The following is a 72,089-nucleotide window of genomic DNA, read 5'->3' on the forward strand; positions in this document are numbered from 1 at the left end:
ACTATTTTGACTGCATACTATTACAAATCATGCATGAGTGGACTTATTCTTTGGAATATAATGACAGCAGAGTCTTTGTCCTGATGCATACTTCAGGGTCATGCTCATGTTCCACTGGCTTGACGAACACATGCACATTGGATTGCACAATGTGTGTGTGCAGTTTGGGGTCAGCCAGATTAAAACTCTGAGCTTGTTCTGTGGAAACATCTCCAGGGAGCCTTTTTTTTTTTTTTTTTTCACTTTTACCACATGCTTTTTTGGAAGGGACTCCTGCTATTCTTGCCCAGACCCGACCAGACTCTTTCTCACAGTCACAAGACTTCAGTTTAAACGAAACCTAAAGTAAGATGTTTTATAATAAAACACAGATCCAGGGATTAACAAAAGTGCAGATTTCAGAATCTTAGTACACAAAGCAATGCAGAAAATACTGGCACTGGACTGGGTTTGTATATTTTTCAAATTATTTATCTGAAATTCAATTCAAAAACCTTGAAATACATGATTTAGTCTTTAAACACACTGAATAAACACTGTGTTGTTGATCTACAAGAACCAGATCAAACCTGTTTCAAAGTGTCTGGAAAAGATTACTGTAAATTTTACCTAAACTCCCCTGATCCTATTGCTGCTGATCAGTGCATTGATTAATTTACCATCTTCAAACTGAGAAATGAGCATTCAAGTGTGTTTACACAATACCCAAGAGGAAAGACATCAGAAGAAGCAACTGTTGCTGCCCATCAGTCTGAGAAGGGTCATATCTACTGTACTTGTAGGCAATCATTCTACAAGGAGAAAGATTATTCACATTTACGACAGCTGCCAATCTTTCCAGGAGTGGACATCCCAGCAAGTTGAGTCCTAGGTCAATCATCCAATGCTCCAAGAAACTGAAAAAAAAAAAAAAAATCCTAAGAGCTTCATCTCATGCTCTCCCCGCCTCAGTTTGCATTTTAAATCGGAAAGTTCATGACAGTCCAGTTAGAAAAAAGCTGAAACAGTATGAATTGATTGGAAGGGTTGCAGGAGAAGGCCTTTTTTTCTCTAAAAACAACATGCCAGTATAATTTAATGGTGCAGTGGCAACAGCCCAGGAAGAGGAGCAGTCATCTGCCGAACGTAAAGTCGATGGATGATTACATGCTAAAGCGTGCTTTGACAAGACACTGAACTAATAGGTTGCCTTCTGGTGTGCCTGTGGGGGTATGAATGTGTGTGAATGGTTTAAAACACTTTGTTTGACAACAAGAATGCTGCATGAGTGTGTGAATGTAACATGTAGTGTAAAAGAGTGGTCAACAAATGACTCTTCAAGTCAAGTCAAGTTATTTATTGTCTCTGATGGGAAACTTAGTGTTCAGACAGATCTTTATAACATCCAAACATCAAGCGATTAAATCTAGTCAAATATTAACCATGATGGTCCACTGAAACTACAAGAAAGATGAGAAAGGTGTTCTACAGTCAGATGTGCCTGACAGATAAAGCTTGGCTGAAACTGTCTCAAGCCACAGGTCAATGATCCCCAACACAGCAGCAGATCTGCAGCAGAATCAAGGTGATGACTGGATCAGAGAGATGCTCAAGCCAATGAACTAAAACAATGTTGGAAAGAAGAATGGAGTAAAAATCCTCCACAACAATAGCAGAGGCTGATAGCATCATGCTTACAACCCTTGTTGCTGACTTATTGCTGACTTTTGGCCTCCTTTTTGTTCAGTAATGCTTCTTTAATAATGTCACATGCTATTGATTTAAAGCTATATTTCACACATGTTCAGGCCAAATTAGCTCCAGATTATCATCATAGTAAACACAAATTCCTGGAAATTAAAGATTGTGTAACACTTTTCAGATGACTACTTTAAACGTGGACTTTGACAGTATACTTTGCTGAAGGGTGTCAGTGATCCCTTAATGTAAGAAAAGCAAGAAGAGGGCATGTGAGGTGTATAAAAGATCAGCATGAGCTTTGCAGACAATTTCTGCTGATGAAGAGGAAATTAATTTAAGGCAATTGACAGGAACGTGCATGAGAAGGAAGTTCATATGCATAAAAAAAGCCAGTGAGACTGATTTTAACGTAGTTAGAAATGCTCCATTTAGAAGATGGTATTAATGACACAAGAAAGCACAAAAGCAGGAATGAGTCACTCCTCTTCATCAAATAAAGCATTAAAACGCTCCCTGAAAACATTCAGAATCTGATTCCACTTTTTTATTTTTTACTTTGTGTAAATGACTAAAGCTGTGGCAACATTTCCTGCATCTCCTGCAAGATTAAACTGTAAATAAACACACAAAGAGATATTTCGCTCTTCCACTTCACTGCAACATTTAATTTCAGGCTTTTTTTGGAGCATGTAGAGGAGGCAGTGGGTTTCTTTAAACAGTCAAATCCAGGCTCAAAACCAGAAGAGTACATGGCTTTGTTTTGGCTGAAGGGCCCTCCGCTGCCTCCTTGTTTCATGTCTCTTTGGACAGAGAAGACTTTGTGTTGTGACGATTTGAAGAAAAAACTTCTGGGGTTACTCCTTATTTAAGTCCAGAACTTGAACATATGTCATTGAGGCTTACTTAGTTTGTTTTTAAGTGTCTTTAATCCTCCTTAGTTGAAGAAGTTTGAGGACAAAGATCATTAAGTGCATCTTAAAATATTTAAATCTGGTTCTGATTGAATGAGTGCCCCCTGCTGGCTTAAGGACCCCGTGCAGCCACTTAGTGGGGTAACGCTTCGGGCGGGCTTTGCTCATTTGTTTGTTCTGCTCTTGATATTGTTCCCTTTTCATCTTTTGTTTTATGCATTGCATTCATTAAGCACTTCAAAGAGAATATCACATTTGGAAAGTACTCAGTTACTTCTATCATATAAATAGGTCATGCAACATAGAGCTGATGTCAGAGCTGCAGGATGAACATTGCTCCGGATCACACCAGGCCTGCAAACAGGGACCGAGACACCAGCATGTCCATCAGGCTCTGCTTTAGGCGCATTTGTGGGTCGCAGTCTGAATGATCAGTCAAAGTGAGAGATATATCTGATGGGTCAATGGGAAGACAGTGGCTATGGCTCCTCGAGGAGTTCAGAAAAATAGTTGGCGCCATGGCTGAGACTGCTGGCCTGGCACGTGTCTTCCAGCGACGGTGGCCTCTCAAGGGCCCGTGGAGCGGGTAGCAGGCCGGCTGAGAGAGCTCTTTGATGGAGTCCACATACTCCTCCATGGTGTGAGAGGAGAAGTCCAAGTCGCCGTCCTCTGTGTCACTCTCCTGCATCTCACTGATGGTGGGAAGTCTGTCCACAGTGGAGAGGAGGCATCTAGGCTTCATGCTGGAAAAGAAAGCAGGCTGTTCAGTGTTACTGCCATCTGAATCCTAAATAACTGTTAGTAATGGAGAGTTAGCATTCTGCTATCAGGTGCAAGGAAGGATGCACCCTTTCCAGGTCTCTCCATCAGAGGGCCGTCACAAACATGCATCCACTCGCACTCTCTCCTTGTGACAGTTTAGAGCCGGGATCTCCAACTATACAGTCCCCATAAGTTATACTCGCATGCAAGTTTTCAATGTTTCCCTACTACAACACACCTGACACAAATGAAACATTCTGCACATTCCTGTTAATGGCCCAGTGGTTTGAGCCAAGTGCATTGCGGCAAAAACAGGTCTAAAACCTGCAGGATAGTAGCTGAAATGAACCGGAGATCCCTATTTTACATCCATCCGTTAACCTAACATGCATGTTTTTGGCTCTGTGGGAGGAAGACAGAGAAAACCCACACATGCAAACTCCACAAAGGAAGGCCTCATCAAGGTGCCTCACAATGAACCTGTGTGATGTGAAGCAGCAGAGCTAACACTAACACAATTATCATGTCCAAGGACAAAACCTTGAAATATGATCTGAAATTCTATTTTTAAGCCATCCGGTTAAGTGTAAACTGAGTTAAATACTGATGGAAAATTACTACAGAAAAGTCTGTTATGGCTTTTTTCTGTTATTCTGCATTAATCTTCCTCCTCAATGGCTTGACTTGGTTGTAGAGTACTACAAGACTTCTCCTTCTCTGTTGACATGTTATCATTTGGCAGCTTATTTAGGATCAAAATATAAATTACCATTATAATTCTAAGTTAAGTCATTTACATCTCATTAAATAGCTGGAAATGCTTTAGACTGTATTGCTTCAGGTACCACCTGTTGATCTAGATTTAGATTTTCATAAAGATTTCACAAAGACAGTGATTTCCCAACATTATGTTTAATAAAAAAAATTCTGCAAAAAGTACTTGGTTTGTAGTAAGGTAGGCACTCCATAAATGTTCCATAAATGATTTGTTGTCCCATGACCCTGAATAAACACTGTAAATACTTAAAGTTTATAATCACTTCCCAGTCAATGTTTTGGTCTGGAAGTGAGAAGAATTTTTAAGACATTCCTCTGTTTTCCCTCTCACACATTCTGGATGAGCAGGATGTCAAACCATGCATCTTGATTGGGAATTGTGTGCTCTGACTTGTGCTGCAAAAAAGTCTTACAGTTTTAATGTAAACAAAAAAAAACCACTACTTTTGTTCCACTGACAAATGAATCAAAATAACTAAAAACCCAGTCACTTTAGAGACCTATGATTTGAGCATACTACAAGCACTTTCTTCAAAGTTTAAGATCAAACTTTTCCTGTCTGAAAGGACTTTTTTGACACTTTCTTTTGTTTTGACACATCACAGTTTATATTTGATGAAAACTCAAATAAAAATCCTCCATAGTGAAAACATGCACCCTAAATCTGGTCTTAGAAGTTATAGTGAAAATCCTTGCCTTTCAACTAATGTAATCGTGTACAGTTTTCTCTCAAATCGCCTCAGAATGCAGAGTGAACCCACTCATGGTGTTATTGACTTTCATTATCTTTCTCCGATTCTTCCTCAACTCAGGAATTAAATGTTGTTTTTCGCTCATCATAAAACAACATAAAAGGCTTTTGACTGATAAAAATTTAGTCTGTGTGTTCAGTGGCTGTGTCTGAAACTCCTGGTTGGAGTATTTTTCTTAAATGACTTTATTTTTTGTGAATAGCAACCCTTTTTTCAAGGGGTCCATTGATTCTTGAATCAGCTGAGAGCTGACTTTGTGTCATTCTCTGAGTGACCGAGCAATGTCAGCTGCAGGCCTCGTTGCTGTAGCAACAGACCCCAGCAGGGTGGCACATTGGAATCACGTACACACCTCTCAGATACAGTGATTCAGAAGAACAGGATGCATTTAATGAACCACAATGAGTCAGTGCTGTAATTCAATGACACGCATAATACTGTAGGTGTCTCTGCAGCCTGATTGCATGTCAGTCTTTCCTCACACTCGGGTCTTTTCAGTCACCCCAGGTGTTCCCTCTTTGTAACATAGCTGCCACTCTCAGTGGGCAGTAACAGCAGCCATCAAGCATCCATCAAAATTTCTTCTGAAACTCTTTTAGTACTTCCTCTTTCAGTGTTTTCTGCTGGGACTAATATAGCTCTCATGAAATCACAAGAGCCTATGAAGACTAAAGGGATCAAACTGATTGTTAAGATGAGCGCAACGTTAACTCCATCCACCCACCAGAGCCGTTGCAGTTGATAAATAAAATAAAATAATGACGCATGGCAGCAAGGAACCATGAAACAATTAAGCAGCTAAATAATTGGATGTTTTTACTTACTGCTTAGTTTTTATACAAGCATGGAAACATCAGGATTTAATTTCTGTCTTTTTCTTTGGACAATAATATGAATTTCTGGTTAAAGGGACGTTGAGCAGGAATTTCTCATTTCTGGATAAAAGGAATTTTAAAAATCACAATGTAAAGAACTAGAGGTGTAATTTAATCTGGATTGAAGTCACACCATCTCTCTGTGTTGCTCTCCTACACTGTGTTTACCAGCCATTCTGGCTGCACTTTCATGCATGTTCAGTGTAACTCCGCCCACTCGTTTCTCGCAGCCCTTGGACCTCCCTATAAAATGTTCCAGCAAGCGAGCCAATGCACTACATGTTTTCTGAATGAAAATGGCAGACAAACAGAACAAAACATTGCAGAATCCAACTTTAACAACGGTCACTGCCAAAGAAGTTGTCGTATAAAGAAAGTGACCAATCCTGATCAACAAAGGCCTTGTGTTAGAGTGCATTGTCTCTCACTATAGGCAATCTTCGCAAGTATGTGCCCTTTGTTTATATGCTTCCTGGTTGCTGTTAAAGGCACATCACGTACCTTTCTGACATTAAAATTCCATATTCCGTACTTGTTCGATGACACAGTGATATCCAGCACGGTTTCACTTCACACTGGAAAACACGCTGGCTGTCGCAAGCACACAACATCTCTAATTCAGCAAAGAAACCCAAGAAGATTAAAAGGGACAAAACAAGAGTCATCTTAAGATCTTCTTTTGTTGTTTGGAGAGAGCTAACAGGTCAGGTAGGATGCAAGATGGAAGCTGAATCAGCTGTCGATAGAGGGCACATGACGGGGAAAATAGCAAAAGTTCTGTAGTGTGTCTTTAAAAGAAAAGCAGCAGGAAGCGTTGCCTCTTTAGCTTTCTATTTGAATTAAAGAAATGCGATGTCCACATCCATGGCAGAGAGACAACACTGCAAGGGAGTCATGATCTTGTATTCCCAAAGTGTAGAGCGCTGCCAGAGTCTGACTCAGAGCTAGCTCTTCTTCTATTTCAAGTACCATCATAAACGTTATTAGTTACTTCCATATGTTCCACAAAATGGTGATGTTGTTTTGCTCAGTGTGTGTGCATTTTGCATGCTTGTTTGCAGAAGAGGAGAATGGGGGTAAGAGGTAGAGGGAACCATTTCACTTTTGCTTCTTTGAGTGAACAATGAACTACATGATCAAAATACAACATTGATCATAACCTGAACAGTTGCTAATGGGACTTATTTTTGGTATTACTTACTCGAACAAAGTGGTGAAGTTGACTCAAACACAATTGTTAACACAAATTAACAACAAATTCATCATATTAACTTAAAATCTATCTATCTGTCTGTCTATATGTCTGTCTGTCTGTCTGCTGAAGATTCAGTTTGTTTACATTTAAAAGTTCTAAAAATAATAAATCAACTTTCACTGTTTCAGCCTACTCGCCTTCACTGAAACCAGCTTGTTTTCAGATGTGTTCCTGCCAGCATTATTCCCACATAAAATAAACTCCAATTAAAACTATTTCTGTCTCATAATTTGTACCAGACTTCATAACTTCCCAGAAAGTCATTCAAAAATCTAGATAATTGTGGTTTAAAATCCATCACTACGTTTCAGACTTTGGTTAGAAAGACATGAACTCCCCCAGCTTGTCAGGAATGAAAACATACATTTATTAGTACCCAAACTAGATCCATCTAAACTCTCACCTGTGATGTCTAGTCCTCAGACAGCACTTCTCTTGTCTTTCTGCCTGAGTAAACGTACTTCTCTCCGTACTTTAACTCAAGATGCCAGCAGCCTGCAGATGTCTACTCTGCTTTACTGAAGCTCCCAGTGTAGACTGAACATACTGCGAGACAGTGTGACTCTGTAAGCACCGTCAGAGGATAAACCAGGCCAGGGGAGCTTTTATAATGCATTATCCAGCCAGGCTAAGAGAGCCAATTATAGCCGTCAGAGCTCAGAGTCAGGCTGACATGCTGGAAGTGGGAAACAAGGTGGTCAGAAGGTGGTCACTGAGTGGGTTGTCAGCAGGACATTTAGCTGCAGGTCTGTGTTTGTTGGCCTGATGAGGGTCAGAACTCAGAGCTCTATTGGAAGTGTAAACTACAAGACAATAGGGGTAGACGTAACTGTGTTCTGGGGGGACAAAAAAGGTCATTAGGTAACAGATTAAACTGTCTGTTATGTAGACTCACCACTTCTCAGTTCAGAAGCGGCCAACTTTGCCTGTAAAGGAATGCATCTCCTTAAAAAAATGCATTTTAAATTTTAAATCTGCCAAATTTCAGCTTGAAGAAAATAAAAACATGTCACAACCAATAATTTCAAAATAATTTTCAAAATGAAGCACTACAGAAAAACACTGACAGAATGTGTCTTTTATAAGTTTTTAGAAACATAAACACAGTCAGTCAGTGCTTCATGTAAATACAGAAAAGGGCTTCTCATGTGAAGAGCCTTGAGAAGACAAGTGATTCATCAGTCAGGAGTGCTGTTTATTTTCAGGGGGGTTTTTTTTTTTCTTCTTCCTTAGTAAACCCTTTCAGTGGTTTCAGCCTGAGTTGTACTGGTAAAAAAAAAAAGAAAAAAAAGCTATGATTGTTGCAGAGACCAGACACAGGAAGAGGTCGACATGACATGCAAGTTTCTGAGAAATCAGCCCATCAGAGTCTCTGTGTGGTTCATTATTGATACACAGTAAAATGCACAAAAGAAAAAAGGTGCATATGATAACATATAATTTCCACTATGGAATTATTACTAAGCAGACAAGGAGCTTTTTATGTCTCTAAATCCATTTTCTATGTGGTAAAATAGATGGGAAGGAAGAAAATTGCAAACAATTTCATTCAGCTTTATTTGTAGAGCTCCAATCCACAACAAAGTCATCTCAGGCACTTTACAGACATATTCACTGTGATCCAATAAAACAAATTCACATTAGTCCAATAATGACTTTATTCCTAGAGTGCAGTTTATAAAAAGTCTTTCTATCATTCATTCCCCCATTTTAAGCATGCACATGGTGATAGGCAACAATGAAAGGCAAAAAAGTCACTTGTAGGGAAACCAGCTGCAAAACCAGAACCACTGAGGTCGACTATCTGCCAAAACTGGTTAGGGTGGAAAGGGCAGTAAAAGGGCACCAAGCGCCACAACCTTCAGCCAGTGAGACCTGCAGAGAGAGAAGAAAAGAAATGTGAGTTAAGGACACCATCATTATCAATCAAACTTGTACATGGAAAATAAAGAGCAAAGAGGAGAAAATGGAAGCAGCTCAGTGCATTGTGGGATGTTCCTCAGCAGTTTAAGCCTATGGCAGCATGACTCAGGGATGGCACAACCTACCCTAAACACAATATTTATCAAAAAGAAAGCTTTTGAGCCTGAGCTTTAAGGTGATGCGGTGTCTGCCTCCTGGGAGCTGGTCATGCAGAGAGAGCACTGATAACTAAAAGTTCTGCTTCCTGATGTCAAACTGGGAGCCAGTTCCTCAGAGCAGGGTCATGTCAAATGCGATGCTTGCTACAGGTCTAAAAATGGTTGGCACTGGGGTATGTTGTCTATATGCATCAGAGGTGTAGTATCCTCCTCTTTTGGGAATTGAGGCCACAATTTCCTATAGTTTTAGAGTTGGAATTCAGTACCATTCTTGCATGACAGGTTTTCCATATGCTGAAAAGCTTGTGGTTGGCTGTGACTAATTTTCTGTTGAATGCTACTCTGAATGTTTTCCATTGGGGAAAGATCTGGTTCAGCACCCAGACTCTTCTTGTGCAAAGCCATGCACATCACGGCAGACAAACCACTGGTTGTGAACACAACCAGTGGTTCCTGGAAGTATTTCTGGGTCCCATTTAGTAATGACAGTCATACAGTCATGCAACGCTGGCCACGTCATGCTGCATCACTGTGGTAAACAGGAAAAAGCCCGCAGCTGCTGGAGCAAATTTATTATTTAGCAATTAACAGAGAAAAGCCGCAAAGAGAAACAATAATTGAGTTACTTTAGCCTATTTAAAGAATAATGTGTTAAAATATTTGTTACTGACAAACCAAACTGCATAACAGTAACGAGTTAGTCGTAAAGTGTTCCTACCCAACAAAATATTCATTTCAGAAAGCCAATGCTTTGTGGGGAAACCAGTTTTTTCTTTCACTGCTTGGAGACCACAGTGCTCATGTGTCATTCATGTATGAGCCAGTTCTAAGAGTCGATTCTTTGTAGTGAACAAAAGAAGTAATTTCTTGTCTACGGGAGACAAACTTTTAAAACGGTTGGGACTTTATTATGATTGGCACACTACTGGGTCAATTCCATTAGAGTAAAGAACAGGATTTTACCACTAGGTTAATAAGGCAGGGTCTCCTAGAAGACTGTAAATGTCCATTTATACCTACTTAACTGAGGATGTTGGTTTTATATTTCCATGCATCTTTTACATTGTCTAGTTGTTAACCCTTTATAGGACACTCAATGAAACACCTTGAAATTAGAAATTTTAAACCAAAGTCGTCCTTCTGGTATGTACAAGACCTCCACTCTGTTGTTACATTAACAAGCAAACAAAAAAAAAAAGCTTCATGCTGAATGTGCAAGAAAACAAACTGATCAAAATAGTCACTTGCCCCATAAAGGGTTAAGTCAGCTCATCTACTGGTGGGTGGTACTGAGTTCAGAGTTCACTTTCCATTATTCCAGTTGATACTGGTAAGCATTCCTATGAAATTGTTTACAACCATCCATAAACTCCAGAAAAATAATAAAACCACAATGTCTTTTTGGGATGCTTTTTATTTTGCAGTTTCTGGGTCATTGTGTTCTTGTTCCTCATCTTCTTCATTGGTTTGTTCAATTTTCTGGTTGCATTCTAGCTATACAACTCAATACTGCCCCCGTGATTTCTAATGGTTTTGCGTCACTTTGTGTGAGTGATGGATAGCTTAGCAGCTTAATGTAGAATATTCACAAAATATCCATTTGTTTGTGTATTTGTGTTCTGCGCAGAGCAAAAATGGGCCTTAATGGTACAAACCAGGTATGCAGAGAGAGCTGGAAGGCAGATTTAAATTACATGTTTGACAGAAAATAAAGAAGAAATTAGCCAATTTAGTGTCACAATGTTTGGCCTTTATTTTGTTGATTTGTTTTTGCAATTCTTTGTTCAGTTGTTCATGAAAAGTTGAGACAAATGTTTAATATATAACCATATTTTCAAATGTAAAAATGCACAAAAACAAGGCTCTTGTTATTAAAAACCAAATAAAAAAATTAAAAAAATAAATAAAAAAAAAAGCAAATGACCACTCATAATTGCTAAAATAAAGTAAATTAAAAGCTCTAAATGAAGACCCATTTGTAAGTCAAAATTGTTGACTCTTCTCAGGCAGCCAAGTTCAAAGAGCTGATTCTTTGAAAAAAGACGAACTTCCATCACTAGCATGGATAGTTATACTGTCATATTTAACTATAGTCAATGTGATTTTGACTATCACATTGACACTTTTTATGAGGGTTAGTGGAGCATTGGTCTTATAAAAGTTGCATCCAGTTTTCTCCAACATGAATGGAAGCAAATCATTGACCTCTATGAAACTAAAGATTACTAATTTCTGAACATAATTTCTGAACTTTGACACTCGCTAATGTAAATATCTATGGGAGGTTCTGATCAGTGTGTGAGGCAGAAAACACTGCCATCACAACAGAGGAGTATCTGCTTGAATCTAATGTCTGCAGCTCCTCAGTGAGCCTCCATATTGCTTCCACCTGTTATCTGCAGCTTAGCAACCAGCCGTCAAAAAGTGTGTGAGCTTATCTGGTTACACAACTGACCACTCTGCAACCTGCCAGCAATCACAGTATCTCTACTGCTCCCAGGAAGTGAGTTTCAGCAGGGATTAACACCTCTTACAGTAAACATGCTTTAGTCACTGCTACTAGGAGTTGCAGTCTTGATAAGAAAACTGGATAAATTCCCTGAAATGGGATTTGTAAAATAGATTTTCATAAGCATCCGTTCATAATCCAAACTAAAGAATCAATGCTGAACATGACCATATGTGGGAAAACAAGGCAAAATGCCTGATGCGCAGGAAAATATGAGTTCACATTCTTGAATGTCTTAAATTTTTGAGCTATGTGATGTCCTAGATCCTTGTATGTTATCCAAGACAGATTGAAGCTTTGAAATGGAGAAAATACCTGGTATCTGGAACTATCTGCTCATTTAGACCAACTAAACCAAGCAGACGAAAACATGGAAAATCTTGGAAGTATAGAACTGCCCAGAATGTGAATGGATGAAAAAAGCAGGGATTAAATTCTGCACTATTTCTGTTCCTTGAAGTAGGTTTTTGCTGTTTTTAAAGTGTCATTACTACTTGTGTTTGTAAACAAACCGTGGCTGGCTGTTTTGGTCATTTGTGGACATCCTGGTGGATTAAGCAAACATATCAAGATAAAATTAGCTTGACTTATGTTGCTGTCAGCTTCTTGTTTAACAATTGTTCTATGTGTTTTGGTCAGTTGTTTAACAAGCCAGAAAATCTACCAGTATGTACAGAGATTCCTTCCAATTCCCTGAATCTTTTAATGATATTACACACTGTAGATGATGGGATCCTCAAAGTCTGAGAAACATTATTCTGAAGCTGTTCTTCTATTTTTAGATCCAGTTTGTCTCAGATGGGTGAACCAGTGTCTATCTTTACATCTGCCACTCTGAAATGCTCCTTTTATAACCAGTCATGTTAGTGACCTGGTTCCATTTAATCTGATTAGTTGTCAATTTCTGCTCCAGTACTTTATTTTTTGTTTGTTTGTTTTTTATTTATATCAGTTACTTTTCTATCTTTTTGTTGCTCCTGTTCAGACTATTTACAGACATGTTGCTTCCATTAGATTCACAACAAGCTCATATTTTCCACAAAATATTAAAATGTCCCACTTTCAGCATCTTGCTGTTTGTTTATGTTTGACTGGGAAAAAAAACCACGGGTTGGTATATTTGTTATTCAATAAATTATGTTTTTATTTACATTTTAAAGAGAGAAAATGTTATAATCGTTTCAATAAAACAAGTTAAGCAACAAACATTCACTAATAAAAACAAAAAGCCTCAAACTGGCCGAATGACTTAGCCTGTTAGTTTGTGTTTTAATCTTTCGTTGGTATTTTATTCACTGAATGTCTAAAAATCCCAACGGTGGATTCCTAAGAAACTGCTGCATGTATTAGGGCTGCATTCAAGAATTCCAGCCATCTGAGTATTTAAAAAAAAAAAAAAAAAAAAAAAAAGGGGGAAAAAACACATTTTCCATGTGCTTGAGTCATACAAAAACACTTCCCGTGAACTTACTGGTTTTAACTTTTACACACCCATGTCTATGTCACAGGAAAACTCTAAATCAGCAGCTGAGGAATTTCATGGCGCAGTTATTTGTTTCCGTTCCTGCTGAAATACTTTCCTAAGATGACACAGCTCCTTCACCTTAAGTCTTTTTTTATTTTTTCTAGCTTGTGCAGAGAACAACCTTCATCTCATGATCGTTAGTTCAGCAGATGTGGTAAAATCTAATGTTAGCTTCTCAGACATGAATACATCTCTGAATTAATATGGAAATTTGTTCTCATTAAAAAGTTATTATTATGTGGACAGATAGGGGATTTAATAGAAATAAATGGCAGGAATTTGCATTTACACTGCTCTTCATAATAGGAACAATACATCCGCGCCCGAGACCGTTACCTCACACACAGCTCCACTGAGACCTTGGCTGACTCTAAAAAAAACCTCAGCCTGTATGCTAATGTGCTATTAGAGGAGCATTTCTTTGTCGATACAGCTCAACGTACAGTAAACCCAGAGATTAGGGCCAGGCTGAAAATAGATGCTCCTGTGGCAAAGAATAGACCGGTGCTGTCTGCATAAGGCAGCTCACCTGTTAAGACATGATGCAACACATGGGCACAGTTCCTGCATTAACAGGGGGCACTGCTGGTTCTGATGGGTCATTATTGAGGAGTGAGATGACCTGATGTTTGTTCATCCTTTCTGAGTCTTCTGCTTTCTACCTGCATTGAAAGACTGGAAGGTGGAAGCTGAAGGGATACTGTCAGGAAACCCATCCCACTTCAGCAGGTGTTTGGTTAGATTTAGCCATTAAAGGTGCAGTCTGTAACAAAATTAAAAGTTAGTGGCAGGCAAATTAAATATATATGTGAATTTGTGTTTTTAGAATGTTTGGTTAGACTAAAGCGTTAAACATTATGAGAATAGCAGGAAGGGGACTTTGAATGTGTCTAGGTTTTATTGGTCTTTCAGAAACTGCTGATCTGTACTATTTAAGGGCAATTTTTGCTGATCTACTGTCTTGTTTGTTCCAGCCACGGTATGCAGAATAGAATCTCTGATACACAACCTTAAAGTAGATCGGCAACAACAACAGAAAACCACACTCCTGTCACCTAAGAACAGGAAACTGAAGCTAAAATTCACACAAACCTCACTAACCTGGACGATAAAGATGGAAATGTGTTGTCTGGCCTGATAAGTCTGCATTTCAGCTCCACATTCAGATAGTAGGGTCAGAATCTGGTGGAAACATCATTAAAGCATGGATCCATCCTGCCTTTGGTCAATGCTTCAGGCTGTTGGTGGTGCCATGGTTTGGGGAGATATTTTCTTGACCCAGTTTGGGCCCTTTAGTACCAACATGGCTACCTGAGTACTGTTATTGACCATGTTCATCCCTTCATTACCACAGTGTTTCATCTTCTAATGTCTACTTCCAGCAGGATAATGCACCATGTCAAAAAGCAAAATAAGAAAAATCATCTCCAACTGCTTTGTTCAACATGACAATGAGCTCACTGAACTCCAACAGCCTCCACAGTCACCAGATCTCAGTCCAACAGAGCATGTTTGGCATGTGGTGCAACAGGAAATTCTCATCATGGATGTGAAGCTGACCAATCTGCAGCAACTGTGTGATGATATCATGTTTCCAAAATTTTGTTGAATGTATGACACCAAAAATAAAGGCAGTTTTGGAGAAAAAAGGTGGTCCAACCCAGTAGTAAAAGATGGAGCTGAGAAAGTGGGCAGTGAGCATAGCTCTAACAGGAAGCTACAGTGTTTTCATTTCACCTCTGAATTAGTCTCACTCATATTTGTGTTTGAAAGGGATTTCTTATACAAATCAATATCATCACCATGGTTTACTATACTGTTTGTAAAAAAGAATAGATAACAGAATAAACACAAGTACTGACTAACACGTACAGAAATTTTCATCCCAGACTGCTCCAAATGCATACAATCTGAGCCACTGTGTTCAGAATCTGCAGTTTTCCAACACTGTGTGCCAGCTAGCTGCTTCCAGCCGGGATGGGATGTAATCTGTGGTGTAAAATGATACCACAGGTCTCTGCTGTGAGGATTTATTTCCCCAGAGACATGAACATGAGACGCTTCAGGCTGTCACATTAATGGCTATCTGTTAAACAGACAGAAGTTCGACTGTAAGACAAACTGATCTCTAGATGGGACAAAGTGTGAAGGTTAAGCAGACAAATAAAACATTTTTTTCTGCAAAAGGCGGATGGTTCAACAACACCATAATGCAGAGAGGAAAACCTTTTTCGTTTCCCTGAGAGTATGAGTAAAGAACAGAGCAGAGCCAAATTAACAAGCACAATGAAAAAAATAGGAAAAATATGGAAAATAAGTTGGCAAAAGATTTTAAATGAGAGCAAATAATCAGTTTCTCCCCGTTACAGCAGTGGCTGTATACTGTCCCCAGCTGGTCAGGCAGCAGAACTACACTGTTCCTGCCTAAAGCAAATGTACACAGAAAAGAAGAATCGGAGTATATTTCATATAAATTACATCTTACATCTTCAGAAATAAACATTCAGTTAGACATTGAAAGTATGAAACTATAGTATCTGAACAAATTAAGACATGGATTGTGCAGCTTAGTTGTAATCTAATAAGGCAAGTTGCCTTTGATTTTTCGCAACTGAGTGTGTGTGTGTGTGTGTGTGTGTGTGTGTGTGTGTGTGTGGGGGGGGGGGGGGGGGGGGGGGGGGGGTGTCACATTTTATCCTCCAATAAAGCAATGAAATAAAACAGCTGAAGCTCCCACATCCAACACATTCCTCAGTAAACACACTGGAACAAAACGTGGTTGAACTCTCTCCATGTCTGTTGTTCAGAGCTCAGCTTTCCTTTTCCTTCACATCCTGCAGCAACATCAGATTAAAGCAGCAGCTTGTATCTGCACACAGCAGATCCCGGATCAGTGGTTCAGGGGCATAAAGGTGCAGTGATGCACCAGACATCAGACACACTGCCCTGAAGTTACTTAAACAGAAAAACAAGTTAACGACCACATGATAGTGACAAACAGGAAACCCAATGACTGTATCAACCGAACTAACTGCATCAGGAGACTTCTGACTGTTGCTGATTAATGGATGAATCAATACTAAAGGTCACACATAGAACTAACAACACATGAAAATAGCTGCTACATTCACAGATTCATCTGTACAGAAACACAATAGAAAGTGGTATGGGGAGTGAAGGAGCAGGAGTGTTGTGTAACTGAGCAGATAATAAACACCCCAATTCCAACAAGCGTGCCAAGGCCTGGATTTTTCTTTTGCTAGAGAAAATTAAAACCATGTGGGACCAAATTTAACATTCTCCCAGTTGCTTTGTTTTCTGTTTTCACTTTGAGTCATTTCAAAACTTACAGCATTATGTTAAATTCATGTTGAGAGTCATTGGTGCACCTGGACCCCCACCTGTGTTTTTTTCTTTTGTTGTTTTTTTCAGAAGAACTCAGATGTGCTACTGTCTGAGGACTCACTGCTGCAGAACCAGGACCCGTCTAACCAGAACCACATGTCCAGGAAGAAAAGAGCTCCATTTTTATCAGATTTTCACATCAGCAGTGAGAAATAACTTCAAATAAAAACGATGTCGTCTTTACTCAACATCAACACTGTGACTCTGATGTGTGATTAATTATTTAAAGTTTATGTCATTTGTTTCACTACAAGGAAAACTGAGATGTTTTTCATGAAATGAAACAAGGAAAAAACAAAGAAGACATGAATGCAAGAGATGTTCATAAAAAAATAAAATAAAAGAGAGTGACAACACTCTGAAAATAAAACAGGGATATTAATAGTAAACACCTGAACAGTATTTACTGTTTTCTGATTTCTGTTGCCTTAGAAACCAGGCAACAGAAATCTGTCTCCAACAAAGGTAAAAGGTGCAAAAGAGATCCAAATCCAAACCTATAAAGATAGTTAACTACAACAGAATGAAAGATTTCTTTTCATTTATTCTATTTTCAATCTCATCTGCTTCATATCAAGCTGTTAAAAGCCTACTGTGATTGCAGTGCAAGTGAACTGCATCAAAAAAGGATGAGGCAAGGCTCAAGTTTGCAGTTGAACGTCTGTTTTAGTGAACATTGAGTGCACAGGTACAGAGAAAATCTTCAACTCAACTTCACCTTGTTCTGTTCATTGCTACTCTCTTTGCGCCAAAAAACCATAGAAACAAAGCGCTCTTGACCCATATATACCTTGTGGGTGATGAAGTTCTTCATGCAAAAATCTGAGCACATTAACCTTTGTCAAATTCTGGAACAGATTAAGTTTTTTAACCATTAAATCATCAAATTAATTCAGTTAAATATTTAACTTAAACCTCTATGAATTATACAATGAATTAAGAATTATCATCAACACTTTTATCACTCTTCTTCAAGTAAGTCACAACACCTACAGAGAATCTTCTGGTTTCTCGTCTATATGATTCTTCGTGGTTTTCTCAAATAACTAGTTTGGACACTCATCAAGTGAAATTTCGCAGAGTGATTTCTTTGCAGTGTATTTTGGTCTATAAATAAAGACATTCAGGGAAAATTGCTCTACAAATTTGTAAAAGATCGGCTAAAGGCGCTGAACCAATTGACATTTAGTTTCTCAAAATGTCCTAATCTATATCAGAGACAGTAGGTCATCTTCATCTTGTCAGTCTTCAATGGCAAGAGAAACAGTTAGAGAAGGAAAAACAATACCTGCATCAATATCATCATCATCACTATCATCCCGTTGGTCAGACAGTTCTCAGCAAAGGCTCTACAAATGATTCTGGCAAAAAAGCACAAACATTCTCCATCAGTAAAGAAAATAAGTCAAGTAAAATAAATATAGTGATAAATAAAGTGATAAATGGATAAAGTAAGTGAAATGAAAGTGAAGTAAGTAAAGCTAGCAAGTGAGAAAAGCAAATGAGTGAGTAATGTAAGTAAAGTCAGAACTAAGTCAGCCATACAAGAAAACTGGAATATGTTCATAATCTACCTAAAGTCAACTCAATATCTGCACTTATTCCATTTTATTGTTTTCATTTCGCACAGAAATGTCATAAATTAAGCAACAGAAAAGTTACATAACAAAAGTAACTAAAGTGAATTAAAGTAGGTATGTAAATAAAGTAAACCAAATAAATTCAGTAGCAAACAAGAAATAAATGGGCAGAAATTTCTGCATGCAAGTTCTTATACTTTCAAATGATTGAACGAAATTAACATAAAACTGGAGTTGTGCTGCCTAGAAAATTCAACCTAGAAAGAATAACGTCTAAATGTGATTTATTTTCCTTCTTTTTTTATGCACTTCTGCTATAAGACACTGTCTACGTGGCAGCAGAGAGGTTATCACTTCCTGGTTGAACTTCGTGGGGTCTTTTTGAGTAGAGTTTATATTTTCTCTGCAGGAACTCCAACTTTCCCCCACAGTCCACAAAGATTTACTGCTGTCTAAAATCTCCCTAACAGCGAGTGTGAGGGGCTGTTTGTGTCTCTGTGGCTGTCTAGGATGTTCACTGTCTTAACAAGAAGCTGCTGGTATTGGTTTTCACCCCCTCCTGCAACCCTGCATTGGAATGAGCTATGTATACATATGACATACAATACCTAATTATCTCTTTATTTCCCCACATAAATCTGATTGCTTTCTGTTCTGATTGCAACAGCAGTTGTGTTTTTTCACAAGTTTATGGTGAGACAAGTACTTTTACGCCATTTTGGTTCCGTCAACCCATTCGGCCAGCAGATAAAAATGACTAAAGGACTTTCCACCATCCTGAGTTTCAGAGTCCGAGCATCAGCACCACTTTATTCTTGCCGATATGTAAAAAATATTTAATCAATAATAGATAAAACAAAGTTTTCCTCCAAAGAGGGTGGGGGGTGGTGAAGTCCTATAAAAAATCTATATAAAAAACCTGGTTAGTACTTTTTTAGCCTGTGGTGGAAGACAAGCATTTCTGCTCTCTATATTCAGGAAAAAAGACAAAAGTTCAAAGCAGTCCTTGTAAGATCTGGACTACAAAGGTAGAACGAAATACTTACACACTGTTAGAAATTGCTGTAAATTAACCCCAAAATATCAACAGTATTATCCTGTTATTGTTAATTGCAGTTCATTGCTGTTAATTTAGGTTGATATAATTACTTAAATGAAAGATAACAGTATTCTACAATATTATTGCTCGGAGGGGAAAAAAGACAGGACTTTACAGTATTTTTTGCATTGCATCTTGGGAACTGAACACTGCATGGAGCCCACATGTGTTGAAGTTGGGATTTTTTTTATCCATCTTCATCTCGTGAACTGTAAGGTGAGTGCTTCTTTGTTTTGCCTTTGAATAACTTCTGAATTCAACACATATTGTGCTGTTATGATTTGGTTGCCTATATGCCATCAGATCTTAAAATTAATAAAATATTTGTAATGTTGTATTATTAACTATACGTCAGCGAATCATTTATTAAAACGGGTTTCTTTATGTAAATTCTTGTCAAATTGAATAATGCACACAGGACTTGACTCAGATTAACGTGAAAGTTTTCCAGTCTGATTTGAGACTGATCTGACACAAACAGCAAACCTCGGAGTGATTCTAACGTCGGATCACCTGACTGCCATCTGAAGCGGTCAGTGCTTCCAGCCATGGTTAACTTGTAGCCTGTAGCTATGGAAAGTTTTATGCACGATATTCCGTCCCCCTCTGATCGGCAAAAGGTGGATGGTACTGGAATGGCAAGTAACTTCTTAAACACTTATTTCAGGGTGGAAGCAAACTGACAACGTGGTGGGACCGGAGCTGGAAATAAATCTTTCATTTTACAGGGTGAGTTGCATCCAGTGTTTGCTAACTTCTAAATTCTTCTTCTGCAAAGTGCAGCTTTACAACAACGTTGCAATTTAAATGCTGTTCCGTTGCTGTCACTTAAGCATGGGACTAACAAAATAATTAGCCTCCAGTAATTTTAAAACCTGCAACGTTTTGACGAAGGTTGCGCAACTACGTTTCGGAAAATTTCGTAATGTCTCGGTACCGCTCGTTACATGTGTGATATACAGTTGTGCTCATATGTATTCATCCCCTTTCATTAAAAAGCTGAATTTAAACAGTCACTTAAATAACTGGAGACTTAAAAAAGGAACAATAACTATAAATTTGCAAAAATATAATTTAGTAATATAAGACACAGTTTTTTCATTTAATTGAGTTGAAGAAAGAAAAAAAACAAACAAACAAATGTGTCCTGGACAAATTAGAGCACTTTTCTGTTGAACAGTGGGACAAAATACCTGTCAACAGGTGCAGAAGTCTGACTGAGAGGAACAGAAAACACTTGACTGATTGTTCAACATTTATTATTAGTAATATTAGTTTATGAGTGATGTAATATGTAATAAATTATCTTATTTGTTTGCTTTTTTTAAAAAAATAATTCTTTTGAACCAGAATTAGAAAATAATGTAATGATTTTCATAAATTTTGTATTTATTATTACTTTAGTAAAGTTCAGCTTATTTTACAGGCAGGTGTTTTTTTTTCCTTCTTTAATGAAAGGATATGAATAAATATGAACACAACTGTATATCCCTCTATTGACAGGATAAAATCTTTTCGGTAAGAGTGCTGTGGTTAGTTTGTTTCTTTAATTCTGGATCCTGTCAGTCCAAATTAGTGATAGGATATTAAGAAAGGTTCATTTATATTTACACTTTAGCTGTTGTTGGTTTGTGGGATAGTATTATTTTGCCAAACACAGAATAGGCTACTAATTGACTTTTGAGCAGGTGGACAGGTTTTTTTCAGATAGTTTTTAGAAAGGTTCATTTTAACATAATGACAAATCTAAAAACAAAAATAGAAAAAATAAAACATATGACAAATATGTTCAAAAGGAGTGGAAAAAGCACAAGCTTATATAGAATCCCACCCCAATGATGAAGTTATGCAATACAATTTCACAATACACAATATGCACCGTTAAATTAATGTCCTTCTAGACCAGTTCATGATAAATATATTAAAATGATATTTTTTGTTAAAAGAATAGCATTTATTTGTGACTGTATGAATGATTTTCTGTTTCCCTTGCATGCTTTTGCAATGTAGCAGTGACATAACAAAACAATTTAAGGTCAATGCTGACACAGACATTGCTTTTGTAGTTTCAGGTGAAACACCAGGAAGCTGTATTCGCCACTGGATGATCAGCCTTGAAGAGCACATTATCTGTGAGGGCATCCAGCCGACTTTTCTGACTGGACTTGCAGCTCTTTTTTCTACTTACTACGCCTTCAATCTCCAGTACCAAGATGAGGCTGCATGCACACTCGAATTCATTCAAAGGTGAGATGCCTAGATGCTTACATTCTTCAGCTACTATTAGTTGATGTGTAAAGAATACTAACTGCCCAAAACATTTGATGCCTGGAGCTTGTTACAACAACTGTCCTGCCACTAATTAGGACAGTGAAAACTACCACTGTCCATGAATCCTTTCAGGTGTTCAGGTGACAATTCATAACTCCAGAAAGAAATGCTAAAATGTAACAGTACCTACACTTAACTTCATGTTATAAAGGGCAGTGTTCTTGATACAACAATAGAATTTGTTGTGTTTATATTTGTGAGTAAACCCTAAATAGTAAACACCAGTTCTGAACATACACATTTATTTTGCAGGCAGTTCATTGGGATCAACCCAGAGAGAGGGACCAAGGCCAGACGGGGCAAGTTTCCATCAAAGAAGACTGGAAAGATCACCCAGAAGAAGGTGACATCCATCAACCCTCGTGTCTCCAGTCTTCTGAAGAGGCTCATAGACTTTAAATGGGACTTCATATAAGACAGTCAGCCCGATCATACACTCACACACACATTTTGTTTTTGTAGTCACTAATTCTTGGTCACAGCATCATTGACTTAGTTGTTCAGTTGTTCACTCGGTCACTTTTTCAGTTATGCACAAACTCACTCAGTCACTTTTGTTTATGTACAGAGTTGTCAAAATATAGTACTGATCATTTATATTATTTTTATGACTGAAATAGAAGTGTATTTATCGGAATGAGCTTTGTGCTTTGTTATTTTCTACCCATTTTATAAGAATGTTTGCAATTTCATTCATTGAAATTATTTACTTAGTTTCTTAAATACTGATTAATACTGCACTTTTGTTGAATTACCCGAGCTTAAGTTGTTAAATTTTTTGTTTACCTCATTAACATGTCTCAGGGTTTTACTTTTTATTCATAAGACATTTAAAGTTATTCAAAAGTTTAATAAAGAGAAATGTTTTGAAAAGACAATGAAGTTGTATTGTCTAAAAATGTCAACAATTTAAAAAAGCAATAATTTAACATATCACAAGATTTACAAAAAAAAAATCAGTTTTATGCTAGCAGTCCTTTACTCAGTAACTTATACAGTAGAATGCAAATTGTGTTTGTACAGTAAGTGTACAGTAAAATCTTGTAAATATACCTCTTCTGAAGAAATGTAAATTAGCATTAATTAACTGCAAAACTTTCAGTCAGTATTTTACTGTAAAGATATAAAATAACAGTTTTATGCTGTATTTACATAAACAGTAGTAAACTGTAAATTTCAACAACAGCAAGGCGCTGTTTTTTTGCAGTAACTTGCTGGCAACTGTGCTGCCAGTTCTTTACCGTTTTTTAACAGGACAATCTTTAACAGTGCAGCAGGATAATGCACCATGTCACATGAGTTCATTGTACTCCAATGGCCTCCACGGTGACCAGATCTCAATCCAACAGAGCATCTTTGGGATGTAGTGGAACGGCAGATTCTCATCATAGATGTGGAGCCAACAAATCTGCAGCAATTGTGTGATGTTGTCATGTCAATATGGACCAAACCTTTGAGGAACGTTCCCAACGCCTTGGTGAATCTTTTCCAACTTAAGAGGTTGCGGAGTGTAGATGAGATACTGACTCTTCTCATCACTTAGATCCATTTATGTATGAACAGAAGACTGAGCAATTCAATTATTTTATTCAGCACACATTCATCTGTTAGAAGAAAGAAGACAGAAAAAAAGGCAGTGATGACGACAAAATAAACTCCTCTAATTAATGCTAATTTCCTTCTGATTTTCAGATATTTATACAATTCCAGTGATGAAAAGTCCCTTTCACAACAAAGCTTATATTTTATATATCTCTGTAAATAAATATACAAAACAGAACACAACAACACCATGTTTCTGCTGTAAAACTGGATGTTTTTTTTTATGATTTAGCACAGTTCAGACTTTATTCCTGCACCCTCACTGTGCTTTTAGGTTAACTCCAGATGTTGTCCAAGTTCATAAAGGAGAACGGTCGGATTAAAGGCTGAAAACACAACTGAAAACACATTAAAACAAGCAGATGGGAGCAGAAAAAGACACGAAATTAAATCAGAAAAAAAAGGGAGATACCACATTATCCAAATCATATCTATAACATTTTTAATGTCAAAATATTTTTAGAGCTTACTTAATTTTTTAAAATTTATTTCAGCTGAATTCAAAGCAGGTCTATTTGAGTCAAAAACCTATTTCAGGAGACGAGTCCTTTAGCAACATCAACACATCTGTCTGGTGGATGCTGGCATGTTTTCCCCAAAATAAAGCCCAGATGTAGCTGGATCTTTTCACATTTTCATGGTTTTGTTACATGTTTCCAATGTGCTCAGACACATAGCATCCAGCATTGCCCTGGCAACGACAAGATGTCTTTCAGGACAGACATCCAAACAAACAGCTTTCTGGATTTTTTGGCATTAATTCTGCCATTATTGAAACACGTATCAGAGATATTTAAATCCACCCCTCCCCCAATTGTTTTACAAGTCTTTTCAACCACCAGGGCTTCAACTAACAAGATCTCCATGTTCCAAACAATTTGCTTTTGTGGGTTTGGGAAGACAGCGCGATACGTAGTGCTGCGTTCACAGTCAGTTTTCAGCTGAATCCATAAACAGCATCTCCAGCTACATTCATGAACAGTTTGTTCTTTGTGCTTTTTGTTTAAAATCATAGCAACTGACGTTTAGCAACAAATTTTGAAAAGTTGGTATGTAGAGCTGCTGTTTACAACTGTTTATATGAAACGTACAGGAAACATGGAAGTTTCAGTTTTCAGAAAAGATGAGACAAAAGCTGATGTGTTGGAGATTAAACTCAGAGCGAACCAGATCTGAACCAGCTCCGTCACTGGAACCTGGTTCTAAAGGAGGTACGGCAGGTTGCAAACATGAACATAGGCCATTCTTTTTTACCTTTGACAAGATAATTGACCTTTTGTGTTTAACCTTAAGAAAACAAGAAAAAAAATCCTACTTTTTCATTACTTATTCTCTCTGTTTTGAACTAAAAACAAAATAAAAATTGCAATGTGAACGATCCAAGAGTCATCCAGTTCCTTCTGCAATCTCAATAACAGGATTTTTAAAAAATTTAGAAAGCTATTTGTTTTAGGAACTTTTCCGGCTGCAAAAATCTGGAAAATAAGCCCCTGAAATCCTGAAACGTCATGGTAACTTCCTGTTATCCTGAATTATTTAGTAACTGTTACTGAGGCGAAGCGTCGCAACAAGGTTCACGTGAATCATTTAAGAAAAAACAGCTGGCATCATTCTGGCATGAACAAATCTGTTGTTTCTTTGCAAAAATAGTCTTTTTACAAAAGCATTTTGTTTTCTGAGAGCACCATTTTTACAGCCGGCTTTTAGGTGATTTATGTGTACACATCATAACTAGAAAGTGGGATGTTAGAGGCGAGATGCTGGGTTAAAACCTCCTAACTCACCCATGTTAATAGTGAAGTGCACAGTTCTAAGGTGTGATTGGTCCGACAGTTTGAGAGTAACCTTTTGGCAGCAGACGTGAAGATTATCCATTTGCAAAGAAAAAGTATCAACAAAACAAAAACACATTCATGTGCCGATTAATGCGTAATCCTAGCTCAGTATTCCTACTCTACATATTTTATAACCTGCAGCATCATAGCTCCATCTCAGAGGTCCGTTAGAAGACCTAAACATGCTTCAGTCTTCAGAAAGGACATGATCTCTGCCTCAAACGCCCCGTTTGGGCTCCTGTGTCTCCTAAACTATCAAGTCTTCTCTGTATAGTGAGCTGATTGTTTCAAAGCCGGTCAAATTGAAGGCATTGGCCCATGTTTGGGTCGATGTTGTTAAAGCCGGGAGATGAAACAAGGTGTTTGAGGCAGTTCAGGAGCTTTTGTGGAAGAGAACGACTCTCTTTGTAACTATACAGACGTTTCATACACAAATACAACAAGCAAACAAAACATGTGATTTAAAGGAGAAACCTGAAAAGCATGATGTGACAGCTGAGGCTGTTGCGCCTGACGATGAGAGCTCAGGTTAAATTTCTAACCTTGATGGAGAAGAATCAGGACTTCCATCCAACAATCCTTCATCTGTTCTCTAATTAAAATGTCAGCCTGTGATTGTCAGCCCCAGAGGACTAATTAAAACCCAGAAACTGAACATCACAGCTTCTCTTTGCTGTAATTTAACAGGCAGGTATGTACAGGATGAAATATGGAAGCCGGTTAGTCCATCATTTAACTTGATGGCCTGTTCACCCTTTTTTTTTTTTTTTTTACTGCCGTCAGAGGGCAGAAGTTATTGTTTCCTATGCAGAGATAGATTGTAAATTAAAGTGACTTCCTGTTGATCCAGTGGAATCTGATGATGATGAGCAGCATGTACAGGAGAAGAAACTAAAGCAGCAAACAGAAAAAAGAAATGAAAATAAATGCTTTGGCCTGCTCCGCATCTACACCTCAACAAAAAGTACATTCATGCAACTGAGGTGAAGTCATTGGAGATACCCTCCACCTCCTCATCTACGATGTCCTTTCTTCTTGTTCCTCGACGGGGTCTTGATGGGCTGGCTGGCAGCTCCGTTCTCCAGCGAGACAGGAAGTGGAGCTGCGGGAAAGAAAAGGTCCGGCTCTCCATCCAGACTGGACTTAAAGGGCCCAGCAGCAGAGAATTTAAGAGGACTGAAAAAGGAAAAAATGGGAAAATTAGACATGACTATGGGAAAAAAAAATGGAAAAACAAATTGTTTTTGTTCCGTGAATTTGAACGTTTAATATGCTGTGAGATGTTCATCTGTGGTTGGATTCAAAAGAATCTGATGAAATTTTATGATGACATAAAACAAAGAATGTGCAAAATAGGAACTGGAGAGGTCATTTGCTTAGAGCAGATCACCTTCAGAACCTTAAAAGTTTGAATAAAAGTTCATTATAATCATAAATATTATTATTATTAGGGTCCGAGCTACACAAAGTTATTGAAATGTTTATTATTATTATTATTGTTGTCAGCACAACTTGCCCATTTTTGACCCCCTTAGCCCCCATGAAAAGTTGTGAAACTTGGCACGCACCTCAAGTTGATATAATATTTTTACTTTATCAATCACGATTAGAAAATGCAGCTTTGTATTTAACCTACATTCTAGATGAACTATGAGCTGAGCGAGCAGTGGGCTGCCATGTTGCAGTGTCTGGGGAGAAGGGGTTAATGGCCTTGGTCAAGGGGCACCAGTTAAACTAAACATACAGACAGTAAAGGTAACACATTGTAACAATTCCTCCCATCTACTGGTAAAGAAGTGAATAGCAAGTTGTGTGCTACCAGATATCAAGACAATATCAGCATTTTTTTTTAAAAACTCCCAGGGAGGTGAAGACAGAAAGAGTCACATTGCAACAAGGAGCAGTAGGAGTATTTCTCCTGCTGTGGTGTAAGGCCAACTTCATTTCCATCACTGAGATGAAGACAAATTCACTGTCATTTGAGATGAGATGAAGCTTTATTTGTCACTGAATCGGCATCCCAGCACAACAAAATTTCTTCCTGTACAACTCGTCCAAGAGCGGTCAAACAACATTCAGATAATTCACATAAACAAGATATGGCAGACGGAGGCAGCAGTCAAGTGAACGACGAACCTTTCGCACCTTTTAGAAAATCCTGAGTCATATTTACGGCTTAAAATGGAACCAATATACTTTTACTACTGTCAACATGTTATACAAGATCTTAATGTTAAAAATATTTAGAGCGGGGGGGACAAAATAGCGGCGATGCAGTGAAGACGCACTTTGCAGAGCTCCAGCACTTTTTGCTCATAATTCCACTATACATAGACATTGCACAACCAAGCTGTCTAGCAAAGTTTTCCTAAGGCTGAAAACAGTGACAAGACGTCAAACAATTGCGAAATTCCATATCTATGGCGTCGGGTCTTCGAAAGTTCAAGTACGAAGGTCCATCTAATACAAGGCCAAACGCGACCACGGCAAAAAGCCCGGATAAACCCGAGCACCGGTCATCACCACCAAAGACAAGTACTATTGCTACAGCTAGCATGGATCCCACTGCGATGAAAACGGACATTCTTCAGTCTTTGAGAAAAGACCTCGCTATCATCATCAAAGAAGAAATGAAGAATGCTGACAGATGATTTTGCCATGTTGAGAAAAGAAATACAAGATGTAAAGGCAGAGATCAATAACAACACCTCCGCCATTCGAGCCGAAGTTGACCATGTGAATGCTAATGTGGTAGCCATGGAAGAAGGCTTTTCTGTATGGTCTGACAACGTAGAAGAATTGCAAGGGAAAGTTTCTACACTCGAGACAAGTTGCGGTGCTTAAAGAAAAGTGCGAGGATATGGAGGCACGGATGAGAAGGGGTAACATTAGAATAATTGGTGTCCCAGAGCTACAGGGGTCCAGTACGCCGGAGGCCGTTTCACCGCTCCTGAAGGATGTCCTCCAGATAGAAAAGGAGGTACAAGTTGACCGCTCACACCGCAGTCTGACCCAAAGAACACCTGGAGGAAGGCCAAGAGCAATCATCGCCAAAATGAACAACGAAGGAGACGCCTTGGACATTTTAAGAAGAGCACGTAGTAGCGGAGGTAAACTCTGCTACAATGGCCACCCCATTTCCATATTTCCGGATTATACAGCCAGTGTTGTCAAAGCCAGAGCCACCTTCACCGATGTGAGGAAGATGCTTCGAGAGAAGCCGGGAGTTCGCTACGGAATTTTTTTCCCCGCTACACTCCGCATCACTCACAACAATGCGGAGATGGAGTTCGCAGATGCTGCTAAAGCCATGGACTACGTTAAGGGAAGCATCCTCTCCGCCGAAGATAAACTCCACGGCTGAATGACGCAAGGTATTTGATGCAGCCATAAACATTTTGTGCACAATGTCTATCTGCTATCTGTTACCATTGTGCAGGGGCTCTAGCTGAGCCATAATTATAGGCAGGCCTATACTTTACGCAAAAACGCGTATCCAGAAGCGACTCGAAACTGGTAGATGCCCTGATCGTGACTCTCAGTGTTTTAAGTTGATAATGTTTATGTCCAGGGCTTTTTTTTAGTTATGGTGTGTTCTTGTTTGGGTCCAATGGTTTTTCAGGGATCATATGTTTAACCAAAAAAAACCAAAAAAGTGTTCTTTTGTGCAAGGCAGTGCTCTCATGCAAACAAACTTTTTTCTTTTTTTTTTTCTCTCTTTGTTTTTACTTTTCCTTTACTTTTACCTACAGACAGTTAAGGTTTTATTTTCTACCTGTTTCTATGTTGATAGATCATTTTAATATTCGTCAAATTAGTTAAATATGGGTTCTCTCAAGGTCATTACATATAATGTGAAAGGACTTAACAGTCCGATAAAACGAAAGAAAATTATTGGTCAATTAAAAAAGAAAACTGTCAAATAGCTTATCTCCAAGAAATCGGATGCAGAGCATGATAAGCTGAAAAAATCATGGGCAAAGCAAGTCTTCTATTCTTCACATCTTTCTGGCAGGAAAAGGGGCGTTGCTATCCTAATACATGGGCAGGTTAATTTTACACCAACCGCCACATTTAAAGACTCTTCAGGGAGATATATTATGGTTAATGGAATAGTGGATGGAATGCAGGTCTTCCTTTTAAACAATTACGCCCCCAACAATGATGAACCTAATTTTATGTGCAATATTTTCAATACTGTGCTTCCACAGAGTTCTGGTGTTTTGTTACTCAGTGGAGACTTTAATTGTGTCATGTCCCCTCACGTAGACAGACAACCTAGTTCAAAAAGTTCAGTTCCCCAAATGTGTAAGACTCTAAGATATTATGTAACAGAACTTGGTCTGGTAGACATATGGAGGAGTAGATTCCCAAGAAAACGAGATTTTACCTTCTATTCACATAGGCATTCCTCGTATTCCAGAATAGACCTTTTTTTTTTTTTTACCCCTAAAGCCGAGGAACATAGAATAGATTACATTGAAATCCTTCCAATAACCTTATCCAATCCCGCACCATTAGCACTAAAATGGAATTTGGGGAAGACACTAAAAAGAAAATACTGAAGGCTGAATGCCTCACTCTTAAATGATAGGGAATTTTTAGATTTTATAAATACCGAACTGGATGTCTACTTAGATTTAAATACTACTCCTGAAATATCACCATTGACTCTGTGGGACTGTGCCAAGGCTTATATCAGAGGCCGCATATTATCTTTTGCGAGTGCCAGATGAAAGAAAAAGGAAGCCAGACAGTGGGAGTTACAGGAAAACATTAAGCGTGTGGAGCGACAACATAAAGAGACACCAAACACTAAATTGTTCGAGGAGCTAAAATGTCTTTGTAAAGAACTTCACCATCTAATCACGGAGAAAATAGAGGGCTCATTAAGATTCACTAAACAAAAATACTACGAAAATGGTAACAGGGCAAGCAAATTATTAACCATAAGACTTAAGAAACAACAGTCTTTAAACACAGTCCAAAAACACGCGTCAGATGAAATTATGATAACTAACCCAGACAAGATTGCTGACTGCTTTGCTGATTTCTATAAAGCCCTATATGAAAATCCAGACACATGCAAAGATGATGCCAAATTGACATGTTTTTTGGAAAATATCAAACTAAAACCTCTCCCTGAGGCTATGGCAAAACAGTTAGATGAACCAGTTACTATTCAAGAAACTAAACAAGTAATTTCTCAGCTCAAAAACAACAAAAGCCCAGGCTCAGATGGTTTCATCAATGAATTTTGCAAAACATTTAAAGAAAAAATTCCTCCTTTGTTGCTGAATGCCTATCATTATGCTTTGCAATCTGGAACCATGGCGCCTTCCTGGAATGATGCCACAATTGTTGTGACTCATAAAGAGGGCAAAGATCCCACAAAGTGTCAATCATACAGACCTATTTCACTACTTAACACTGACCTATGCATTCTCACTACAATCTTAGCTAAACGTGTCAGTAAAATTGTTACAGAAATAATAAACCCAGACCAAACTGGGTTCATGACAGGGAGACACTATGGAGACAATGTTCGTAGATTGCTGAACATAATGTCCTATACTAAAGCCAATCAGGGAGAAGCTATGGTACAGTCTCTTGATGCCCAAAAGGCATTCGATAGAGTGTCCTGGCAATACTTGCATCACACTCTAGATAGATACCAGTTTGGCCCAAATTTCTTAAAATGGATACAAATTTTATATTCTAGTCCGCTAGCTGCAGTAAAGGTAAACGGGACTTTGTCAGAGAGGTTTGCGTTGGGGCGAGGCTGTAGGCAAGGCTGCCCCCTGTCCCCTCTGCTCTTCAATATCAGTATAGAGCCCCTGGCACAGTTAATTAGAGACAGTCATAACATTAAAGGGGTCGTGATAAATGGTGAACAACACAAACTGTCTTTATATGCTGATGATGTGCTATTATATATATATCTGATCCCAAAACAACAATCCCTCATCTGAAGCTGCTAATTGAAAACTATGGATATCTTTCTGACTATCAGGTTAACATAGATAAAACTGTGGCTATGGATATTGGAGGCAGAATATCACAAACTGTAAAAAACTGGAGTGGATTTAAATGGCCAAAAGACGGCATAACATACCTTGGTATTCAAATAACCCCATCACTGGAAGATTTAAATAATGTAAATTATAAGTTGCTTCTAAGGAAAATCAAAATGGATCTGGAAAGGTGGATAGTTCTGCCCCTATCTCTAATGGGTCGCATTGAAAGTTTACGTATGAATGTGCTACCAAGATTCTTGTATTTATTTCAGATGCTGCCTATCAACATCCCCAACTCTACATTTACAGAATTAGATCAACTTTTTTCAGATTTTATTTGGCAAGGAAAGTGACCAAGGACAAAGCTTCAGATTTTAAAACTATCCAAATCACAATGTGGACTTAATGTTCCAAACCTAAAGTATTATTTCTGGGCAGCTCAAATGAGACCTTTAATTGCATGGGTGCAGGACTCGTCGGCCACACAATGGCTGAGCATTGAAAAAAGTCTGTGCGGGGATCCTCTAGAAGCTTTACCATTCTCTGATGTTTCCTTAAAAGACGTGAAAATGTGTGAATGGACCAGGTCAACACTCAAGATTTGGTGTAAGATAAAACAATCATTGGGTCTACCGAAAGAAATTTCTGTTTTATCGAGTATTTCATTCCTCCAGGGTTTTACGCCCAGTATGATAGACTCATGTTTTTGGAAATGGTCAAATTACGGTATAAGCAAAATTTACCATATGATCAATAAAGGCAATTTTAAATCCTTTGAACAACTTGGTAAAGAGTTTCACCTTCCCTCCTCTGAGTTTTTCAGATATTTCCAGTTAAGGAGCTTTCTACTAAAGCACAAAGAATGGGATAAAGTCAATAAGCCTTCACTATTTGAGGAGAAAATATTAAAATACAACAGGGGAATCAGTTCCCTAAAGTTATTAGCCATTTCTATAATTTATTATCTGACTCTAACACAAGTAATACAGGTCATATAAAAAGAAGATGGGAGACTGAAACCAACACCCATATATCAGATGGTGATTGGGGGGGGGGGGGGGGGGGGGGGGTGACCAGTTCCAGTATTTGGAGAGAGTATAAATGGAGAGAATAAATGGAAAGTATGGAGAGTATAAATGGAAAGTTATTTGTAAATTTTTCAGAACTCCAGAAATCACTTCAAAATACGGGACTGGGAACCTTGACACCTGTTGGCAAAACTGTGGCACGGATATCGGTACACATACCCATATAGTTTGGTCATGTCCCAATATCAAGCTGTATTGGGAGGATATTTTTACAGCCATCAACATGGTCTTCAAACAATCTTTGGACAAGGAACCCCGCTTGGCAATCTTGGGCCTAATCCCCGATGGCTTCAACGGAAGGGACAAAAAATACCTGTTGAGGATACTATTGACTGCTACACTCAAATGTATAACCATGAAGTGGTTGAAACTGGAGCTACCCACTTATTCCATGTGGATTGAGAAAGTCAGTGAAATATATGTGATGGAAGGCATTACCTTTTCACTAAGAATACAAAGGGAGTTGTTCATTAAAAGGTGGGGTCTTGCAACAGCCCTGTTGTGTCAAAAATAAGTCTGATGTGCGTGTATGAGTTTGTATATGTATGTATATGCATGTTACTGATACTATTTTATTCATTGTCATGTGTGTATATATATATATATATATATATATATATATATATATATATATATATATATATTTGTGTTTTTATTTTATTAATTTTTTTTTTTTTTTAAATTTCCCCTATTTGTTTTGTGGGGTTTTTTTTTTTTCCAAGTCTGCATTACTTCGCAAATATTTAACCGCAGACATGCGGATGTTGGATATTTGTATTTCTTGAGCATTGCAAAATTCAATTAAAAAAAAAAAAAAAGTTGGAAAAAAAATATTTAGAGCAACTCCACAGAATGAAATGTATTTCAACAAATATTAACTTTTTTCTGTGCTGAATGTTCTGAGTCACTACAGAACAATGATAAGGTTTGAAAATGCAACGGGAATTAAATGTAGCCATCAGATGATAGTTTAATTACTTTATCATGTGTCATTTTCGTGCTGTAGTGGGTAGGTTACCCACGACAGTTACAGACTTCATGATTCAAGATTCAACAGAGCTAATGATAAATGAGATTTACATCCAGTTTATCAGCTTGCATAAGTTACACATATGAAACTAAAACTGAAGAATCAAACTAGACGACTTACAGAATACATTGGCTACGGTTACATGATGTTTTTTAATACAGAATTAAATAATTTGGAATTAAATAATTCGTAATTAAAAAATTACAATTCCGAATGGCGGTTTACATGAAACACGTCCTTACTTAATTCCTCTTTAGAGCGATGGGTTGGGAAGGGTTCTGATTGGACAGAGGGTGCACGTGATATATGACGTATACTGGAAACAAACAAAGTTCGCACCCTGCTTCTTGCCTTTTCAGTCGTAACTTGTAAAAATTACACAATAAGCACCAGTTTCGCTTCTATTTTTATTATAATTTTCAAGTACCAGCATTTAACACGAGCATACGACTTCACTTTTTGCAGCAACGAGATGGAGAAGAAAGATGGACCACTAAACACGAGAGGCAAAACAACGCGCGTCATCGGGACAGGACAAGGTAACAAGCATGCGCAGAGCGACTGGAATTAGCTTAGAGTGGAATTGAGGTTTACAGGACAGAGGAATTCAATAGTTCAGAGTGAAAATGTGAATAAACCAGCCACTTGCATCAGAATGAAGTTTAATTCCGAATAGAAATTTGCATTAGGAATTAAGTGTTTACATGATCATTTATCATCAGTTTAAAGCGGAATTAACTTTTATTCAGAGTTAAACGAATTAAAACTCCCATGTAAACGTAGCAAATGTCTATTTTATCACTGAGTAGTGTTATCTAGTCCTTTTAAATGCTTGTGTTGGTCATCAAACCCCCAACCAAGTGTTGTTTGTCCATTCAGAGACACCATAATAAAAAATGGTGGCAGCTGCAATCTATGTGGACCCCAGCAAGTGCATATGAATGGTTCGTTCTTTGAAATGTGATTTAAGTAAATGAATTTAATACTAATAGAAACAGTTTTTATGCACATATTAGGTCTTTTTGTTATTGACCTTTGATTCTGTTACACACAGCACTTTTAAGGTTTATTATGAACACCTGGTGTTAGCGACTCACCTGATCTTTGTGTGGGTCATTCACCTGCCTCATCAAGACTGTTTTCATACAACATTTTTATTTAATTGAAGGATGATGTTTTCATTTCAGAAATGATTTGTTATTTTGTTTCATTGCTTTTTTTTATTTGGCGATTTTATTTGGCAGTCATGTCTGGTCAGTTAAATGGAAAATTTGTTCTCGGATATCGTGATGTTTTTCCTTTGAGAACCTGTCTGTAAAGCAAGTTTCCCCTCAGGGGCAAAAAAGATATGACAAGGTTTGACAGGAATTTTGGGCACTGACGGCCACCGCATATTCACAACTGCGCATAAATCACTGCTGTGTCTGTCTTTACCACTAGATGTCAGTAACCTTTACCTGGACCTTTAATATGCTGTATAAATAAAGTAGATGGGATTTACTGGGCGTGTTACCTGATAGGTGTGTGTGGGCTGCTGTTGTGACGGCGTACAGGACGTGATCTGGGTTCAAATGAGAAACCTTCCTTCAGACTCTCCAGAACTGATGGAGCCACGTAGGTGAAACCCTAATGGAAAGCATGATCATTTTACGGGGAAAAAAAAACAAAACAAAAATAAAAAAAAACACACTGCTGTTGGAGCATTAATCTGAGCGTGAAGTACAGTCTCACAGCAAAGGCCAGCTCTGCGCTGTGGCTCAGCGTGGTGTCATCTGGACTGTCCACCGGTGTCTGTCTGGTGAACCTGGTGTCAAACTGGCTCACATCTTCATCTGAATGCTGCAAGAACACCAAAACCCAGAGGAAGAGGGAAAGAAAGCACACATTTAAAGAAAAATGTTTTGTTTTGTTTTTTTCAGTAAAAAAAATTATCAAAAGATGATATGATAGTTTAAAACACATTATGCTACAAAACATAAGGTGGCCCACCAGCTGTGGTTTATATGGGGGTTCCACTCTCTTGTTCAGCAGGTCATCCCAGTTGACATGCCTGAAGAATGGATGTCTCTGCAAATAAATAGTACAACATCACAATTGAAACTTCATGCACCGAAGTGTATAAAATAACAGCATCACCTTCATCAGACCCTGAAAAACAGCTTTGCCACTGAGCTTCTGCTTCAAACATAAAATCAGCTACAAAGGTTCTGCTCTGGATCAGAGTAAAGAATGGGGGGCAGAGCCTTCAGTTATCAAACCACCTTGCCACTGGGCAAGCACCTAGTTTAGCTTGAGTAAGCAGAACCAACTCCCAGTTGGCTTCACAAGTAGAACCAGCACCCAGTTTGGCTTCGGGAAGCAGAAAGTTTCAGCAGACCTGCAGTTTTCTGGGAGTTTGTTTCAGAAAACTGATGCTGCTTCTCCACGTTTAGTTCAGACTCTGAAGAGAAAGTGGACTTTACCCTGATGACCTGACGGATCTGAACCAGAAGATCTTGAATAGATTTTGGCTGTAAAACCATTCAGTGCATTAAAAATTACAGCAGGATGTAGAAGCCTTTTTTTTTTTTTTTTTTTTTTTTACATTTTTATTTTACACAAACAGGATGCAGGTTTAACAATCTAAGAACTGGAGTTGTACGAGTCCCTTTTACTGGTCTTAGCCAGGACTGGAGCAGCAGCGTTCTGGACTAACTGCAGCTGTCTGAGGGACTTTTAGGAAGGCCTGTTAGGACAGTAGTCTAGTCCACTAAAAATAAATGTAGAAATCAGTTTATATGAACTCAGTTATTGATTTATTGTGGATCCTACACTCTCAAAAATAGAGGTACAAGATCGGTAGGTACAGAAATGTTCTCTCAAAAGTACAATACTGGTCTTTAAGAGATCAGAAGCACACCTTCAGAGTATGAAAAAGGGTTCAAAGTGACATAAAGTACAAATTTGTACCATTTTAACCATAAGGGTACCTGCAGCATTGAAATATGTTTGTCGTGACAAAAACTAGTGTTAGCAGCAGTGCTTCAAGTGGGCCAGTACGCAGCACCGGCACTTTTAAATTCTATCCCTTTGCATACCGGGACTATTTTTTACAGCGTATGGTGCATACCAGCTTTTCTTCAGCAATCAGTATACCCTCCTACGACTTCACCACATATTACAACTGATATTTGATGATTTTTTTTTTTTAAAAATTTAAAAAGTTGCCTCAAAAGAAATGTATTGTTAAGACAACACAACACTTGCTGCAGCCCACTACCTCAGTATTTTGAGTTTTTGAAGATTATTTCCAGATGAAAGATAAGATAATATTGCTAAGTGGCATGGACCAGACCTAAAAAACACAACTTGATAAGGTACGGTTGAACTTGATCAGGTACAAAAATAGACCAGGACTGAAGGGTACAGAAATGTCTCTCAAAAGAGTACACCCCCAGCGACAAGCATTTGTACCTTTTTAGGTACAAGCTGGTACCTCTTTTTTTGAGTGTGTATGGTGGATTTGTTTTAACTGGTTTGTAACTGGACTACACTAAATTGTTAATTGGTGTTATGCAGCTGAATTGAACTGCATTAAAAAAACTGCCCCCAAAAATCCAGATTCTGTTTTCAGGGATATTTTAATCAATCCAGTCTGGTCTGAAGTGTGACAGTGGGTTACCTGGATGTCAGTGCAGTCTGCTTTGCTGGAGCCGAGTCTTTGGGCTGGATTCTTCTTCAACAGCTGATAGAAAACAGGGAGACAAACGTCACTCTACCAAAACTTTGATCTCATAAGTTCCTAAATCTGCTTTACAATATAGCTGCTAACAATCATTCATCTTAAATCGGTAACTCTGTAAAAGTTCATTCTTCACTGCGTAAACTGGAAATAATCTTCAATAAAGTTTCACTGACAGAGTCAAGCATATGGTCATGTTGGGGGATGAGTCAACCTAATGTCAGTCTCTGCCAACACACAGTGTGCTTTCACTTTAAGACATCTGAAAACAAATTATACCTCCTCATAAATTCTACAAGGGGTTATTCTAGGATTCTTTTTGGAAAGTTTTTAATTTGGTGTTTGGTCAAAGAAAAAATAAAAAGAACAAGCCAAATGTTTGTTCCACGAACAATAAAAACCCACACCGAGTGTTTAAGGTGGGGGCTGAGTGTGGTTCGTCATGGAAACAGTAAGATAGTGATCCGATTCGTCCCTCTGAGCTGGACCTGCTCCATCCACCAAACAACAATCAAAGAAAAACTAATGCTGCAGAAACAGAAACAGGTTTCAGAAACCTAAAGGAATCTGAACACGTTAATATTTACTGGTTGAGGTTTTTTTTTTTTTAGGACCATTAAAATCTCTGCTGCATAACCTCCACACACGCACGCACGCACGCACGCACGCACACACGACTGAATCTGTACATGATAATTACTCCCAAATGGACGAAACAATCGTGACACCCTGAACATGTCCACATTCACCACACTACATGCAGTAACAGTCAGACATAGTAAGCAGTTTCACACACATTTATTTTATTGTAGCTCATCAGGATGTGTGTTTAGGGGGAGTTTGGTTCAATCCCCCTCCCCCCCAGGAATGGATTTTTTGCTGATCCAGTGAAACAGAGGAACAACAGATGAGTTTGTGTGTTTTATGTGGGAGTGTAAACACCTTTTTGATGAGGTCTCTGGCATCGATTGTCAGATACGGGGGGAGATTGAGTTTACACTTCAAAATCTTATCGATGGTCTTTTTCCTGTTCTCAGCTGTGAACGGAGGCTGGTGAAAAAGAAAAAAAAAAAAACAGAGGAGAATCAGAATTAATCACTTTTCTTCCACAGATCAGCACACAACAACAAACCCGACACATTCCACTTTCCAGGTAGAAACACCTCAAAATGGCAAATTTACTGATCATTATGGCGACCACTGTAAATGTCTGCATGTTGCAGACCGACAGCTGTTGTTTAAAAGTACATCCTTCACCTCTTCATCGTGAGAACCGTTATTTCTGTATGCTGTCCAGCTACAATCTGCCTTAGTGTGTCAGAGTAAAACCCACCAGGAACTCGGTAGAAAATTTACGTTTTATCTCTGCAGACCACCATGACAGCTGAGTGTCAGTCTGGTCCAAATCTCATCGTAGCATCGTCACTGTTTCTTGAGTCCTGACTCAGCTGTGACATTTTCCAAAAAGGTCAAAGTTTCCGAGTACTTTTTTGACAATTGGATTTTATTTGATTCTTTGTCGCTCTTTTGGAACGTGTTTAAGAAATCTACTTTAAAATGAGTCAATATTTGCAAAAATCAATAAAGTTTACCAGTATGAACATTATATATCTTGTCTTTGGAGTGATTTCAATTAAATCTATAGGATTTTCAATAATTGCATTTTTTTTTTATTGACATTAAAACACAACTTTCTTGGAATTGGGGTTGTAAAGGTAACCCATATAAGCCTGTTGTAGAGGAAATAGAACCTTTGATTATTTTTAAGTGATCTGGCGCAAAATAAAAACAATCTGAACAATAATGAGAAAGTAAATTAATAACAGAATATCAAATATTTGAACTAAAATGCTCATTATGCATTAATTCTTCCTCAAAACAAAACCACCTTCCCAAGAAGAAACTTTGGATTCAACTTTTCTTATTCATATTTGCTGAATCATCATGTGTGTGCGTTTATAAAAAGAACTGGACATGGTGCTTAGAAAGGAGTCATCTTCATCTAAAGCATAGAAAGCACACACAAATTACAGCTTAACAAAGAATTTTTTTTGGAAAGTTACCAACATAATAAATACTGCAAAACATGCAGGAAATATCTATTAAAAATGCTGTCACTTGCAGCTGGATTTCTTCTTCTCCACATCCTCTTTTCTTTGTGTGATGAGATTACTGCACTTATGCTATTAATTCAGAGGCATAAAGAGAGGCCTTATTTATTCAACTCCACACAGAGTTTAACCAACATAAACAAACTTGTTTTTATACATCTTAAGTTTTCTGTTATCCCCAGTCTCACTCAACCACTTGCAGAAATTCCCAGACCACAACTTTTAATTTTTTATTTTGTCTTGAGGAAGACTTTCTGGGCATTATTTATTTCCTTTATGCCTCTAAGAGTCTAACTTTGTCTCCACTAGAAATTAATATTCCCTCTCTGGGTTTTCCAGACTTTTTATCTTCTTTGAGGACAACAGAGTTAACTCTGAACACCTGGTAAGTAAAACTGTGCTCCACAGATTCAGGAAGATTCAGGTGGTGTTTATGTCCAAGGGTGTTGTCAGGTTTTCTTCCACTCCCAGCAGAGTCATTTTTCCAACCAACAAATGTTTTACACAGATTTAAATACAGACCAAAAGTAGAGATCAATACTTCAAACTGAGAAGATTAATTCAAACCAGTTCAACTTTAAAGAATCCCCCAGAACACCATCAGCTTATGATAGTACTGGATGGTATACTGGTTCTTAAATTTGTTATTACATGGATTTGTGTAACACCACAACACTGGTTTCAACATCCTAAACCAAGCAGGGAATGCGAAGCAGTGGGAAACTGACTGAGGGGGACCTTTGTCACTGCTGCACCACTTAACATGCATGAAAATAGGCAGATAACTCCAGAAAGTAAAGCTGTAGCGGACACTGAAGTTGAAGATTATGATGGAAAAACTTTCATTAAAAAAAATAAATAAATAAAATTAACTTGGTTGTCAAGCCAAAGTTACTGCGTGTGTGGTGACCATAGACTGTAAACAAAGAGATGGACGTAGCCTCTGTGATGTCACCCATAGGTTTCTGAAGTGCTGAATTGAAGCTCGGTGGGCGGTTCCTAACATCACCATCTTGGCAGAGGCATGCATGTCGTCTCACCAGGAAAATACAAATATGGGCAAAGTGGTGGAGCTGAGAGGGGGGCTGTGAGCATCATGGTGGATGATTGACATTGAGCAAACTCCGAGTTTTCTGTAGCTAAGAGTTAACCCGGAGACAACGGGAGCTAACCAGCTAACGGAGGTAAGCGGGCTAAAGCTAAGTCACGTTGTTAATCGGCTAAAAACCGCGGTTGTTCTGCGTTCTTCTTACTTGAAGTGGGAGATCGGTACCTGTCAATCAAAGGGACACACCCCTTAATATGCTGAACTTCGAGAATAAATTACTTTTAAATGGGCGAGTTAGAAAAAAATTCACTCCCCCCACAGTTGTCATGAAGGTAAACCTGACCTATTAAACCGAAAATGGATTTTTGAACCAGGCTGTAAACATGTTTATTTCTGCTGTGAAATTGGTCTTTTTAACATGGGAGTCTATAGGGATTTGCTCTGTTTTGCGACCAGCCACTAGTGGATGAAGGGGGAACTGCAGCTTTATGCACTTCTGCATAGGCTTCTCTTTTAATCGCTGGAGGCTCCGTCCACCTTTCATATACGGTCTATGGTGGTGATGAGTGCAACTTGCTGCCCCGCATTAGCTGCAAACATGCTTTGAAGCACCGAGAGTGTCCGAAACTACATCAGGATCCTCCACATCCACAGATAACACAGAGGAAAAATGAAGGACACTCATGTCACCTGTAAATGTGTTTGCTATAAAAACACCAGAGGATAACCAACAGCATCCCAGTCCATACAATCAAAGACCTGGTTCTGATAAGTTCTATGGAGAAAGTCGGATTCAGGGATGTGATGGAGATTCTGTGGATGTTAATATGGCTTTGGTCTTTTTTATTTGTTTGTACAAATGGGCTTGGGTCTGAAGAAACCAGGTTCAAGTCCTCATTGTGTCAACAGAGGTTAACTACTCTTGGTTCCACTGCAAGGTCCTCAATCCCCAACTGCTCCCCAGGCAACAAAACACGGCATGTTCACTGCTCTTGTAATTCTAGAGATGGAAAAATGTAAAGTAGTTTCTCACTTGGGATTAATAAAGTAAAATATACCATTATTATTATTACCACAATCCTCATAACGGAGAAGAATCTGCCATTTCGATGCAGTAAATCTTCTATATATCAGTGAAAAATGTTGTTAAGGCAACACTGCAGATGTTTCCACACCTAAAACTCTGTTTCTGACCAGTTGTGAGTGATATTCATTGTGGATACTGTTGCCTTGCAGTGTCCTGAGGCTCAGACATTACACTTCCATTTTTGTCCAACCTGGAGTATCACGTAACATCTGTGTGTGTCACATGCTAGCAGATTGATATCAACCCACTGGCTGTTTTGATTGTGCACTATGGCTGATTTAAAAAAAAAATAAAGAAACAAGAAGACATTATTGGAGGAATCATGGAAAAGAAATAAAAAGTGACAGAGCAAAAGCTAAGTTAGTGTCAATATTAGACTAACTTTAACTGCCTGGAGAGATTTTAGAGAAGAGACATGATGAATATGATTATTTATATGTTGTGCTGTCGATGGGGGTGCCAAAGGGAAAAAATATCCCAAAGTTCAGTAGTCAAAGTTGTTTTAATGAGTCCCTAATAATTAACATCCACTGTGTCTCACAGTTGCAGCTCACCGATCCGGTCATCATGTCGTACATCAGCGCGCCGAGGCTCCACCAGTCCACCGCTCTGTTGTGGCCCGACCGGGTCAGGATCTCTGGAGCCCTGGACAAGATAAAGACCAGGGTGACAGATACAGTGAAGGAACCTTTACCAACATAACACCACAAGTAAAGCCTAACATGGTGGATATATGGTGTGTTTAGTTACCCACATGTACTCAATGGTGCCGCAGAAGGTGTGTGTGACAGTGCCATCGTGAATAGACTCCTTACAGAGGCCAAAGTCAGTCAGCTTGATGTGCCCTTACAACACACACACAGAGAAATGAATCACTTAATGAAAAGCAAGAAGAAACAACATGAAGTGATGAAGTATGTGCTGATGCTGTTAATGTTTCTGTATATTTGTCTTCCTATAGGTTCTTCTGATGATGCTTTTGTTTTCCAACAGACTGTAAGATGTTTTCTGATCACTTTCTTTACCGGTTGTCTGGTTTTTCTGTTTTGGCTTTGATTGTGCAGTTTTTATTGTTGTTGTTTATCCTTCTTTCTCTTCTGGTTGCTCTCCTCCCCAATAAAACTCCTGATTGTGAAAGCAAATTAGTTTGGCACAACATGGCAGCCAGAGCATTATCTACGATGCTGGACAGGACAGACAAAAAAAAAATCTGTCCCCCTTTTTCACTTGGCTCTCTGCCTTCATATTGCAGTGAAAAAGTGCCAGTTATCTTTTAAGGACGATTGAATGATGGCCGTCCCGTCGTCCAAATGGTCTGAACCCCATGCGGAGGTATAACAACCCAATACTCCTTGTTCCCCAAAGGAAAATAGACACCTTATCCATCTGGAACATAAGAGGATTGGGCCTTGTGCTTCTTCAGAGAAGTCTCTGCAGCCCTGCTTTGTATCCGAATGAGCAGCACGAAATAAAGATGGATAGAAGACTGGTCCCAGTACTGGTCCCAGGACTGGTCCCAGAATCTATCAATTCAGTCATTTTCTCATTTCCAAAAACATTTACAGACAGATAATCAATCCTGAGCTGCGAGGCAGCTTGCCTCACTCAGACACATTTCACAATGAAGTTTCATCTTTTCTTTCTCTTATGTCATCTATTTACAGTGTGTGCTGCGTTACCTTGGTGACTGAGCATTATGTTTTCAGGTTTCAGGTCTCGATAGATTATTCCATTTGAGTGGAGGTGGCCTAGAGCCAATGTGATCTCTCCCAAATAGAAGCTAAACACAAGTAGAATTTTATTTAGATCATCACCTACATGGACAATGAACTTATTAAACACCATCATTATGCTACAGCTGTTCAATGTCAACAACTCTGCAGGGAGGGGGTCCTCACCATGCTGTGTCCTCCATGAAGATGCCTTCTTTCTCCAGCTGCATGAACAACTCCCCTCCTGGTGATAAACAAGTTGGAGATTGTTAGTCTCCACCATCCTTTTCATAAGATGGAAGCTGGTTCTGGTTCATTTGGTGATTTTTCCCAGTTCTCTTACCACTCAGACACTCCAGGATGAGGTAGAGCTTTCCTCCAGTCTGAAAGGCGTACAGCAGATCCACGATGAACGGATGTCTCACAGTCTCCAGGATCTCACGCTCTGCTCGTGTGTGTGCCGTGTCTTTAGCATTACGCACTATCTTAGCCTTCAGGACACAGAGAGTGACGGGTATAGCGGCGAGAATAAAGGTAAACAAATAAAAAGCAGATAGAAGGATGCAGTGGAGAGGAAGCAACATCAAATTACCTTTTTCAAGACCTTCATAGCAAATATTTTCCCTGTCTGGGCACCCTGAACCTTTCTCACCTGGAACACCTTAAAGACAGATAGAAACAGGCCAATGATGAAAAGTTTCATGACAAATTAGAAAAAGCTGTCAACTCTGTTGAGGGGGTCAATAAAAGTAGCTGAAAATTTACACTTAGGTTTTAGCAGAAGTAGCTTAAAAGTTGGTTTTGGTCCAAAAGATTGGCTCAGATTTTATTAGTGGAGCGAGACAGGAGAAAGAGTTCCTCCCAGCTGGAGCCTTGCAGTTGAAATATTGTGACGGCTCTTTGGAAGCAACGTCAGCTAAGAGAGGATACACTTTTCAACAATTTTGATGTTTAATTTGTGTCTGAAAAGTAAAGGTTAAAGGAATAAGAAGGACTTGTTTCAAAATGATGAAAGAATGTGAGACATCATCATAAAGGACAAGAATGCAAAAAGTGTAAGTGTCTGTTTTACATGTGCATTCATTACATGTCATGTTGGCAGGTATAAAGGTTCATCTGAGGATCTCTCACTGTGCACAAATATAGTTTACCGTTTCAAGAGTTTTCTTTCCCCTCTGCACAACTTATGCAAAATCATCCAAAAGAACATTTACACTAAAATTTGACTTTACACTGGAGACCAGGTTTACATTTCCAAGGAATGTGAAAAGCAAAGAGTTCTGCTAATTTCATGAGACTTGAGAGTTTTTTTTCTCTGTATCTTAGGACTGCGTCATCTGTGGCGCAGCGCAGAGTTACATGACCTTTTTTTCCCTTGAGCCCCTATTATCCTAATGTATCTCTGTTCTTACCTGTTATAAGGCGGCGCCGGTAAAACTGGCTGTGTGGCCTGAGCTTAAGCTTGGTTCTGTATCATTCTTTTGTCATTAATGTTACATGTCTTTATGTCAAACCTTGGATGAGCTGGCTTGAACTTTGAATTTCCCCTCGGGGATGAATAAAGTATCTTTGATTTGATTTGATTGATTGATTGATTGATTTAAGTTAATAAGAACTCATAACCTACTGACCAGCGTGCATGTTTCAGTTCACCATCACACACACCTTGCCATAGGCTCCTTTTCCCAGCACAGTAAGAAGCTCAAAGCAGTCGGGTCCAACTCTCTCACAGCCTCTGTTGACGCTTTCACTCGTCAGCTCCACCTCCTCCGTCTGAACACTGGGATGACAACAAGCCAGAACATAGAAACCATTTCTATATGAAAACAGTTGTTTATTTGGTTTTTGCACATAATCATGAATAAACTTACTTCTCAGGTTCTGTTACTGTGAAGTCACAGACATCATCCTGCGGATAGGAACAAGCAGGAGAGGTTAAAGAAACATCACTCAGAGTAATGGAAATATGCTGTGTTCTGATCAGCTGTCGTCTCGCTAAACGACGGTGGAATACCAACCTCTGTGTCACTAATGTCTTCAGTCTCTAAGTCGATATCAAACACTCCTGCCATCCTGAATTGGAGACAGAACAGTCAAACGTTTAACCAGAGGTTCTTGGACAGTTTCACCTGATTGAGGAATCTTGGACAACAATGGGAAAAGTTCAACTTCCAACATGGAAAAATCCCTCATTTCTCAGTTCTGAGTCGATAAATATGAGGACATACAAACAATCTGGTTCTAAAAAATGATACAAATATGGCATCTGATGAACAACAACACAAAATATCATAATCTTTCTTCATTAATTTCCTTAAACATGACTTGAAAGACAGAATCGGTGTGTCCACACTTACTGATTCCACAGGAATAAAGAGGATCGGTAGCAGCTGATGCTATGATAACATAATGCCAAGGAGGAAAGACATCAGAATGCTCTTAAAGAAGTAACTTTTGCTGTTCATCAATCTTGGGAAGGTTATATGGTAATTTCCAAATCACTTGAGACCGTCATTCTACAGTGAGATTATTCACAAGTCGGCTGCCGTTCTTCCCAGGAATAGACGTCCTAGCAAGTTAGGCTGAAGAGAAGCTTGTTTGCTGCTCAGAAATATAGCAAAATAACCCGAGACCCACATCTTAAGACTCACCAGACTTCAGTTTGCATGGTAACTCTTCAAATCCAACCACGTCACCAGCCACAGAAAGTTAAATGCATGATTCAAATTGCCATAACTTCTCAGCATTACACAAAGCTTTACAATGATATCATAGTAGTTACCTCCTGTAATCATGTCTAAAGCATTGGAAACAAGAAAAAAACTGAGAGTGCAAACCTCCACCAACCAGCTCATTTCCATCCATACTGTGATTTATAATCTGTATTTATTCTCTTGGTTCACTGATAATGAATCTACAGTGTGGTGTTTTGCATGTTTATATCTAAATTTGTTTTCTTGCAACGATTAAAATTCCAAATAGCCTGTAATTTTTCCCGTTCTGGATCATATTTTTGTCAGGATCCAGATCTATCTTTGATATCTTGTAAAACAAGTTGGGAATTTCTCCTGGTTTTTTTTTTTTTTTTTTGGGGGGGGGGGGGGGGGGGGGGGGGGGGGGGTCAAGCAATGCAAGTATATTTATATGTTAACATACTGACAATGGCCCAATGTTGTATTGAATCTTTTTTAAAACAAAACAAAACAAAAAATGCTGGAGCCAGATGGTGATACAGATCACTCCCTAAAATCTTATAAAATCCAAGTCACAATAAGGTCCATTCTCAACAAAAAAAAAAGATAAGAAAAAGAAAAAAAAAAATGAAAATATGGCCCGTATTTTTAGCACAAAGTTGCTAAAACACAACCAGCAAAAGCATAACCTCCAGGAGGTGGCAGAGTTTATGTTTTGAGGTAAACATGATGAAACTACAGGAAGATGGAAGGAGAAATATGAAGGATTTAACTGAATTATGGGACAGAATTAACTCTTTCTCCAATGTTCTCAAAGGCAATGCTTCCCAAACTGGGGGATTATGTTCACAGCTGTGACAATGCACCTACATGCCCAAATTCAGCTTCTTTCATAAAGATAAGGCCAAATTTGGGTTTTTAACATGGCATGAGTAAAAACATTTCTCTGCGACTAGCTTTGGAAGAGAAAGTGTTATTTCAGAAGTCTATTTTCATTAAAGCAGTATTTTGACATCCCTATTTTTTTTTTTACATTGGAATAGCTTTCTGTAGTATTGGAACAATTTTATGAATACTGAGTACAAGTAAACACACTGTGTTGGACCATTATTTGCACTGGTTTCGGTTCATCCCTGACAGTGAATAAAAAACAAACTTTTTAACAACCACGAGACAATAAGACAATTTTTATCTTACCCATGTCACGACCCGGTAATGGTGGGTAATAAGGAGACACCACAGTGTGCTGAATGCATGAAAATATTAGCAACTGACAATACTTTAGTTCTTATTTCTTAGCATTTAGAGAATTATATAAACTCTTATGAGTATTTCTGCTCAGATACTCTGAAGGCTTTTTACTCAATGAGGCACCTTTCTGAGCGACGGAAACACCAGAGTTTTCTTTAAAAGTCCGGAAGATGATTCTGTTGAAGCTACATTCAAGTTTATTTTCATATTATTGTACAACCACACACGTCATGCTTCTCCATTGATTCTGTTTATTATTCTGGTTCAATATTCCGGATATTCAACACATGAACTCTGAGGAGACGGTGGGGTGGTCTTTTCTGACTGAGACATTACAAATATTCACCACTGTTTGTTCAAAATACCATAATAATAAAGCTAATATTGTATTTGGCAGCACTGACAGACATGTCATGACTGGCTTTTATTAGCTCTTCTCATCTCCACCAAGTTTAGGATATCTGCTTTTAGCTTTTAAGCTCTGATATTGATCTCACAAAAAACTGGAAAAACAGACTCATTGATAGTCCTTTCATTTTAAATAAATGATGGTAAACCAGTCTGGCACTGTTTTAACAGAATATTTTGCATTAACATGCATGTTTGTAATGTTTTTTTGTTTTGTTTTTTTGGTAACATTTTAATGGTGTACTGATATCAGCTTTGCCAATTGTTACTTTTATTATGTGAATTAATGTTCTGTGTTGCATTTATGTTTAATACATGATACAACAGTCAAATAAAGACCTCCAACCATTTTTCAAGTATGAATAAAAATATTAAAAACATGAATAAATGCGAATATGCTTTGTTTAATTATATTCTACAGTATCGTTTCCAAGCATCAGAATTATGTTTTTGTTGTTGTTGTTGTTGTTGTTCTTTCACATTTCTCAAAGTTATTTTTCTCTCTTATCTACTCTTCATATAAATATGCCTTTAAAACATCACGTTAGCCCCACGAGCTCTTGAGCTGTCAAAGTAGGAAACAAAAAAAAGTCAAATGTCTGAGATTAAGACAAAGTCTAAGTTGAGATTGTTCTTATGATTTGAGATATTGACTCATTATTTCATGTTATTCATAATATTTGACCGGAACTAGTGCACAACCCATCTAAAACCGAGCTGCATCAAACTAATTCTTCCTGAAAATGTGACACCGGGGGGAAAGAAAAGAAAATTATGCTGACAGTGTTTCTGGTGGCCGATATTTTGCTGACAGCTGGTTTGACAGGTAACAAGCAAAGCAAAACATGCTAACGCTAGCTGGTGTTTCACCTGTGAACGCGCCGTCATCCGATTATCCTTCCCGGTGGTTTCAGTCCGACGGGCAGAAAGAGAGGCGATTTTTACACACCAGAAGCTTTCATTACTCGCCAACTAACCGGTGACAACATAGAGATGTTGTTGTTGGGAACCTTTCATGCTCTTCCAAACACCGTAAAGCTGCTTCAGGATGCTAACGCTGGGTTAACCTTTGGCCTGTTGCGTCATCGGTGGAGGCGGGGCGTCATTTTAAAATAATATGTCAACTCATTATAAAGACTACAGAAACACTAAATAACACCGCCATTTAGTCTTGTACCAAAACTTATTAAGCATTATTATTTAAATTAAATATATTACAATGCTGGTAAATATATTGATTAGTAATTAGGCTTGCCGCAATGAGCAATAAGTCAATTAAACGCAAGATAAGTCGAAATGTGCGCAATAAGTTTGCTGGACGCAACAATTTTCATTTGTCTTTTTTTTTCCCCCCCTGTGAGTGCCACATTTGTTTTAAGACAATGTTAACTAAACAGATCAATACAACAAGCTTTCATCTGCACATCAACTGCAGTTTTCCCAGCTGGGAATAAAAGATCTTAACAAACAGGCTAGCTCCAGCTTCCCGACAGTCCACGATCACTGGGGTGTTTACCAACAGATTAAATGCAAACAGGACAGTGCAACATGGTGTGCACTCAGACATGCGTGATTGGTAAAGCCATGCTGCCCTTTAATATTGTTAAAAAGGCGACATTTTGAAAAATGTTGCAAACATTTGAAAGCCAGTATGAACTGCCCAGTTGAACAAACGGCAATTCCTCAACCTTACAACGACATGAAAAAATGACTTACTGAAAGCGTTTAAAGACATTCAATTTTACCATTCCCCCTCTGGTCAAGTCCAAACATGTCCCTTTATATGAGCTGACCATAGGCTATGTAACTGTGTTACATAGTGTTTAGAGACCATATGTTCCAGATAACCACATTGCCAAAACCTCAAGAGAAATCCTGATCTGTTTTAGCAGACTGGGGACTGGACGAGCATAAATTAGTCTGCACATCAAGCTTGATGTTCTTTAGAATTGAAGTATGTTGATCTTTGAAAGGATGTACTTGCATTATTATGGCATTATTGTTATTTTAGTTGAAAATGGTCTCAAAGTGACAATAATCGCTTAGCGCAATATTATCATGTATTGCAATAATTTCTGAGACAATTAATCACATGGGAAAATTTGTTACCGTGACAGGCCTATTTGTAATATATTTACACAATGATAAACATCTACAATGGTTTATTGTTTTAAATAACCTTTAAATGTACTTTCTGTATTCTGCACACATGGCTTCTTTATTGACAGAGCTTTAACTTTTGTTTGTGGATTTTATTTTGAACTGGGTTCACATACACTGATTTTTGGAAGGCTATCTTAGTGCTGCAGCGATTTCCAGAAAAGAATCGTGTCTGTTTTTAAAGCAATGCTGCCTTAGGCCTCAAGATTGCCGGCATCCTTACCCTATCCAATGTGTAAAGAGATTCCTTTTCACTCTAAATCTGTTATGATGTTATCCAATAATAACACAAATTCTTTGTGTGTATAATTCCTGCATAAATGTAAAGTTTGTGTAGGAATTAAGATGGCCTACCCCAGCTGTAGCATTCCCTCTCAGCATCGTATCACCCACACATCTCTCCACCAGACTGCCAGTAGCCATATGGCTAGGAGGCATCCTTGGGCTTCAGCCAGTTGTCTCTGCTTTGATGTGCACTTTATGTGAAGAAACGCTGATGGCAAATCTCCTAAACTACTACAACAAATTAACAGTCACACGTTGTAACTGGCTCAGCAGTTCATGTAACCGTTTACAGGCGCATCATCAGACCCTCTTAAAGCTTAACAAAGGCTAACTTTATCCAGAACACTCTGAACAGAAGCTGTTTTCTGGAATTAGGCTATGTGTTAATTTGTCATTTCAGTTTATAGTAATTTCAGCTTAATCTTGTGTTTCTGTGTGTCTTTGGTCACCTTTCCAGGTTCCTCTTAACCCATTTTCAATCACTGGTATGGTGTATTTCTGGGTTCTGGGGTACTGATCACAATGGTGTCTGTTTGCATCACCCACTGAAAAAGTAGGTATAAGGAGTATTAACTTGGAGGCTTTTTAAACTGAAACAAAAGGGTCAATTTTTCCAGAAGGCAATGGCTGCTGGCAGGAAGGATTTCTGTCTTACATTGCACTTGATGAATCCTCGCATTATAATCTGTTGTTTCTTCACTGTGTTGTGCAAAGAATACAAAGAACCATCAATTTTCAGCATCTTATGCAGCATTCATTTCCTGACAGTCAGCTCCAGCAACTCCAAAGTTATCAATTCAATTCAATTCAATTCAACTTTATTTATATAGTGTCAAATCACGGCAATGCCATCTCAAGACGCTTTATAGACAGAGGGGAAAACATAATGAAGGCCAATTCATAATAGCCTATATAAGGAAACCAACAGATTGAGTTGAGTCCAACTCAATCTCCCATCCTGAGCAAGCACACTGGCAACAGTGGGAAGGAAAAAACTCCCTTTTAACAGGAAGGAAACCTCCGGCAGAACCCGGCTCAGGACAGGCAGCCATCTGCCTCTGCTGTGTGGGGGGAAGAGGACAGAAAGACAACAGACAACAGGAACTGCTACTCCCGGCCAGGGAGACCTGCTGAGACAGGAGACATACATGTTAATGATGCAACACTGTTATGGGGGGGGGGGGGGGGTGGAAGAAAGAGATAAAGAGAAAAAGAAAGAAGCTCAGTGTATCAGGAAATGTCCCTCAGCAGTCTAAACCTATAGCAGCATAACTAAGGGATGCTAACCATCCCTAGCTATAGGACTTATCAAAAAGATAAGTCTTCAGCCTAGTCTTAAAGGTGGGGAGGGTGTCTGCTTCCCTAACACTAACTGGGAGCTTATTCCATAAGAGAGGGGCCTGATAACCAAAGGCTCTGCCTCCTGCTCGGCTCTTTGAGACTCTAGGAACCACAAGTAAGCCTGCAGTCTGCGAACGAAGTACTCTTCTTGGTATATAAGGAACTATGAGGTCTTTGATATATAGTGGTGCCTGGCTGTGGAGAGCTGTATATGTAAGGAGAAGGATTTTAAATTCTATCCTACATTCAACAGGCAGCCAATGAAGAGAGGCTAAAACTGGAGAAATATGATCTCTCATGCTGGTTCTGGTCAGGACTCTGGCTGCAGAATTCTGGATCAGCTGAAGGCTTTTCAGGGCATATTTAGGACAGCCCAGTAATAGAGAGTTACAGTAATCTAATCTCGAAGTAACAAAAGCGTGAACCAGTTTTTCTGCATCACTCTGAGACAGAATGTCCCTAATTTTGGCTATATTACGTAAATGAAAGAAGGCTGTTTAAGTAACCTCCTTAATATGTGGGCCAAAGGACAGGTCAGGGTCAAATATTACTCCAAGGTTTCTCACTGTAGCACTGGAAGCTAAAGTAATGCCATCCAGGTTCATTACAAAACCGGAAAATTTAGCTCTGAGTTTTTCCAGATCCAACGAGAATTACTTCAGTCTTATCTGAGTTTAAGAGGACAGCACAGAATCAACTTATGCATTGTGCCAATAATGTGTCTGTGGAAAACTGGTGTAATGAGTGTAATATGAGAAGCATGTTGGATTGACTCCAAGAGTAGCTGTACTGCAACAATCAAAATAAAAAATAAATAAACACTGTTATCTGTTTGTTCATACTCATGCAGCCTCTGACTCAGGTGCTTCAGCAGATGCTGTAAAGCTGATTGCACTTTCCACAACAGGCTTATAAAAGATTTGCAACTTCTTGATGCAGACATTGAAAGTTAACTTCCTAAAGAAAAGTCTGTTCTGTCCCTTTATGTACATTTCAATATGTTGCTTTTCCAGTCCAGTTCCTCCACCTCTTCTCCAAAGATACTCCTGGCTGTTTTACTTTTTTCCCATTTGAAGTCAACAATCTCGTTTGTTTGTATTAAAAAAAAAAAAAAAAAAAAAAAAAAAAAAAAAGAGCTAACTGTATCTGCGCCATCTCACAAACAGACCAGTTAGTGGCAGCTTTTGAGATTGCCTAATGGGGCGGCATGGGCAGCCACCCAGTGCGGCAGTGTCTGTAAGAGCGCAGCAGCGCAGGAGAGTAACAGAAAATGTTTAATTTTCGCCCATTTCCATGTCATTCATTCATTCATTCATTCATTCATTTTCCGAACCGCTTATTCCAATTCAGGGTCGCGGGGAAGCTGGAGCCTATCCCAGCTGGCTTTGGGCGACAGGCAGGGTACACCCTGGACAGCTCGCCAGTCCATCGCAGCCATTTCCATGTCAAATTATGGAAATATCTCTTTCCTGTGGACATCTCATCTGCTGCTGCTTCAGAGTCAGCAGCAAATTGGCACCTGTGTCAGGAGAGTCTGCTCTCGTTCCAATATGATAATGGATCTTGTCCAATCAGAGGTCTTTCTGTCCAATAGCATAATGGACTTTGTCGCCACAACAGTCTGTTGGGGGGGGGTGAGAAATGGAAAGGAAGGGGGAAAAAGAAAAAGAGAAAAAATGGAGACAATCCAGTGATTGCGGGTTCAATTCCAGCAGCAGACACCACATTCTGCACCGTTTTCTTTAGGTTTTAAACCGAACTTTTTCAAACTTTTTATTTAACCTCAAAGAGGAATTTCTTTCTGACATGAGCATATTTTTCATATTGCCTGTAATTCTGTCCATTTAATTGAATGGAAATAATGTTGTAAATATATTTAAACCACTAAATACCTCTATTTCCAAATATTTCTGGACACCGTTTCACAAAAACCTGTGGAGATGTTACAACACATTTTTATTTTAAAACTACTATAGTTAGGCTTTGGACTACCAAACATTCTTTCATTTTTTTTAAACTATTAAAAACATAATTTAATACAAAAATCTATACATAAGTAACAACACATGCATGCAAAACAAACAGAACTATGTACAGAAACGAAGTGACTGTCTTTTTTTTTTTTTTTTTAAATGTTCTCCAACCACTGCTCTTTGGGCACAGTCTCTACAGAGGGGCAGTAGACAACGCTTTTGTATTGGCTGTGCCCAGCTGCTGCTGTTCTAAACTGCCCACATTTATTCTACCCATGGTGTGAACTCCTGCTTCTTCTTGGGTGACCTAAACCTCCCCGTGTCCAGCTTGTTCTGGTGTCTGGCAGCAAACGCCACCTTCTGCTTGTCAAAATCCAGCAGGTTCTGCCACAGAGCAACAGTGCTGCTCACCTAAACAGAGACAGACAACAGCCCATCAGATCAGCCAGAGACAAAAATTATGATTAAAATGGCACAGTATTTTAATGACAATCAGAAAAGTATTTTGAAATCAATTCCATATGTCTTACAAAGAAAATCAATGTTAATAACCTGCTGGTTGTTGAGCACCAAAGAGGGTTGATTCCTCAGGTCCACCAGGTACTCTGCCAGGCTGTCAACCCTGTCCATGCCCGGAATGCTGGACTCATCAACAGCCTGAAAAACCAAATAAAAATCTATGAGGTCTGACTGTCAGCACGGTGGATTTATTTACTAAGACATCAGTGGGTTGTATTTACCCCAAGATCACTGGAAGCTGAAGGGGCAACCAGCAGGGGCAGTTAGCCAGCAGCCTGGGAGGCACCAGTGTGTGAGGACGAGGAGGAAGGGTCCAAGGAGGGAGCAGCCACAGAGGAGGAGGTGGAGGAGGCAGGATGAAGGGACGGAGCAGCCGCTGAGGAGGAGGAGGAAGGCGGCAGATGTGGAAGGGGCAGCAGACTGGCAAGGTGCTTGAAAATCTTGGGTCTTGTAGAAGAGTTGGCGTGATTAATTCCAACTTTTGGTCTTTCTCAAAACCCTGTCCAGGGGCTGTCAAGTCTGGCTCAACATGTAGTCTACCCCAATGAGCTCTCCTGTAAAATAAAAAAGAAACAGACAGGCACAGTGCATGTTATTACTTATCACATCATTTCCGGATAAAAACATACTTGTACATTCACCATAGACAGACTCAGAGGGGCTCGAATATATGTGCGTGACGTGTCCTCAGGAGCAGATGCTGAAGCTGCAGACGATGACGAGGGAGATGACTGGGTAGCAGGCTGCATAAGTGAGACATGGGATGTCAAAAGCACAGTAGCACACATGTGATGCCAGATTACAAATGAGATTATATTGTTAAACTGGATCACCTTGGAATGGAACCCATAGCTCCAGGTCCTGGTCTGACCAAACAGACCAGGCTGCCCTCGGGCCTGCATTGGGCATTTCTCTATTTGAAACAACAGTGAATGCTACTAAACCTGCTGTTCAGTTCTTTCTGAAATGAGCATACTCTGCATCATCACAGCACCCGCTTTCTTCAGCTGATGCAATGTACAAAAACTCAAAATGTAATTTACTGTACCTGTAGAGGTCATGCCACTTGTGTTGTAGTGCTGGCCTGTTGCCGGCTCCTGGGGGCCAGGCTCTGGTGCTGGCAAAGGCCCTCAGTCATCCGCTCATCATCTCCCATTTTTCCTTTGGTGGTCATCTAAAGATAGCACAGACTTTAGACATAATGCCTTAATCTAAATACAACATGAATACAATGAAAATAAGAAGATCTAACACTTGCTGTAAATTTGTTAAATTCTTTAACTCTTTATGGCATAGCAGTCCAAGTGTAATTAGACTCATCACCCATTAAAAATGTTAGAGATATTTATCATTTATTACCATGTGATATGTATAAATTCTTATAGTGTAATCATATGCTTTTGGGTGTCCAGTAAGGGACAGAAGACATGAATCAGATTGTGTTCAACAGGATTTTGAGCCAAGTTGTTACTGTGATGTGATGTAAAATGTCTCAAAAACTGTATACATACACACACAGAGCGTATATATGATGCAGGATTATATGTAACATACACTACCATTAAAAAATTTAGACACAATTTCTCATAATTCCATTGGGAACGTGAATATTTTTTAAGTCTTAGGGCTGTTTTTTTATTTGTAAGAAGCGCGATCTCACTTAGCTGTTGTTTACATTTTCCCCGTTACTAGCCGCCACGTTTCATTCATTGCACAACGCACATTACACCATTAACTTTGTATACTGTATATTGCAATGCTATCGCTCTCATAAAATTGTCGCAATTTATTTATTTATTTTAAACACAAATTTGTTTTCTGCATAAAAGAAACACAACGTGAACATAACAGGCATAATCGCTAACCTAACGGAAGTTTACATACTTTGACAACTTAAAATAAAAGACAGAACATCTGTTTCGGACAGAGGACACCGATTTGAATGAACCAGCATATTAAATAAAAATAAAAAAGGACCACTTGCAAAGTTTCACCGCTCTTTTCCTTTTTTTTTTTCTCAACCTTTGACGGAAAAACCCGAACCGCATCACCGAGGTTCCAAGATGAGCTCCGCGATTGGCTCCGTCCATTATTAGCTTTCGAGCTTGTCGTTGATTGGAAGAAGGTCCAATATCATAATGGACGGGGAGGCAACTGATTGGACAAAGTTCATTATGCGAGTGGACAGAAAGACCTCTGATTGGACGAGATCCATTATCATATTGGAACGAGAGCAGACTCTCCTTTGGCGGGGGCGGCAGACCACAACGCCATTAATATATAGTCACAAAATGCTGCCTAATAAATAGTTTTTCAATATAGTTTTGGTTTTATAAATCTTTAGGCTACTTTTATTTTTACGTCGGTAACACGTAAAGTAATTTGACTGTCAAGGTTTTCGTCTTTGCAACATGTAAAACACACATGCAGAAGTTGAGTCAAGTCCTGAACGAAGGATGGAAAATAAAAGTCAAACCAGTCACCAGGAGCCCAGTACAGGAAGAAAAGGAATGAAGATAAGTAAAGAGTGTTTACTATGCTGAGTAGCATTTACAATTATAGACCAACACAAAACTGCTGCAGCTAGATGTGAATTTGTGTTTATTAGCCCCTTGCTACGACCTCTACGATGACGACCAACCTGGGCATGAATGTTCCCTTGCCTGGACGCGGGTTACCGGGACCCCCTCTGGAGCCAGGCCTGGAGGTGGGGTACGAGAGCGAGCGTCTGGTGGCCGGGCCTTCGCCCATGGGGCCCGGTCGGGCTCAGCCCGAAAGGGTTACATGGGCCCCATCTCCCGTGGGCTCACCATCTGCGGGAGGAGCCATAGGGGTCGGGTGCAGTGTGAGCTGGGCGGCAGCAAGGGGCGGGGACCCTGGCGATCCGATCCCCGGCTGCAGAAGCTGGCTCTAGGGACGTGGAACGTCACCTCTCTGGTGGGGAAGGAGCCTGAGCTTGTGCGTGAGGTTGAGTGGTTCCAGCTAGATATAGTTGGACTCACCTTGACGCATGGCTTGGGCTCTGGAACCAGTACCCTCGAAAGGGGCTGGACTTTCTTCCACTCTGGAGTTGCTCATGGTGGGAGGCGCCGAGCAGGTGTGGGCATTCTCATCAGCCCCCAGCTTGGTGCCTGCACGTTGGGGTTTACCCCGGTGGATGAAAGGGTAGTTTCCCTCCGCCTCCGGGTGGGGGGACGGGTCCTGACTGTTGTCTGTGCTTATGCACCGAACAGCAGTTCAGAGTACCCACCCTTTCTGGAGTCCTTGGAGGGAGTGCTGGAGGGTGCTCCTTCTGGGGACTCCATTGTTCTGCTGGGGGACTTCAATGCTCACGTGGGCAATGACAGTGAGACCTGGAGGGGAGTGATTGGGAGGCATGCCTCCCCCCCCCCCCCCCCGAACCCAAATGGTGTTTTATTACTGGACTTCTGTGCTCGTCATGGATTGTCCATAACGAACACCATGTTCCAACATAAGAGTGTCCATATGTACACCTGGCATCAGGATTCCCTGGGCCGCAGTTCGATGATCGATTTTGTAGTCGTATCGTCGGACCTGCGGCCACATGCCTTGGACACTCGGGTGAAGAGGGGGGCGGAGCTGTCAACTGATCACCACCTGGTGGTGAGTTGGCTCAGGTGGTGGGGGAGGAGGCCGGTCAGATCTGGCAGACCCAAACGTGTTGTGAGGGTCTGCTGGGAACGTCTGGCTGAGTCCTCCTGTCAGAGCAAGCTTCAACTCCCACCTTCAGCAGAGCTTCAACCATGTCCCGAGTGAGGTGGGGGACATTGAGTCCGAATGGGCTGTGTTCCGTGCCTCTATTGCTGAGGCGGCCGGCTGGAGCTGTGGCTGTAAGGTCGTTGGTGCCTGTCGTGGCGGTAATCCCAGGACTCGTTGGTGGACACCAACAGTGAGGGATGCCGTCAAGCTGAAGAAGGAGTCCTATCGGGCCTTCTTGGCCTGTGGGACTCTGGAGGCAGCTGATGGGTACCAGCGGGCTAAGCGGCATGCGGCTTCGACTGTTGCCGAGGCAAAAACTCGGGCATGGGAGGAGTTCGGCGAGGCCATGGAGAAAGACTTCCGGACGGCTTCGAGGAGATTCTGGTCCACCATCCGGCGGCTCAGGAGGGGGAAGCAGTGCTCCATCAATACTGTGTACAGTGGAGGTGGGGAGCTGCTGACCTCAACTCGGGACGTAGTGGGTCGGTGGAAGGAATACTTCGAAGACCTCCTCAATCCTACCAACACGTCTTCCGATGAGGAAGCAGAGCTGGCGGACTCAGGGGTGGGCTCTCCTATCTCTGGGGCTGAAGTCGCTGAGGTGGTCAAAAAGCTCCTTGGCGGCAAGGCCCCGGGGGTGGATGAGATCCGCCCGGAGTTCCTCAAGGCTCTGGATGCTGTGGGGCTGTCCTGGCTGACACGCCTCTGCAGCATTGCGTGGACATCAGGGGCAGTACCGCTGGATTGGCAGACTGGGGTGGTGGTCCCCCTTTTTAAGAAGGGGGACCGGAGGGTGTGTTCCAATTACAGGGGAATCACACTCCTCAGCCTCCCTGGTAAGGTCTATTCAGGGGTCCTGGAGAGGAGGGTCCGCCGGATAGTCGAATCCCGGATTGAGGAGGAGCAGTGTGGTTTTTGTCCTGGTTGCGGAACAGTGGATCAGCTCTATACCCTCTTTGGGGTCCTGGAGGGGGCATGACGTGGTCCTGTTGGCTTCATCTGGTCGTGATCTCCAGCTCTCGCTTGAGCGATTCGCGGCCGAGTGTGAAGCGGCTGGGATGGGAATCAGCACCTCCAAATCTGAGACCATGGTCCTAAGCCGGAATAGGGTGGATTGCCCTCTCCGGGTCGGGAGTGAGGTCCTGCCTCAAGTGGAGGAGTTTAAATATCTCGGGGTCTTGTTCACGAGTGAGGGAAGGATGGAGCGCAAGATCGACAGACGGACCAGTGCGGCGTCTGCAGTAATGCGGGCTCTGCGCCAGTCTGTCGTGGTGAAGAAGGAGCTGAGCCAGAAGGCGAAGCTCTCGATTTACCAGTTCCTGGTGAGGGTAGGTCTACGTTCCTACCCTCACCTATGGTCATGAGCTGTGGGTCGTGACCGAAAGAACGAGATCTCGTATACAGGCGGCTGAAATGGGTTTCCTCCGCAGGGTGGCCGGGCTCACCCTTAGAGATAGGGTGAGGAGCTCGGTCATCCGGGAGGGGCTCAGAGTAGAGCCGCTGCTCCTCCGCATCGAGAGGAACCAGTTGAGGTGGCTCGGGCATCTGGTCAGGATGCCTCCTGGACGCCTCCCTTGTAAGGTGTTCCAGGCACGTCCCTCTGGGAGGAGACCCCGGGGAAGACCCAGGACACGCTGGAGGGATTATATCTCTTGGCTGGCCTGGGAACACCTCGGGATCCCCCCCGCAGAGTTGGCAAATGTGGCTGGGGAGAGGGAAGTCTGGGCTTCCCTGCTTAGGCTGCTGCCCCCGCGACCCGACCCCGGATAAGCGGCAGAAGATGGATGGATGGATGGATGGATGGATGGATAGTCTCTTGCTAATAGTAGCTAAAAGTAATTGCTGATTAAGGCAATTGTCTTTATTTTATTAGTTTTACTATGAATTAGTTGTTTACATGTAAACATTTAATAATGTAAAAGCGTGCATTGATCTATTTGCTAACGTCTAATGTAGGCTACATTTACATATATACTTTAAATAATTTAGTGTTTTATAGGCAACTGTGAACTAATGTATTGTGCATTCTGAAAATTGAATAAAATGTAGTCTAGGGGGGTGTTCACCAATGGCGTAAAGCAAGCTGAGACCACCACTGACCTATCTGAAGGTGAAACACTGATACACCAGGGTACTCTGTACTTCTGCAGATGAAAGGACTCAGTATTGTATTGGAAGTCTGAGGTGAGGTGTACTATACAGTGGTCGACTGGTAATCTGTGGGTTCCTGTGGCCTTGCTATCAATATTATGGCATGAAAATCAATATTCAAAGCCAGGGGTGGGCAACTCCGGTGTTGCAGGTGTTTGGATTTTACCTGCTGCAACACATGCTGATACCTAAAAGCAGCAAATGTGCAAAGCTGGAATATGTACAGGTTTGCTTGCATGACTTCAAGCCTCGAGGACCCGTTGGTAGCCCATCCGTAGTTTTAAATCATTTATTGTAAAATTTCAAAAAGCTTTCGCCCGAACAGGGACTTGAACCCTGGACCCTCAGATTAAAAGTCTGATGCTCTACCGACTGAGCTATCCGGGCTCTGGCTCCAAAGAGTGTTTGGTCTTATCGGAACTCGTTTGTTACCACGGTGGAGCTGTATAAAAAATGTATGTATAAAGTAAATTGACAAAATTAAAATAAATGCATAGAAAAATATTTTGGTCCAATTGATATTGTATGGTAAAACGAAAACGTCGTGATGAAATCGCCTAGCTTGGTAGCTAAGAAAGCTCTTTGCTGCTGATACAATAACGTTGTAACTACAGGTCAGTACACAGTAATTATTTCTTTCGAAAAGTATTTTTTTTAAAGAAAATAGCCAGAAAACTAACGCACTTTGACCCTTACTAACGTGCTTCTTGAACGACTTTACTTTAATTTTGCAGGCTCTACAAAGGCACTACAAGTTTGTTTAAAAGTGGCCCATATCAGCCCAATTTTATTTTTATTTTTCAAGCGCATACACATCAAAACTTTATCTATGCATCACTATAAGTAAATGATACTGGAGGGGAAAGCACAAGGTAATTTGTACTCTCATCAAAATATAAAAAAAGAAAATGTTCAAAAGATGAAATCCAGGCCCCAGCGAGATTTGAACTCGCGACCCCTGGTTTACAAGACCAGTGCTCTAACCCCTGAGCTATGGAGCCTGTGATGTCGATCAATGACGTCATATTTGTTGAAATCATTGCTCACGCCGTCCGTGTGTCTGCCTGCTATTGCTTAGACTTATGTCTCGTTCCTTGTTAGATGACGAAAATGACTCTTTTTGCTGTCGTAACTGTGAATTTAGGTCTTATAGTTATGAATACTTACTTTACATTTTTAATTTACGAATCAGCTTCCATAATTTTAAGTCATAAAAACGTCAAAACTATTTTTTTTTGTTTACAGTCCACATTTGTCCACAAGATGGCAGCATTTACCGCTATTTCATTTTGCAGGACCACCAGTATATTTGAATAAAAGAGACTTCTGTTTAACTAGAACACAGTTTGTGTTAATCGGTGCAATTTCTCTTGCAGACGGCAATTAAACTCATACATCAGGACTAGATTACAGAGAAACAAAACAGCTTTAAAAATCTGGTCAAATCACCTTAAATATCAGCTGTTTTTAAGCAGAGTTGTAAAAAAAATCGGGACCTCTATTTGGGTTTTGTTCCTCGCTCCCTGATTCCCACGGGTGGACGTGAAGGCGTGGTAAGTGGTTGGAGTTGGTGGGGGCTGCTGTCCTCTACTCACATCGAGTTTTCCCTCGATGAAGTGAACATGGACGCCAAAAGATAGGCATTTTTTTCTCGACTTGTTTGGAGGAAACCTGTTTCCTCTCTGTTCGAAGTTCATATTCATTTTTGTTTAAATAGAAAAGGGAAATTTTTGTCTTCGTGGGAAGGAGGAAAAGACAAACTGAACCATGGTGGAGCCTAAAAGGTAGATTTTATCCATGAAGAAGTTTGCTCCAGAAGTTTTGGATTAGGAGGGGAGGACGAGGAAGATCATATCCACAGGTGAATATTTTATCCAGGTCTTAATATCTTTATTTATTTATACAAAAGAAGTGACTAGGTTATATGCACGTATAATTACTTGCGCCCTCAAAAACTTGCATAAAGCGGCTTTTGGTCCTGTCTATCAGCAGTCTCCAGGGTTTTTGTTCCCGGGATGCATACCAGTTAAACCAGTTCTGGACGCTCCCTCCGGGTTGGGGAGAAGTGAGGTTGCGCTGTTGGAAGCAGCCACTTTGTCAACATTTTGGTTTGCTACGCCCCAAACTCTTGGGAAGAAAAACACTCACTTGGAGACACATTATCAGTAGCACCGAACCGGCTTCTGCTTGTGGACCAAACCCGCCCCGCTGACACGGACCCACGGAAGCGTTACATTATTGACGACGGCGCGGAGGGGGGCAAAGGCCGTACACGGTTGGAGAAAAGCGGCTGTTCCTCTGGACCAGGAGGAGCCTTTACAACCAGGCCGCTTTTGTTGTCCGCTCACTCCGGGGCTGATTTAACCTACTATTACGGCCTTATAACAAAGAAACTCCAGCGAGGGGCCGTGATTTACTACCACCAGCGGCGATGCGAGAAGCCCAGACCTTCGCGGAAGAATGTGTCGCCTTCTCCCGGCGTTAGCTCCGCCGCCGCCGCTCCATGTAAGACCCCCACCACCCCCCAAAAACACGGCTTTGTGTAAGCTTTGGGAAACAGTCTGCGTTTATTAATTCATCACGAGGTAGAAAAATGCTCCTCCACACGGAGAGAGGTTGATTAAAACTTCTGACCGAAATAAAAAGATTGTTTTGTTTGTCTGCGGTGTGGTTAGCCTTCAGCAGCCAGCCCGCATTTTAGCTAACACCGCCCCCCCCCCCTCACCACACACACTTCTCCACTCATGACTGTTTCCTTGTGTTTCATTTTTAATTTACTCTCCAGGGCCAACAGTAACAACATGCTCCTGGCCTCTGCTGTGGTGGTGTGGGAATGGCTCAACGAACACGGCCGGTGGCGGCCCTACAGCCCCGCCGTCTCCCACCAGATAGAGGCGGCCATCCGGAGCAGCGACCCCCGCGGAGGGAGCGTGGTGCTCGGCCAGGTCGACAGCCGGCTATCTCCGTACATCATAGATCTCCAGTCCATGCACCAGTTCAGACAGGACACAGGTAAGACGCAAGGAGGAAGATGATGGACGTGAGGTGTCTGGATGTTGGCTGTCACTGACCATGGTCAGTTTAAATCACTGTTTCAGCTGAGGTCATAAATCTTGAAGGAGTTTTTCTGCCCTGTGACCCTGGTGTTGTCCAACAGCAGTCATCCAGATGTTGGCACAACATTTATGTGGGTCAGTTTAAAAGAATTGAGCAATTTGTGTGAAATTAACAGACAGGTGTGTGCTTTAATTTCTATGTTTACATCTGAGTGTAGAACACAGTCCCAATTATTGCCAATGCTGAAATGTGGAGTTTTACCAGCTTGTGTGTTTTTAATGCACACAGGCTCATCTGGTTTGACTTCATGATGGCGCTCAAAGTGGGCAAATGGTTTGACCTATGGGTTACAACATTTACCAATAATGAGACATTTTTAATTAATTTTCCACTAACTAAACTAAGTTTAGAGCTACAAAATTAATTTAACTCTTAAAAATAATGCGGAGAAACAAAACTGGTCACATTGTATTGCTTTTTATGTGTCCATTTGCTGAGCCCTAATGTTTGTTGTCGTTCTAATGGTCCTGTCCTTGATGGTCTTTGCAAGGAGACATTTGCATTCATCGCCAGTGGTGCTGGCTTACCTTTTTCCCTAGATTAGCAAACAGCAAAAATGTGACATTGAAAGAAATTCCCAGTGCAAAGACACAGCGTTTGGTGAACAGTACCAGGCTGGGGATGATGAAAAAAGTTGTTTCAGAACTTCAGCTGTAATCTAAACTGTGCTTTTAACATACTTTAAAGAAATGGATCAACTGCTGCTGTAAAGAGACAGCAGGGTTTAGAAAACCCTTCACAATAGAGACTATCCCAAAAAATGATTCATTAAAATCTCAGGGCTCAATTTTTGGACTTAATGAGCTAAAGTAAATTTGTTCCCAAAATGTACCATTATGTTCATCTAGACTCAGCCAGTAAAGGCTGAAAAGCCACAATTGACTCAAAAGCAACAAACTGAAGACCCCTTAGCTGATATAAAGTATAATTTGAATCAAGGTGTCAGATTGACAGACAGGGATCCAAAGCAGCCTGGGACAAAGTCCAGTCTAACCTGCTGATTGAATATGGTTAATGACAGTGTTAACTTTAATATTTTAATTAATGTAACTGCAATCCCTAATTTATCTATGTGAGTTTTTTTTGTTTGTTTAAATGTAAAACATTTTCCACACAGGGTGATGATTTTTTCTGGCTTTCTGATACAATCGATCTGACTTCAGTTTGTATCATGATGTGAGTCAGTTCAGGTTCACTACTTTAGGATTATACTACACATGTGGAAATATACATAAAGTAACTTCTTTATCCTGATCATCGCATGGAATAATTTATTTAACTGTTCTGGACACCTTTCATTAAGTGTTTTACTATTTTTTTAGCTGCATTATGATCTGGAATTTATTACACATGTGAATAATAGTTTTACTAAACATATGGTTTTAACTGCACATATGTTTCTCAAAAAATGCTGAATGTGGCTGAATTAGACCCCCCTGCCTTAAAGCTTCTGTTCCAAGTAAAGACATTTTAGTTTAGCGGGATCCTGGTGAAAGTTTTGATTTTTTTGTGAATATTACTTGAGTTATTCTTATTGTTATATTTTATTGTGCTAGGTCTTAAGTAAATGTTTCGTTCTATCATGTGCAAACAAGAATTGTGCTTGCCACTGGCAATAAACAAACCTGTGTGTCAAGTTCCCTTAAAACTAATAAGAACATGTTGCGTTCAACGTTGCAGGACGTGCAATGTGACAATTACACGCACGTACATTACCGTGCAATGCTCAGACTGCATGTTTTGCTGCTTTTATTTCCATACAGACATAAGTCAGGCTGTGGTGACAAACTGGTGGCTCTTCTTGTCTTGTTGAATGTGAATTGCAGAGAAATCAATTTATTTATTTAGTGACAAGGTAACCATGCAATTATTAACTGGGTCTGTTAGCGCTGCTTCAAGAAATCTGATTTAGTTTGGTTTCAGTCAAGATAACTTCACAGTTTGATTATTAGTTGGCTTGATATGATCTGGTATTATGTAAACCTGCTGGCTGGGGAGTTACAGGGTTTTGACTGGTCTTGGGAAACTTGGTTTTAGACCTGTGTAGAACCAGTTTTCATGTTCTTTTTCTCTGGTGAAATGTGAAGAACCGGTTTGAAGTGAGATGAAATGTGTAAACTTACAGTACGGAGCTGCTTTGTCTGGTTGGAAGCCTTTCCTTTTTTATGAGCACGCAGCTCTGTAGACAGTATCTGGGTGTGGTGTTTTATACTTGGAGTAATGAAATGTCTCTCTTCATCTGGGTTCACTGAAAAGCCTTCTTAAAAGTTTAGTGAACGAAGTCTGAAAGTGGGCTGGAACATTGAGGGAAACTTTTTCTGAATCTTATGCTCGGATGCTGCTGAGAGATGCTGAAGTATGAAGTAGTAAGGTTTAGATGGAAGCTGAGGATCCTCCACCAAGTTCATGGAAGCAGATGATTGGATTCTGGGCTTTAACCCCGTTGCTCTTCTGGGGCTTCAGGTTTCTTGTTATGCACAACACAAGTATGCTGTTTCTGTGCTGTCATGTTCTTTCATGTGACGGTGTGTTCAGACCAAATGCATTTTGAGCATTTTCGACGCTGAACACTCGACGCTGGTCACTAAAATGCCCCTTTTGTGTCGCCCAAAACGCTCCCAATGCTCCGGCCGTGTCTGCCGCTCTTCTTCCGGTCAGTCTGAATGATGGCGGATTCAGTAGGGCGATGGCATGGTTTATTTAATAAATAAAGCAAGAGAACGTTGTCGTAGGGCAGTGATAGTCACTGTTAATACAACAGGAGCCGCACTCAGCAGAGAGCCGCCAAACAAAGCGTTGCTAGGCAACGTATCCTGCTACGTTGCTAGATCAGTAACATTCAGCTTTTTAGCAAGGAATGGTTATCCTAAATATTGCACAGAGTAATGGCCCGTGTCTGGGTTCACCACAGAAATCCTCCGGGAGCTGCGAGCTGATCGCTCTGATTGGTTGACACCCCGCGTCAAGCGGCAAAAGTTCAGCTTTGCCCATCTCTGGCTTTTGACGCGCGGAACGCCGACGCCCAAAACGCGACGTGAGAAAGCTCGACGCCCCCTTGCCGTGCCTCCACATAGACTTTACATGGAAACATGTCGCTCTTGACACTCAAAACGCATTTGGTCTGAACACAACGTCAGAGCCTGACATCAAACTAAATTCCTCAGCCTGGCTAAACAACGTTGTTGTTGGAACATTAACCATTTTTCACGATATTCAGTCTGATTGTTTGTCTTTTTCCAGCCATAGAGGACCATCATTTTTGTTCTTTACAGACAAGCATAACTTTCTGCTCTCTCGTTGATATTTAGCTGCCCCTGATAGGACATTGCAGGCATTTTAAGATATCTGATTGGTGGAAGGTTTAATTGGATGTGGCTTCATCATAGTTTCTAGGTCAATTTCCCCCCTCCTGGTAAGGATATAAATGCCTTGAAAACTTTTATAGATCACCTACAGGATAAACTATCCAACATTAGGTTGGTGGATTTCACACAGAGTAATCCCTTACTTTTGCATTCCTCACCGCTGACTCATTATCGGTGCTGGATGAATTCTCTCTGTGTTTCTGTCATTGTTATCAGCTGGATTCCTTCCTGTTACCATGACTCCAGAATTTCAGACTTTTACTGAAAGTGAAATTCACAACAACCAAGAAAAAAAGTGTGCATATGTCTGAACTGAATCCGGCTTTAGCGTCTGCAGCTTGGGGTCGGGCAGAGCTCCAGCGCTATGATGGTCTGGAACAGCTGTAAATGACCATCGCAGCTCTGAGTTAGCCTGCATACTTAAGCCCTGACACACTCCTTCACACACAGCAGCTGCACACTCCCCACACAAAGAAAAGAAACACAGAGACCTTAATTCTGTACAGAGAACGGAATTTTTTCAAGGCCTAATGAGCAGAGTTCACTTTGGTTGTCCTCCCTCTCCATCCTCCTCCTCATGGGGCGTCTTACCCCTTCCCTTTCCCCCATCTCTCTTCCTAGAAATTTCTAGTCCCAAGGGTCTTTCGGTGTTTGCTTTGACATTGGAGAAAAGATATGTGTGTGTGTTGTATGCAGTGGGGTGGGGGGAGTGAATTTTCTTCTTCATTGTTGGATTTTCCCAAACGGAGGCGAGTTCCCCGTTGAGGTTTTAATACACACAAGTTTGGTCAGATATCCAAGGCTGACCGAGGGGTCAGAAAGATGAAGAGGCGAAGTCTGTTGTTTCCACGCGTTCGTCATTTTTCTTAATCTGTGGATCCCTCTGCACCAAAGATGTCACCATTACTTGATTTCTCAATGATTGGGTTAGGATTCAAAATCATCACTTTCTATAAAAGATCATGTCTAATGTGTGTAACAGCTTTTGCTGTTTTGTCTGTGGTCACGAGGAAAATGTATCCTCTCCAAACAAAAAGATGAAATCGTCATTGTGTCACATTTCTTTTATTGAAAATAAATTGTGGAGGACAGCTCAGCAGCCTAAAAAGCCATATATCCAGTAAGAGATCAGATAAGATTTTATTGACTTCACAATGGAGAAATTTACACGCCACATCAGCAAGAAGGGACGGTGCAAGATAAATAAAATAATAACAAATAACAAAAGAAGAAACCAACAATAGCAGCAAAACTAGCTATTTACATACAGAAAAGGAACCTCTAGTTGCATGATCTGTTGATGTTTGATGAAGCCAAACAAAACACAACACGCCAACCACATGTCAAAGTACGGAAAATAGTGAAGAAAAAACAAAACAATTGTTGCAACAGGGGATGTCACCATTACAGTTTTTTTTAACTCAGTTATTCTCAAAGACATAATCACAATTTTAATAATATCATGATTATTTTTTTGTTCATTTCTCAACACTATAATTGTGTCATAGCATGAACCCTCCTTTAAGGCTTTGAGTTTAAATTAAGACTGTCAAAATCAACCTCAATGCATAGTTTCCCAATCAAGGTCCTATCTAGATTCAGAGGAATCACTTTTCTTATCAAGTTCTTTGCCGGCTTGTTAGCAAACCATTTATTTCATTCAGGTGTGTTAAAGTATGGTTACCTGTAAAATATGCAAGACAGTGGCTCCTGAGGACCAGGACACTGTTTCAGTGCAAAGAGATTAATCTGAACAATTAACTATTTATTTCCATTTGTTTATATATTTTATGTCACATTAATGCAGAAACAACAAAGTTATATTGTACGTTGTTTAAAAATCTGAATTTGGCGTCATTATGGTGAGAGAAGTTGTTTTAGAGTATTTAGATGTCTTGTCCCAGGTGAACAATTCATTCATTTATTCATTCATTCATTCATTCATTATCTGAAATGCTTAATAAATAAACTTAATAAATTAATAAAGTATTTTTCATTTCATTTCATTAGTCCAATGAAGGGTCGTTGGGGAGCTGGAGCCTATCCCAGCAGCCTCCGGGTGAGAGACTGGATACACCCTGGCAGGTCACCAGTCCATCCCAGGACACAGCGGTGGACCAAATCCACCTAAAACCACTTTATGCCCCTTAGGTTTCTGACAGTTTTCCAGTCTTACATTCATAGAATGACCCAGTTATTATATCAACTAACTTTGTTCCATGTACAAGTTGGAGCTGCTCTGCAATTATGGTTCAGAAATGATCGTTTATCTAATGATTCATTGAACTATATTGCGGAATCTTTACGATAAAACAGTCATGTTGTTTAATACTGCAGGAAATTGTTAAACGAAATTATCCTGACATCCCTGGTCACAACAAGCAGCCAACGATGCAGCAGCACTTCGAAAAAGAAAAACCTGGGTGAAAAGGAGTAAATGTTTACCTAGCGCATGGGAAATTAATGCAGAATAATCTTAGTGTACATGGTACTGAGAAACAGCCTCCCTCCCTTGCTGATCAAACAAAGCAACTTCTCATCATTTACTTGGTAACCATGGTGACAGGTTGTTTGAAAAGTGGCAACAGGGATGATGGTGGAGCTTTTTCTGATATTCAATGAGGTTTTTACTTCAAGCAGAAGGAGCGGAGAAGTTAGTGTTTCTCTGCTTTATCTGAAGCAGAGAAATAAAAAAAAGAAGCGGTGTACTGGGGAAGAAAGAAAAACTCCCTGACCTGACCTGTGGTTTTAACTGTTGGACAGATTCAGGTTTCAAACAACAAAGGTGACCCTTAAATCTGACCCCATACAACATGGATCTCCATATCCAAACCTCCAGGACATCCTGTAGTTATTGGCTGTTGCCCGACTGCAACACCACGACTCTGTTAATGATCCATTGAATTGGATCAGGTGTGTTGCTGCAGGGACACTTCCAATACCTGTAGGATGCCGACACTCGAGGTCCGGATTTGGAGACCCCTGCTATACGCTAACAATACCACAAGCCTGGATCTTCGTCGCCACCAGGGATGCAGATTACTCAGATTCCTACAGGCAGGGTCCACAGCCATCAACATGACTTCTTCTGATAGTTTGGCTGGTTTATGATTTCTTTGAGGGAGATGCCAGCTGTTGTACCCCAAGTAATTTGTTTTCATCGCAGTTGATCAGAGCCAGAGAAGACATGACACAGGCTGGATATTAACATGAAAACAGTTAATATGACGGGAATAACTTCATTGGCTGTGCGAAGCGGATTAACGTTGAGCTCGTAGTAGAACTACAGGTAAAATCCTGAGCAGACACTGTCGCTTCAACATGTAGCTGTTGTAGGCCATGTTCCCACAGAGCTTCATTCCCACCAGGACATCCCAGGCAAGGCGTTCCCAACCCTACATCTCAGGATGATTTAACTTCCTGGATTGTTTTGTATCCAGAGGAAAAAAGAAATGCAGGGCAACGCTTTAATGAACCGTTCTGAACCTGATTTTAAAAAATAATGTGGCTTTAATTATGAAGATATGCACAGGCTGTCATGGCAACATTCCTATACATACAACATAAAATAGAAAAATATTTAAAATAAAGTTTAAATGAATAACCAAAAGACAAGAGTTTACTTTGAACTTGCGTCCAGTTTGTGTGTAATAAAAAGAGATTAGGATCTCAACGAAGTGACTTCCTGTTGCTTCAGCTTCATATCTTCACACTTAAACTTGATTCACTTCACTTGTAATCAGTCGCATCAACGGGATGTTTCTGCATGACTGGAACCTAAAAAAGTTCAGCCTGACATTAAAAACTGCTCGTGTCACTACAAAAGAAGTTTCATGTCTAAACTTTAAGAACAATTTTTGCTGTCTACAAAGTGCAAATGAAAGTTTTCCCTGGCTTCAGTAAAAGAGATAAGAGTGGGATTTTATATGAGAGAAACAAGATCCTGATGATGCATTTTTAAGCAAGGTTAAAAGCGGTAGTTTCAGTTTGTGCCTCCTCAGCACCAACTTGCCGTTGGTTTCTTTGTGGGTCTGTTTTCCAGACACTGATGGCATCTTTTCTTCCTGCTGCTCTGGCTCCAGCTGGTCCTGCTGAAGGAGATACATTCCCAGACCCCCACAAAGCCTTTGGGGCGTTGGGGTCATAGCAGAGGGAGGGGACAGGGCAGGTCTCCAGGGACCAAGCTGTGGGGGTGGATCATAGTGGCAAGAACTGGAGGGGGGTGGTAGGGAGTGGCACCAAACATTTACATTGACTTTGTTTACATGCACAACAAACCTAGTGGAACAAACAGAGTTTATGGCAGGAAATAAACAGAGGATAAGCTGCACCTGCATATCTACTGTAGCTGCAGAGTGGAGGCCCAAATCTCCCAGTCTCTCGGTTTCCATCCCTGCAATCAGACGGGCCAGCTTTTTAGCATCTGGAGGGAGGAGATGTGAGTTTTTAAAAATGTTCTCGCGATGTAGAACAACAGAAAGTATGTCTTTAAATGACTTGAGTGTGGAAAAAAGGTTAACCTGTTTTAACCCACAAAATTCACAAAAAACAAAATATATTGAAGAATTTACGGGATTTTTTACAACAGCAGCAAATCGTTGATGGCAGCTGCCGATTGTTGCCTGCTAGTGGGGAAAGGGGCAACATGTTTAAGCTCTCTTCCTGCAGACATGGCCTGGTGCTTGTCACAGTTTTCCCTCTTTGGCTTAGATGGTTACAAGTTATGTGTGTCATTAGAAATACAGAAAAAATGTACCACCCAGCTCTACTGTGTTTACCAAGTTATATTCAATTTCATGTTATACTTTTTCTTTTGTCTCAAACTCTGTTTCATGTTGCGCTTACTCTGGATCATCTGATCTTTCCCTTCACTCGGCCATCACCCTCTTTTTCTGCTTTTCTCTCTCGCTCCCTCTGAAGCTGAAAATTGACTGAACTCGGTACTCGTGGGACATGACTCTTTCAAGGTGAGACAAAGTAAGAGAAAAAGACAGAAAGAAGAAAGAAGGCGTTGAATGGAGTTAGTGGCTAAGCAGTCGAACAAAACTTGAAGTTAAATAAAGATGCATGAAATCAAGAGGAAGACTAAGATGACGGGGAGAAAATAAAAAGACCACGAGGAGTGAAGCATTCTGGGTGTTTTCTGTGTGGAAGCAGAAAGTAAGAGGGGTCAGAGCTTGGATTTTCCTCCTAGTAGTTGTGAAACTCTGCGTGTCGGGTTACTGCGACTGTGAGGCCTCCAAGGAGGGGGGTGGGGGGCATTACCCACCGCCTGTTCCAACAGTACACTCACACCAGCATTTTACAAAAGCTCAACCAGAGATCCAGCAATATTTTTCTCATTTCTGACCCACTTCTCCACATCAAACACACAAATCCGAGGTCAGCCATTTCCAATAAATACTTCACAGTTAGTTGCTCACTTGAATCAGAGCAGTCACATCTTTTCTGCTGATTAGTCAGGTCATAACTGTGAAACACTGGCCAGACTTCAGGAGCACACACACATGCCAGAGGCTGAAGACTCGTGATGGGATTTGCAGGGACCAACAGGGAGGAGAAGAGCTGGAACTCAAGATATGTGGTAAATGTAGGAAAAGTGCAGTCAAAACATGAGCAATGAGGTGCTTTTGAACAGTTCTGGGGGGTTCGCTGAGGGCTATGACAACTGGGGGGGCTCCAGAAAGGACTAAATAGTTTCCAACTGGCTGTTTTTCTGGTTACATTTTTGCAGCAGATAAATCCAGAATTGCTCATTAATTCTTCTTCGACAGAAGTTTTGACTTTACTTTCTCAAGTTTCCAGTCAAACATTAAACTAGTTTCTTTTTTATTTTAATGTTTTTCCATCTTTTTTCCATAAGAATGAAGTGGTGTGTAGCAGCTTCGGTCATATAAGACTGAAAAATGTGATATCTTCAGGATTTTCTTTACTCTTTTGCTGACTTCAGGTCAGTTTGACCTCTTGGATGATTTATTAACTCATCCCATGTGTGTTGGTCTCTGCGCTTTACAATTATATCAGACTCCTACTTTGTCCTTCAGCTTTTTCTTCCTCCTTGCAGCAGCCTTTCAGCTGGTATTGACATTTTTTAGTTTCTAATATGATTCTGTCAGTTTATGGTCATTTTTTGCTCCTTAAAGGAAATGACATCAATATGCATCCATTATGCATTATTATCATTAAGGAAATGTGAAATAGGCACAAAACTCATTAACATATCTTGAGGTTGCTTTGTTGCTGGTAAAAAGGAAAATAAAACAAATCAGTTGGACAAAAAGAAATTAAATAGATAAAGACAAGAAGGGGTTCG

At 40.1% G+C, this 72,089-nt stretch overlaps 2 protein-coding genes across 3 annotated transcripts in view; one reads left to right on the plus strand and one right to left on the minus strand.

Annotated features, from left to right (window-relative positions):
- Window positions 1–23,180: 23,180 nt before the first annotated feature.
- LOC306754212 (ribosomal protein S6 kinase beta-2-like) lies at window positions 23,181–48,207 on the minus strand. Its single transcript, XM_079238138.1, has 16 exons — window positions 48,016–48,207; window positions 44,812–44,866; window positions 44,665–44,702; window positions 44,459–44,573; window positions 43,386–43,454; window positions 43,137–43,284; window positions 42,980–43,037; window positions 42,761–42,861; window positions 41,836–41,926; window positions 41,636–41,726; window positions 37,778–37,885; window positions 36,776–36,838; window positions 35,104–35,181; window positions 34,846–34,953; window positions 34,628–34,740; window positions 23,181–26,155 (listed from the first exon to the last, which is right to left on the minus strand). The coding sequence occupies exons 2-16, from the start codon at window positions 44,863–44,865 to the stop codon at window positions 25,993–25,995; spliced, it is 1,398 nt and encodes a 465-aa protein (XP_079094264.1). The 5' UTR covers window position 44,866; window positions 48,016–48,207; the 3' UTR covers window positions 23,181–25,992.
- A 12,715-nt stretch (window positions 48,208–60,922) lies between these two features.
- LOC306774301 (E3 ubiquitin-protein ligase DTX4-like) overlaps window positions 60,923–72,089 on the plus strand; it is a 35,609-nt gene continuing 24,442 nt past the window's right edge. Inside the window, exons 1-2 of one of the 2 annotated variants that reach the window (XM_079264303.1) lie at window positions 60,923–61,155; window positions 62,080–62,306. In XM_079264303.1, the coding sequence (XP_079120429.1) occupies window positions 62,096–62,306 (211 nt within the window). In that variant the 5' untranslated portion in view covers window positions 60,923–61,155; window positions 62,080–62,095. Of the gene's footprint in view, window positions 61,156–61,682; window positions 61,800–62,079; window positions 62,307–72,089 lie in introns of those variants that run through there. The other variant, XM_079264302.1, reaches the window with a different exon arrangement.

This window comes from Telmatherina bonti (assembly GCF_933228915.1).
Source record: "Telmatherina bonti genome assembly, chromosome: 3".
Lineage (NCBI taxonomy): Eukaryota > Metazoa > Chordata > Actinopteri > Atheriniformes > Telmatherinidae > Telmatherina > Telmatherina bonti.

Excerpts from the sequence above, each read along its gene's own strand:
- LOC306754212 (XM_079238138.1), bottom strand. The coding sequence starts at position 44,865 with ATGGCAGGAGTGTTTGATATCGACTTAGAGACTGAAGACATTAGTGAC. Across the intron at positions 43,285-43,385 it reads CTATGAAGGTCTTGAAAAAG|GCTAAGATAGTGCGTAATGC; the intron begins GTAATTTGATGT and ends TGTGTCCTGAAG. Across the intron at positions 43,038-43,136 it reads CATCCTGGAGTGTCTGAGTG|GAGGGGAGTTGTTCATGCAG; the intron begins GTAAGAGAACTG and ends GTTTATCACCAG.